Raw genomic sequence first — 63,893 nt, 5'->3', positions numbered from 1 at the left:
CCTGAATTAAGCTGCATTAACCTGCACTATTTTGCAATATTTCTACAGTACTGGAACCAATCAACTTTAATAAAAGTACTTAAAACAGCGAATATTGATATTAATATAGCCGCAATTTTGGTTGTATACTACTGTACTTGAGATAGGTGTCTATCTAAGTGTAACAAAGATACTAAATCATTGGTAGATTTTTTCGACATACTGTAGATAACTAGATATCGAGCTAGACTCGGCAGTATATCATTAAAGGAAATCATCTTAGACAAAGAGACGGAAGCTCAAGAAGAAGGAATAACAGAAGAATTAAAAGATCTGAGAAATATTAAAGTGAAAAATATAAAAGATTACTCGGCTACAAATCAGAAGGAGAATACCTACCTCTTTACTACGAGTTAAAGTGGGAAATAGAATAACCGCCAAAAAAAGTAAGGTGTGTTGGCTTTTTGCAGAAAATTCTGGACGCTTGTCAAGCGACAGGGTATCAAGGTTCAGAGGAGAACTCAGAGGAGAACAAACAAAAAAACGACAGTCTGAGAAAAAGGTAGTGAATATAGAACGGAATGATGAATCCTCGGATGAATCCAGTTCAGACAGTTCCGCCAATATGCCAAATTTTTCATCTGATAGCGGACGTATTCTGCGAAGTAGAGAAACCGGAAGAAAAAGAAGAGATCAAAATTGAACAATATTATGCTGTTTATTACGATAGTAGTTGGTACAATGGAAGGATACTATCAGTTGATACAAATATATCCAATAAAATTCCTTAAATCTGAACTGGATTCATTCATGTGGCCGAAAAATAAAGATGTTCAGTTAGTGGAAGAACGATTTATTTTTCATTGACCAGTAGAACTGCTACATAATGGTCCCTTTGCAATAAAAAGAAATGATAAATGCCTTTGTTCCTCAGTTAATCATCAAGCATAAACGAAGATGTTGATGGAAATAAAAAAATATACTTAACCTGCAGTTTTATTACCCACCACCACTCACCTCATTTTTAGCGCATTTCCACAAAAATAAAAATAAAATGCGCTATTGTGGCCACTTTGTCCGTCCGTCCGTCCGTCCGCTCGTTTTGCGACGCTACTAGTTCTTTATCTTAAGAGCTATTGTTCTACTTTTTTTCGCTATTTGGTTCGTTATGGTGTCGAGTCTTGTACCAAGGAAGGAATTTTTTCTGTACCGCTTACAAAAAAAGTTATTGTAAAAAAAAACAAAAAAACCGTTTTTTACATGTTCCATAATTTTACACTTTTGCCGTTTATTAACGATCCTAGAGATCGTTTATAACTTTGCATTGCTATCTGTTGTCTGCCTGTTGGTCTGTCCGTCTGTTCCTTTGTCTGTCTGTCCATCTATCTGTCCGTGTGAACGATAACTTTGTTTAGAAATGTTCGATCGCTTTTTCATCTCCGTTAGTTATGAACTGAATTGCATGAAATTCAATATGGGCATAGATTTAGCCATATAATACGCAATGCCAAAAGTTGAATCGAATCGATTCAAAAATCACAGTGCCCTTTTCGCATCTCGACCATTTATAAACCGAATTGCAAACTTTTTTACTTACAAAAGTATTTCAATGAAATTTGATACATAGGCACTTGGAATAAAGGAAAATCAAACCCCAATTTCAAAATTTGGTTTTGCGCATGCGCAGTGCCAACTTTTTTATTTATGGAAGAATTTAAACGAAATTTGATACATAGTCACTTGGGATAAAGGAAAATCAAACGCCAATTTCAAAATTTGGTTTTGCGCATGCGCAGTGCCAACTTTTTTATTTATGGAAGAATTTAAACGAAATTTGATACATAGGCACTTCGAATAAAGGAAAATCAAACGCCAATTTCAAAATTTAGTTTTGCGCATGCGCAGTGCCAACTTTTTTATTTATGGAAGAATTTAAACGAAATTTGATACATAGGCACTTCGAATAAAGGAAAATCAAACGCCAGTTTCAAAATTTGGCTCTGCGCATGCGCAGTGCCAACTTTTTTTATTTATGGAAGAATTTAAATGAAATGTGATACATAGGCACTTGAAATAAAGGAAAATCTAGCGCCAGTTTCAAAATTTTATTTTGCGCATGCGTAGTGCCAACTTTTTTATCTATGGAAGCATTTAAGTGAAATTTGATACTTAGGCGCTTGGAACAAAGGCAAATCTAACATTAGTTTCAAAATTTAGGTTTGCGCATGCGCAGTGTCAACTTTTTTATCTATGGAACCATTTAAGTGAAATTTGATACTTAGGCGCTTGGAACAAAGGAAAATCTAACATTAGTTTTAAAATTTAGGTTTGCGCATGCGCAGTTCCAACTTTCTTATTTAAAAAAGCATTGAAATGAAATTCTTCTCATAAACTGAAATTGAAGTAGCACGTCAACAATGGATTGCCCATGTGCAACGCTATCTTTCATATTTGTGGCCGGATTTTACGATTTTAACAGAAGTTGCATCTTACAAATGGGAAATGAATGCAAGTGGAAATGCGCTTTATGTAAATCGTTTACGATTACTTTTTAACTTGTTATTTAATTGGATGAATCTGTGTAACGCAATTTTAATCAATTTTGCACAAAATTATGGATTAATTTGGATCAATTTTTATCCATTTGACTCTGGTAGCAATATTTCGTGAAATATAAAGTGGTGCTTCACTATGAATGCATCGCCCTTATTCTTTAAAAAAAAACCTCGAAAAATACAATACCTATTTCTCGAGAATGACGTTAAATGATGAGGTTTGGCATTATTATTATGAATTTGTTAGGTTAGTTTGTGGATGCAAGTTGTTCTGTATTTTGTAGACGTGCCACCTTACTCTGCATTACGCAACTTAATATTGCATTAGTTCTCACATTAAATTGCATTACATTGCATTATCTCGGATTACGCTGCATTAGCCCGCATTAGGTCGCATTACGTTACGCTGCATTATATTGCATTAACCTGCATTACGTAGAATTATGCGTAATGCCGCATTACTGGTACAAATTTGTGGCTAGTGGATGGCCCCTTGATGTAGGCATAAACATACCAATTTCGGGAAAAACTTTTAGTCTTCAAGTGGAACAGGCTTTTTACATATAGGGGGGTTGACGAGGGGGTTGAACCTCCCTTCTGGAAGTAAAATTTTGACTTTCTTAGTGAACTTGATCTTTTTTAGTTTGATTTGTGGTTAATAGACAATAAGTATTCCAACGTGATATTAACACATATATCTTGATACATAAAAGAAATCATCGAACAAATCTCAATCCAGAATCCACGTTGCTTAAAATTTTCTCCTTATTCTCATTTGGATTAATTTTTTTACCTCTAACTTTTTGTCAAACTTTTTAGTTCGTGGTCACTTTTTCTCTTACCTACTTCCATTTGTTTATAATAATGAAGAATTCCAAACTACCCCTTATACACCATGCTTGTTATATAACATTGCAAAATGAAAAATGCATTTGCAGACTGCCGCGGTTGAAAGTCAAACAGCAATCAAAACGGGAAAACTCCAAGACATCAGCCCGCAAGAAGTGCTGGATTGTTCCCAAGTCGAGCCGTACGAAAACTACGGTTGTGATGGAGGCTCATTAGAACCAGCTTATGATTATATTAAAAGTAAAGGTGTGGTATCTGATCAATCCTACCCCTACACGGCGACAACTGGCGAGAAATGCAACGCGAGCCCCGACCAGGTCTCCGCCAATATCAAATGTAAGCGTTATTGTAAGTGTAAGTAATGGAAACGTGGAATTGTCTTTTCAGCATATGTTACCATCCAAGAAGGAGACGAAGAGGCTTTAAAAGAAGCTCTTTCTAATATAGGTCCTATCGCTGTTGGTATGGACGCCTCCTCTGAAAATTGGCAATTTTATGGCGGCGGCATATACTACGAGCCGGATTGTAAGTCGGCCATCGAGAACTTAAATCATGCTGTAACATTGGTCGGATATGGGGAGGAAAACGGGATGAAGTACTGGATTGTGAAAAATTCATATGGCACCAGTTGGGGAGAAAATGGTTACGCGAAAATCGCTAGAAACGAGACTAACCACTGCGGAATTGCGAGCTACGCAGTCTACCCCCTATTTTAAACATATAATGTAACAATTAGTTTGAGGGTGCAAATAAGATATTAGCGAGGATATTAGTCATTCATTTTTATATTTTTATTAACTACACTTTTAATCTGATTTATTTTAATAATGAATTGAATAAATAATGTCACAAAAAACGGTCCTCTTTTAATTACTATTGTGGCACTACTGTTGGTACAGGCGCTTCATCCCATGAGCTAGGACCACGTCTCCATGATGATGCCAATGCGCAAAATGTTACCCCCCCCCCCCTCTTCGCAAATGGATACTAAAGACACCAACATGCTGCTAACTAGCATCGCTCAATTGTTAGTTTTTTTGTCTAATTAGCAGCATTTAAAAGCTCTCGCACTGTTCTCTATAACTCATCTCACTTTCTCCATATCGTATGGCCATTTGCTGCACAGGGAGATTTAAAATGTGTTTTAGATTAATTATAGGTTAATATCCATGGTAATCATTCTGATTACTATCGTTGCAGTGGATAAACTATGATTAACTTTAAACCATGTGTCTGGCTAGTTACACTTGCAGGGGTTGAACACCCTGCGATCCAAAAATAAAATTTTCTACGGCACTGGTAAAAATTACTAATATCTACGGTCTGGACGCGCTTATCATTTTATACAAAAATACACAAATTTGTCAACTCGCGTAAATCGACCCCTTCAGGAATATAAAAATGAGTTCAAATGCACACTTCCTTACACGAAGTCCACAAGAACGATCGATTTCTATTTTTATACAACAAAAAAATTCAAAAGAACTTACTTCTATCGATGCGTTGAAATTTTCTCCAATTGTCAGTTGGATTTCTCCTTTGGAAGTCAGTAACACTTTGGAAAATTGGATGGATCTTAAGCATTACGATCGAACCTCCGGTATTACCAGTTAGATTGGTTAAAATTAATTCAAATTTTCATTTTAATAATAAAATACCGAACATTCTTCTAACTGGATTATCTACTATTGTATAAACTACGTCCGCTAGGCGTTAGTTTGGTTTCAGCACCTTCAATAAGGTTGGGCCACCCTGTATGTTAAATGTTAAATGCCTCAATTTTTTTAAGTTTAAATCTAGTGGGTTTTTTACGAATAAACATAATAATAATAATGATAATAATAATTTATTTTCATGCTAGTGTACATAAAGTACTTACATATCGTCATCAATAAATAAATATAGCAACGGTGGCCAAAGTGCGGCTCTTTTAAGTTTGTACTGCGGCTCACTCACAAAACAATTGGAACCCGCCATTGCTTTTCTATGAAATCCATTAGAAGTTGGTGTACCTAATTAACAAAAGTTTTCTCTTTCAAAAAAACATATTAAAAGAAACAGAGCTCGTGGATCTGGAGTTAATAATAAGTAGTCCATGTAATGTGTGGATCAGGTTATGATGTTGAAGCATTGTACTCGACTATAAATTGTGTTAAAACGGTCGCAATTACCAAATCAGCACCTGAAAGTGCTATTCCAACCTAACCACAAAGAAAGATAAATAAATAATTTGTTAAACCCTAGACCCCTCCCCGCCCTCTCGCCAATGATGGGAAGTGTGGCTCTCGCAAATTTCATACAAAAAGAAATGGCCGAGGAAATGGGTCTTGTAAAAAGTTTGGCCACCCCTGAAATATAGTATCATTGCCAGTCTAAAAAGCTTATAAATATACAGATAACAAGTGGTGTATACGTTACAAACATCACAAAAAAGTACTCCATTGCCAAACAAAACTAATCGTGGACACATCTTTGATTAAAGTCACATTTAAAAAAATCTACAGCACTGAAACAACATTGATGAATTAAAATGCGTTTCCTTTTATTTCTAAAAATGTGCGGTTCTAAGTCTCTAAGCCTTATCGGTATGCAGTTAAGAAACATTTGGGACATAAAGTGTGATCGTTTCGTTTGAATTTGTATTGCAGTATTTGTTTTTTAAAAACGTGTTACCCGTTATCAGAAAGAGTTGGTACGTGTGTGAGTTGACCAATCAACTTGTTGCATGGTGATATAAGGATGTCTTTTCATTAAAAATTAAGTGTACTATCGTCCGAAAAGCCACCAAATTTTGTCATTAAATTCAGTGTCATCAAGAACTGAAGTTCCTTATTTACTTACTGCTGTCGAACGTTTATGTGTGGGGTAATAAATTTGTGTTTTTATCATTTAAACTGTGTGTTTAATCGAACCCAAAGTGCGATCCAGATACAGTTTTCATGTCAGATTTTTCTATTCGTGCCTAAGAACTATGTAAAAGTGAACATGTGTGTAGTTAGTTCTTTGGATTTTTCAAAAGTTGATCGAGATCACTGTGTCTCCAAAATTTAACGAAATCAAACCATCCATCTGTTTTGGTTAGAAATTAATTTAGTACGATTAGTTTATCATGAAAAAATTAAAAACGAAAATGAAAAATTTCTTTTCAAATTAAGTAAAACGCATTATAATGCATTTAGACGTTTTCGCAACAAAACTGGTGCACTGACATTTCTTAGTTAGAATTAACGTCATAAATAAATATGTATCAACTGTAGTTTATTAAATGACTGTTATATTACTTAGCAAAGGGGAATTAATTTCATTAAAAATGTTTTAATCAATTTTTATGTAAAGTAATGCTCGAGGTAATGCTATTGAACTATGAAGCTCATGGTCGTCAGCAAGGTCTTAGATGATGGCGCTTCTCTATAAGAAATAGAAAACGTAATTCACCACTGATCGTTCTAATGGCAAAACGTCGTTATTGTTTATAAAAGTTTAAAAAAAAGCAGAACCCCATGATAAAAAAAAATAAAATAAAAATAAAATAAAAAAAAAAGCAGACCCCATTATCTAAATTTATACTCGACGATATCTTAACTTAGATTATACACAATTAATCTCGACGTTTATTTTACATAATAGTCTCCATTTGTAAACGGCAATTACTTGGAATTTCTGGCAAACTCATCAGTATTAATAACTTATTTTCGAGGCTTATATTTTATTGAGCCCTTGATGGTCATCACTAGAAATATTTGTAAGTTAATTAACAATGCTAATATATGATTAACATAATTGTATAGGTAGTACGATTTATTTAATGGGTCCTCAAAATATTTCAAATGGTAAAAATATGCCTACACCGGACCAAAATACAAAACAGGTTACAAGAAGCGAAACAAAAAACAAGTTGCCGTGAGTCAGTATCTTGGTTGTTGACATTTTCTATAATTAAGTAACTATTAACGATTAATTAATTTAGTGGGTTGTGACATTTGTACGTAAAAAATGTTTTATCAGTGGTATACGAGAAAACATTGAAAATAAGGAATAAATAACCGATAATGGGAGGGGGACTTCGATCTTAAAAGAATATCGAGTTAAACTACGAAACAGTCAAAATAAGTGAACCATGAAGGTAAGAAGTATAATTTTTTATAGCGCAACATTTATCACATTTTGTGATAAGTGTAGCGAAGGGCAGAACAGAAATCTCTTTTTTTAATACCACGATCTGTGGCTTACCTACTGTTCGTTTTTGCTTAAATGCATTTAAAAATCGTAACGAAATTCTGTATCTATCTACTAGCTCGCCATTGTATTGCTGCTAGCGGGAGTTTTCCTGGTACATCGGGCCGAATCACAATTATTGCCATTACCAAAACCGCTTGAAACTGTCGTGAAAATCGCAGCAAAACCGCTAACATTCACAGTAAAGTTGCTTACAGAGCAATTCAATAACTTCAAGGTATAATCAATCCCTAACTACACGCTTCCAGGATTTCATTTTTGAAATTACAGAGCAAATTTGGCAAAAAGTATGCCACTCCAGAAGAAGAAAAGAAGAGATTAGAGATTTTCTCCGTCAATTACGAAAAAATCAATCAACTCACGCAAATAGCAAACTTGCCATTTTTGGCGAAAGTGAATCAGTTTTGCGATTTAATATCAGCAGAATTCAATAAGCTTCTAAACGGTTTGAAAATTAAAGCGTATTTCCGAGTGAATCGTCCTGTAAAGAAGTACGTCCCTAAAAATGAACCTGTAGTAGATCAATTTGATTGGAGGGACAAGGGTGTTGTTACTTCGGTTAAAAACCAAGGCGAATGCGCTTCGTGTTATGCATTCGCATCGGTAAGTAGTTGAAAGTTTGAACCAAACTAGAATGATACAGGAAAATATTTCAGGCCGCTGCTGTCGAAAGTCACATTGCTATTAAAACAAAAAAACTTCAAGACATCAGTCCACAAGAAGTACTAGATTGTTCGCTGGTGGAACCCTATGAGAACTACGGTTGTGACGGTGGTTCATTGGAGCCAGCCTATGACTATATTAAGGACAAAGGACTTGTCACTGACGTGTCCTACCCCTACACTGCAGAAACTGGAGATAAATGTCAAGCAAAAACAGAAAATGTGGCGGCCAACATTCAATGTAAGAGTTGTACTAAGTATAAGAAACAATATTTTACAAATTGCTTTTTAGCGTACGTTACGATCGAAGAAGGAGACGAAAATGCGTTAAAAGAGGCATTGCATAATATCGGCCCGATTGCTGTCGGTATGGATGCTTCCTCTGAAAACTGGCAATTTTATGGTGGTGGAATATACTACGAAAAGGATTGCAAATCGTCCATCGAATATTTAAATCACGCCGTGTTGTTGGTCGGATATGGCGAGGAAAAGGGGCAGAAATATTGGATTGTGAAAAATTCTTACGGTGACGAATGGGGAGAAAAGGGTTACGCAAGAATTTCCAGAAACGAAACCAACCACTGTGGAATTGCTAGTTATGCAGTTTATCCAGAAATGTAATTTTTTACATCTTTTAAAAAATAATATACCTAACTTTACAATTCTTCTGTTTTACTTTATTTACTTAAGACTTTAATCTAACGCTTTCTATCTACTATTTACGTGTCTTAAAAAATTATATTGCATCAATTTGTGTTTTATTCATAGTTTGTTCATTCATTTGCGTGCAAAAAAAACCGCACCGATATGCCCAACTGTTCAACATCTCCGAATATTTTCAAAAATAACTAAAAACTTTCAACCAATCCATTACATAAAAGGCTACCATGATAACATAGATGAAATTCATTTATAGATTTCACCGCTATGCTATGAAATCACACTGAAACACAACGGCATGTTGGGTTGCCTGCCTACATGCAATTTAAGTGGTTTTCCCCGAATCTATTCATTGTCTATAATTAAATATTCAATGGTTAAGGACTAATTTAATTTCAGTTCAATACTTTTGGACATTGAATGCAAAAGCGTCTGCATTTGATTAAAAACTTACGAGTAAAAAATTTCGAGTTAAAATCCAAACAATAGCAATGGCAACACCGCATTATTACCTAACATGGCTAACATAACCAAACTGGGTTACGTTTAAAAAACAAAAGCTAACTTACCACAACGCCACCTTCGCTCAAGCTGTGTCGATGAGGATTAGTAGACAATCTTAAAAATTCTTCCCTTAGAGCCGTTCTTCTTTTCATACGATCCAGCAATTCCTTCTTTTCTGTTGGAGAAACATCATATTGCTCGGCCATGTTGCTACTGACTACGAGTTAAAAACAACTTTACGTACGTACCAGTTGCACTGTAGTTCCACAGCTCCGCCGCTAAATCTTTCTCTGCCATGACGTGAAGATGTTTATATGGACGGAATTTTATAAATACGATTTACAGCGCTGCCCGTTCCTACAAAAAGACGTACTTTTCATGGAAACTAAAAACTGTACAATAATAATTGTATGTAGACGAAACTACAAAAATACCACGTTTTCTAACTTCAAATCAAAATTGACAGCTATAAGATCAAACTTATTGGGTGACTTTTCTAATCGCATAGGATGATCTGATTTAAACGAATTTCCAAGAGTTAATTGATTCTATGCGACATTTAAATTCGAACACATCGTGGAAGTCTTTTCATTCCACAATGATCCGTTAGGACACCCGTCAAAGTCAAAAGATTATATCGTTCCTACCAAATTTTGAAGTTTTAGCAGCTTTAGCTCATTTAGATGGATGCAGTGATGGTACCTTTAATATACCGGTTGTAGTCCTGTACGTTATGCGGCACGCGATTTTGGTTATCGATGCCCTTCCAGTTACAGATACTTATACAGTTTAACTTTAATGACAGTCATAAATGCTCCATGTCGGTCATTCTAATTTTATTGAGCTGATTGATTTAACGGAATTAAGTAGATTTTGGTATGGTTACAATAATGCTGTCACAATTTTGTCCAGCAATAAAATTCTTTGCCTTAGTTTCCAAGATAATTTCTACCAATCCGATGTATTTGGTCGAAACGTGGCGGATCTCCAAACTATCAATAAAAAATAACACCACCGTATGACCACACTGTCTCTAGGTACATGTAGAGTCACTGTAGTCCTGATCATCGGTTCTTTGTAAAACTAAGGTAGGTATATATGTAAAACGGGCTTTAAGGAGCCATCCGCATAGTAGACGGTTCTGACCAATTTTGGAAACCTTTGCCTTACACCACTTAAGTAAGTATCTCTTGTTAGTAACGGGTTATTCAACAACTGGTTCTTTTTTCTATACGTATTTTTTTGGCAAATCAAGCACCACTACTATCAAACTCAACCGACGTGTCTACTCAGTATTGTTTGCCATTTAATCATGGAAAACCTTAGTTACATTTCAACAACAAATTGTTCAAATTTATTATGAAAATCAGCGTTCTGTAAAGAATGTTTTTCGTCAATAAACAAAATTGTAGTATTGCGCTGCAGAGCAGCCCGAAGAGTTTGAAGTGCTACCGTTATACTTAGCGAAAACAACGTGCTGATGTATGGTTTACGGGCTGGTGGAATCATCGGTCCGTATTTTTTCAAAAATGATGATGGCCGGAACGTAACTGTGAATGGTGCTCGCTATCGAGCCATGGTATCAGACTTTTTGCTATACCTGAAATTCAAGCCCGTGATCTCCACAACATTTGGTTTCAACAAGACGGTGCATCTTGCCATTACACAGCTCGTGAAACAATGAATATTTTGAGAGGTCATTTCGAAGAGCAGCTGATTTCACGTTTTGGACGGGTGAGTGGCCACCTTATAGATAGTGCGCGCGATATTAGGTACGCCAATGGACTTTTTCCTTTGGGGCTACGTCAAATCAAAAGTCTTTGCCATAAACCGACAACGATTGAAGCATTGGAAGCAAACACTGTGCGTATTATTCGTGAGATTCCGGTCGAAATGCTTGAAGGAGTGATAGAAAATTGAGCTCAAACTCTCAAAGAATGGGCCATCAACAACGTAGCTAATTTAAATTAATCGCAAAAAATGTTCTTTCAATTGATAATACAGATTTCATCATTGTATTCAAATTGAATGTGTTTTATGTACTTTTTAAAAAAGGACCAGTTGTTGAATAACTCTTTATAAGGTAAGTATTTTTTTTATAGTATATTATGTACCTATACAGGGTGGTGCCTAGCGCGACGCAGCATAGGAATTTCAATGGTAATTTCTTTATAGTCAATTACTTACTATAAACCCTATTATTTTACAGCAAAAGTCTAAATGCGTTTTTTTCGGAGAAAAAAATACTGCATCTGTTCATACTATTACTCATAATTTTCCGTTTTTCAAACCGTAGAAATCGACAATAGTATATTGAAAGACAAGTGTTACAATGCGGCCTATTGTAATACCACTATCTTGTGGCACGAGTGGCGTAGCGAAGCGGAGCCACGAGTGTCCACAAGATAGGAGTATTACAATAAAGCATTGTAACACGTGTTTTTCATACTATTTTTTCTATTTCGGGGCTTTAATTTAATTAAAAAGTAATTATGAAAAACTACAGGAAACTTTAGAATTAATATGTCTTAAGTTGGCAACACCATTTACGTTGACAAATTTTAAGTTGGCAGCGTAGATAAACACAACACTGACATTTGGAAACTTTAAATTCCGTGAATGTGTAATTTTTTATTCGTAGATAAATTTATTTATGGTGGATGTGTAAACTGCTGATTTGGAATGTATTAAGTTCTTCGTGTACCAAAAATCAAGGAAAACACATAAATTTTACGTAATTTGATTTCACATCTGATGATTTGACGTTGACGTCTTGGCGAACTGCCAACTTAGAGATGAAAAGTTACCAAAAACAATGTTACAATGGAACTCATTGAAACACTGTTTTTGCCGAAAACAGTTGCACAAAATTCTCATTGTGACACCGAAATAGAAAAAATAAAAAGGTTCATTTTACAATAAAAAATCAGATATGCCTTGGAATTACTTAAAAAAACAGCGATAACTTTTCATGATTTGCCTTTGTGACGTATATTAAATTTATACCTACTTGTTTATAAATTAGTTAATATAAATTGTTTATCATGTAGGTATTTAACTGAAAAGAAACAAGAAATGTTAAAGTTGTGCAATGAAGTTCAAAATGTCCGTCAAAACCATCAGGAAAACGACAATACATTCTACGTTTTGGCTGCAGTAGCGGAAAATCCGAATATTTAAGAACAATTCTTCCTCAAATCAATTTCTTTTTCTTCGATTATGTTCTCTGGTTCCGGAAGATGACAAACAAATAATTTCTGATGCAGATGCAGCATTACGTTCTCTTAAAAAAACACTACCCCATAGACGCTTTTTCTTGCATCGGTTAGTTAAAACAGAATTGAATATGAAAATCGTTCGACGTCAAAAAACGATAACTGAGATGCGATATGCGCTATTGTGGTTTGTTAAAAGATTCCAAAGCATCACTGATTTATAAAAATGTAATTTTTTATTTTGTGGATTTCTACCTTAGACCATATAGTACATGGACTGCTATTAGCCCTATGCTTTTAATACAAAATGAGTGGTCACAGATAGAGGGCACTAGTAGTCGTGGGTATGTGAATCTAAGGGTAAACTAAAGTCGTGTAAACACCACTCGTATCACGTAAAGAGTAGCTTTTATAGTAACCGCGTAGTACGGGAAGCTTTAAATACTCTTGATTATCTTCTATACGTCCACAAATAAGAATAGGTTTGCTTTTTTTGGCATATCTAGACGATTAATTAATTGACGTTTGTTAATTTATAGGTTAAGACAGTCTCAAATCGTGTCTAATCGGACAACTTCGGACAGACTCGTTTACCCTGAAACTCACATACCCAGGCGATGTCCTTGACCATATTTTAGTTACAATTAGCAGTCCATGTACTATATGGTCTGAGATTTCTACGGTTTTGAGAAACGGAAAATAAAGCTGGATTCACATGAATAAAGCTGGATTCACATGAATACGAAATCCGACGATACGGTCATCCGAAATGCTTATGATTGGTCAATAGATTGAAATGTCAAGCACATTTCAAATTATTGACCAATCATATAAGCATTTCGGATGACCGTATCGTCGGATTTCGTATTCATCTGAATCCAGCTTAAGTACGAAATCCGACGATACGGTCATCCGAAATGCTTATGATTGGTCAATAGTTTGAAATGTCAAGTACATTTCAAGTGCGCCAAAAGCGCAGTAGGTTTTGCTGCAAGTAGTGCAAGTTCATATCTCCTAGTACTCTTTGAGCTCATCATCGTCACGCGCAACACACAGCAATCGGTGAACAAGGTGGTTGGGGTTGAGTTCAACGCGACAGTGTCTTTGATCGTGGCCATTCTAGATGCTGTAACAAAGGTTGTTTCGTTTTAAGTGGACGTTACTCCCCGTGATTGATTTTATTGCTAGCAAACCAGGTGGAGAACTTCATCACAGTTAACTGTACCTATCATCACCTACTAGACAGCTAGACGAATAACAAAAATAAATCAAATTGGATGCTCGGTTCATTCGCTATGCCATTGAATTTATAGTTTTAAATTCAATGGCTATGCTTAAAATTAGAATATTCCAATAAGGGGCCAGTTTTTCCCAGATAGCGGATTTCCTCCAAAGATAGATTTTTTGGGGAATTTTGGAATTTAAATTAAGACATTGTCTGTAACATTTTTACCAATTTGTAGCTTGTTATTTCAAATGTCCGGGTTCAGCCAAATTTTTGTCTTATTTGCCTAATAATGCCCACCCTGTTTTAATTTTTTTAAAATGTACTTTGTCATTAATAGGGTATTTCTCGCTTTCACTAATAAGTGAATAATTGTGTACATTAAAAAAAATTTGTTGTCACCAGCACAGATACCACCCGTACATGCGCGATTCTCCCCAAAAGCTTTTCAGGTCTTCCTTTTATGTTTTAAGTATATGTGTACCAAATTTGGTTCCAATCGGTTCAGCCTTAAATGAGTTTGATACACTTGCGATTCTGCCCAAAAGCATTTCTATTTAGGTCTAAGAATATGTGCACCAAATTTGGTTCCCATCAGTTCAGCCAGAAATGAGAATACAAACACACCATCGAGATTTTGTTAGATTCGGATTCCTGGTACTTTGAAATGTGTATTTCCATCCAAAAAATTTGGGGGTCATTTTTTACCCAATGCAATGCAATACTTCCTTTACTAACTGTGGGTGGCAATGATAATTATTTATCAAGTAAATTACATACCGAGCTGGGAAGTGGTTCATTACCTACGCCAAGAGCTGAGGTATAAGCGCGAGGCATTGGATATGAACCACTGACCATCGAGGTTTGTATACTATTTTATCCACAATCTGTCTTAAATAGGTAGTATTCCACCAGTGTCACTGTAGCATTGAAATCTAGACAATAGACCACAACAAGAAGCAATGAATAACAACTTAAGGCAATTTAAATCCTTTCTACAACTAAAGATACGTATTTCTGTATGGAAGTCAAATTAGTAGCGATTTTTATTTATTTCTTTGTTTGTTAACCATTTTCACACAAATAATGAATATAACTTAATATAAATTCATGTAAAAAAGCTTTAATAAGAATAAAATTACTAAACTAATGAAAGCACATCAACAGTTTCGATATTTAGCCCAATCTCCATTTGGATTAGAATTTGGTAAAACCCAACCAACAGGAATATTAGACACACTCTCATCTTCTGCAGACAAGAATGTATCCCAACTTTTCCTGTAACAACATAAATTAATGTTAAACAAGAAACCGCATTCTGTTACCTAATTGCTATAAATGTATCCAAATCTTTTTCTGCCACAGCCAGATTAAAGTAAGAAGGTGCGAGAATAGTTTTTGGTCCAAAAAATGCGGACTCCCATTCGTGCATAATATTTCTCTCCTTAGCAATACGTGCGGAATTATTATCTTCGGTTGCAGTTTGCATCAGCATCACTTGTAAAGTTTTCTCCTCTTTACCGTACACTTCAAGAGCACTGTCCCATATTTTCGTTAGATGATTAGTTACTTTTTCAAAAGCATTGTGATCTTCCAAGGACACTTTCTCCCCACGTTGTTTAGCTGCGTGCTCTCTCACTTGCCGCAATTTAACTAAAGAGGCTATTAAAGATAGTGTTTTTCTGGCATCCGATTTTTTCTTCGTTACTTCCGCTAAAACACAATCTGCATCTTTTTTCATGAGTTCTTCCTAAAAGAATGTATTATTAGTCAGGATTTAAGGGTAAATATGTTTTAAGTACCATTTTCGCACGTTCCACTTCATCCTTCATGTTTTCCAGCCATCTGTCTACTTCTTTATGGGCTTTGTCGATTTCCTCTCGTTGTTTGGCAGAGTCAATAGATCGTTGTTGACGTCTTCTTCTCTGGCAATTACGCTTCTTCTTACGTTGTTCCACTGCCTTTAGTATTTTACTCATGGTTTCCTGGCTTTCAAATTGAAACATATGTTTTGAAAATTGTTCTTTTATCAGGCCAATTTCAGTCGTCTTTTTTGTCCACTCTGCAGACGACATCGTTGATGCATTTTTCTTTAAATACTCTTGCAAAGATTGAAGATTGTTTAATATTTGCACACAATTCCTTAGAGAGTTACGCACAGAGTGTATTTGAATGTTGTTAGTTTTGTATACGGTGGATCGTGTTGGTTTTATCTCGATTGTTGAATTTAAGTTGATTTGAATTTTACCAATTTTCGACAACCAAGTTTCTATCCATAATTCATCATCCGATTTTGTTTCTATCACGTTTGCTGGTAAAGATAAGTCGTACAACTGCAGGGAATTTGAGTCGTTGGAAGTTTGATGAATAGGTACGGTGTTATGGTAAGCGTAGCTTAATCGTGGATCCGATACTGAATATGAAGGGTAGTTATAGTTTTGTGTGTGCGTAAGCGAGTGGGAAGCTGAAAAAGTATTTGAATTGTTATAATAGTCCATTATAGTAACTAATTAGGGGTAATCAACAATCTTGATTTGGTAATTGTAACTTAGCGTCTTCAATAATTTTAACAGCAGTTTGATAATCTTCTAAGTCCTTCAAGTCAAGTTCGTTCTCAATGATGTTTTTTAATTCTTCGATTGCTTTGGCCAATTTACGTTGACAATCCGGTACCATCATCAGCGACTCTTGCAGTACCTCTTCTTGTTTTCTTATATCGTATTCGTCTTTTCCTTCTTGTTTAAACTTTTCGATTCTAGCGCGTTGTTGTTCAGCTTCTTCCTCGTAAACTACTTTTTCTTTAGCTAATCGTCTCACAACACCTGTCTTAATTTTTAACGTTTTTAAACGTGGGTCGGCCATTACAGATTAAAAAACATACGTACGATTTACGAAAACACAAACCCCACCAACTTGTCTAATTTAACTTTGAAAATCTATTAAGTATAATAATTTACAAGAAGAACAGCAACAAATTAATCAATAAACAAATTACTGAAAGAAGTAAAAAATTGGAATGAATCATAGATATGTAACAGCGTTGCCAAATCTTACACATTTCTGTCCATGCAAAAATCTTCGTTAATTATTTGACCAACTGAACGTCAGTTTGACATGTCGGGGTGAATACATTGTATATTCGAAAGCTGCCAATGATTGATCAAATCTTTAATTTGGTATTAAAAAATCGTCCAGATTTTGTACTTTTCAAAAAGTACTTTTCAACATTAACGGCCGGTTTCACACAGCATACGTTGTCTGGCCAGTTTGGAAAACAAAGGCATGTACTTAATTGGATGTTTTTTCAAAGAATTACATCATTCTTTGCAAAAACATCTAATCACTGTTAGCTGAAAACACAGGCCGTAATAGTGGTTTAGGAACAGATTTTAAATGCAATGGACTTCATGACGAGTACTATTTTCTAGCCAGGAGAGAATGGTTTAATATAGATTATAGAGCAAGATCTCAGGACCGTCAGACGTTACTTATTTTTTAATGGACAATCGAGTAGTGTTACTGTGTACAGTGAACGTATACATATTCCCTGGCCTGGGCCGATGACCAATCCTCAGGCACCAGGTGCTACAGCTACAGGTACGTAAAAATTGTACTCACTTTACATACAGTCTGAGGACTGATTCTTACGCATGATGTAGTAGGGAATATTGTAAACAATTAGAAATTAATACTGCCAAATACCTTCTGTCGGCAGTATCCATTGCCAGACACTTTAAATATCGAAAGCGCGCTATACGTGTACTACGTACATAATAAATAATAAATAATAAATAATAAATAATAAATAATAAATAATAAATAATAATATCACCGATATCTTTTTTAAGAGATCCGTGCATAATATGCATTCTCAATCGTTTTCTTGCTCTATAGGTATTGTAGCCGTTACGCCTTTGGCCACTGAACTCAGTTAGATCAGTGGAATGCACCCATTATAAGTTGCAACTCAGCCAGATATATGAACTCAGCCTACAAGCGTCAGGGTCGTCGTTTTCATGTGAAGCTAACCTTAAATTGTTGGTATTTATTTTCGTGTTCATAATAAAGATAATATTACTCTGACATCGTGTCGTTGTTTTAATTTAATGGCTGGAATCGATATAATAATAGAAGAGAAAAAGGAAGATTCTGTTGATCGACAGAAAGTAATAATTCCGTAATCTGTTTCAATTTTTTTTACTATGTGTTGTAGGTATGCCCTTTTCTGCTTCGTGTGTTCGTCTCTACCACGGGACATCACCATAAAATGTCCGAATATAACAAGGGGAACGTGCCGCAGAATGAGCTACAAATTTATACATGGAAAGATGCTACATTAAATGAATTGGCACTTTTAGTTAAGGAAGTCAATCCAGAAGCTAGACGTAAAGGAACAAAATTTTCCTTTGCACTCGTGTATCCTGATATTCGTACACCGATGTACCGTATGCGAGAAATTGGCAGCACAATGGCTGGGCAAAAAGGGCCTGATGATTTGAAAACATTGTTGCAAGCTAGACTATCTGTTGGGGATTATATGGATATTGCAATCACACCAGCTGATTCATGGAATGCAAATGCAAGAAAAAACTATTCCCAGTCGTACACTAATCATAGACAAAGACAATATTGAGTATTAGATATTCATTAAGTTGCATTCTCATAAACTGTAATTTCTGAAATTATAAAGCTAAGTTTAAGCAAAATTTCAAATTATTTATTTATTACATTTACTACAAAACCAAACTTTAAAAAGGCACCTGAACAGTAAATCAATGGGAAAATAGCTGACACACCTTCAGGTGGCGTCTCAAAAGTAGAGGGTAGTCTACAGTCATCTTCATTATGAAGTCTGGCAATCGCCAACGTTCTTATTTTGGAAATGCTGAACGCTTAACCAACTTGTATCTACACTGTGATTCAAGTGAAACCCTTACCTACACAAAATTTAAATTCAATGGTACAACCTATTAACAAATTCGTTTGCTTCCCTCAAAAACAAAAAGCAGAGGTGAAATAAATTATTTGCAAAAATTAACAGGTTTTCTTGTACTGCTGGTTGTCTCATCGGTCCAAAATTGTTGTAATTAGACAATAAGTAAACATGAACCATCAAGAGTTTCAACGCAAGTTGAATCTCGCCAAAGACATGCCTTATGGATCTGAATCTTGTTATCAGAATTTCGTCACAACACGCCAGATTCTGAAGGGCGCACATTGGATGTTTACGGAATTGAAAGGAGCCGTCCATCTGCGCCCGTATCAGCTAGGGAAAATGAAAACAAAATTCAAAAATTAATAGGTGTCTTCTCCAATCGGCAAGTAATAATACGCCTGTAAAAATTTACGCAATTTGTCCCAGTAGATTTTGAGTTATCGTGGTAACAAGCTTTTTTCTGAGATGAAAACAATACCCACCCATAGATGGGTGCGGAAAAGTAAAATGAAACCTGTATCAAAATATACCGTTAGAGGGTTTCATGATCGATTAGGTTAATTGCCATAAATTTCCCAAATTTTGAGAACTTCCTATAACGGTGACATCTTATTAGGCTAGGCGCGCACTTGCGATTTTCTGTCATACGATTGTAGTCGCAAAAATAAATCGGGGAACTTATAATACGATTGCACGCACATGCGACGGAAAAACAATACGCCATTCAATAAATGTCGATTTAGGCATTTGCCATTTTCGAATCATCTCCAAAAACTTTTCGGCTGTCGAGACCATTCAAGAGAACATCTGTTTCAAATTTCAATCAAATCCGTCGGGTAGTTTCGACTGCAACCTAGTTTGCAAGAATCATAGGGCATCGAGTACGGCATGCACATACATACCTACAGACATTTTTTAAAAACACTTTTTTAGATTCCTGGGACGTTGAAACGTCGACCTCTCACAATAGAAACTATGAAATTCAATCAGTCCATTCTTCTAGTTTTCAGGGCCACATTATTTAATTTCGCGCGTTTAAAACTTGGTGCTATTGTTCGTATTTACCATTTCTAATAGTTTCTAAGTCATAAGTTATACCTTAATTGTAACTGAGGGTCGTCAATAACTTTAATTCGCGCATTTAAACCTCTCTTGCACCCCCAACAACTGTGTCTGTGTCCATGATAAAGATTTTTATCATAGAAGATATGATGATGGTAAATTTAGAAAAAAAGATGCGCAGTTAAAGAGTTATTATCATGGTTTAAACAAAACCCGAAAATTCCAATTACTTCCGATGATATGCCCGAAAAACAGAAATTTCTCAATTTCGTGTTTATTTTTTCTGGCGTTATTAGAACAGATACAAAAAAAACACTTTCTCATTGCCATTTTTTGAGCTCTACAAGACATCGTTAAAACTACAATACGACGTTTCGTTTCGAAGAAATCATCAACTTTATTTTTTTATATGGCCCATAAAAATAGTACATACTGTATTGAGTAGCTTTTTTTTTATTATGAATAATAGAATGATGTAAGTCACTAAATAACTAACGTTGGAACTGTTCGTTACTACAACAGAATGGTGCACCCGCACACAAAGCCGTATAACTATCGGCATTGTTTCAAGTTGTAATGATGTGAAATTTAATAACATTACTTCTTAATTGGACTCATGTAGGTATCCGGACTTAATCTAAATTTCTAGCAGGAGAGGGCGGTAGTTTCGGAGACGTCATGTTTGTTGACATTCCCACTACACTCTCACACCCAAGGACTATATACTAATATAAACAAAGCCGAAAAACAATAGCGACCTTTCTTACATCGTGAAGAGTATATCTATCAATGTTGAAAGCGATCGGACGTTTAACACAAAGTTATCGTGCACACGGACAAACCGGCGGACAGACAGACAGACGGGCGGACAGACAGCAATACAAAATTATAAACGATCTCGAGGATTAGCTATCGAGATACAACTCCCTGTGTTCCGGGACGTAGGCAACCAAACATACACAGATTGTCTTGGCCAAAGAGTACACTATGGGTACTCTTTGGTCTTGGCGAACAGGAGGTGGTTTGAAGGGAGGTTTTAGAGGTCCGTGGGTTACGAAGAGGCGAAGGGTAGCCTGTAACCGCTAGGTCCTACAAAGTATTTAAATAATGCTATCGGACAAATTTCCTGGAAAATGGAAAAAAGGGGATAGTTAGGGAAACGGCCGAACGAATTATCTTTATGCCCAAGAAGCGAATTTGGTGCATGTTGTGTTTAACTTAGGGACATTGTTAGCGTAATTTTCCCAAATGATGGGAAAAGGAAATTATTGTTGGCAATTTGTCCGTATGTCCACTCGCTCGTTTTTCAACATTTTGATGGAGAGTGGTACTGTGATGCGAGTAGTATTTTGGGTGGACTTACAATACTGTTAGGGAGCGAACGAGCGAAAATTTCCGCCCACTTGGGAAAAAGACTCCCTTACCTACAACATTGCTTTATATACTCATATTTCTAGGCTTAAGTTTAGTTCCGTAAGCGCAGTTGTATGCATGGCCTAATAAGAGTATATTAGGCCAGGGTTGTATGTAAGTCCGCACTAGTCATTGACAATTTTTTAATCAATGAGTTAGTGTAAGAAATACCTAGTGTAAGGTTCTAATAAAGGGAAAAGCGTGAAAAGCATTTCGTTCCTATTTCCAACCAACTCCCAACTAGGGCTTGCTGGTTTCAACAAATACCTAGACAAATACCTTCGATTAGGTAGCGCTAATTATATGAAGCGCCCTTAAAAGTGAGAAAACCAGTGTCGCAATATTAATCGTTGTCATAGATAATAATAGACTTTAAGCGCTAAACTCAGCTTAAACTTGTTTGTGCAATAATTATATTTCGAACATACCTACTAATAAGTTAAATAAATATAGCAAACGAGCTCCTGGGTATGGCTAAAGCTGTGCTCATTTTGAATGTCATGCAATTCGGTTCATAACGAACGGAGATGGCAAAAGGACGTTCCTTATTTTATGGCCTACATTGCCAATTCACGAACTCCGATCTACAAATTTGATAACGCCACCTACAACATTTCATCGTATTCGATCCATTCATTTTTGAGATATCGTGCTAACGGACGGACAGACGGACAGACGCCGCAAAATTATAAACTCGCTAGGAGCTCGTTAATAAAGGACTTTGAGAAAATGCGACTGTTACAACTTTTTAAAAGATTACGGGGGGGGGGGGTAAGTTAAAAAATAAAACGTTTCCGCTCTTGATGTCTGTCTGTCTGTCTCTTTTTTTAAATAATTTAAGGGGATGGTGGAATGTCTTAGGCCATGGTCTTACGAACCCTCCGCCTGAAGAGGAAAAATCTATGGCGGAGGTATAGTGTGGGACTTGCACCCACTAAACTACTTCCCCCTTCGCGGGTATCGCCAGGAGCATTCTTCCGCGAATGTACATTCATGTTTCTTCTTGATGGCCTTATGCGGTCCCCTCTGGCTTCCCTTTCTCTTGTCCCTATTATTTTGATAATCATCGTCGCTATGGTCTGCCAATTATACCTCGATTTTAACATTATATATTATTAATTAAAAAAAAGTTGGCCAATTTCGCTGAAATTTTGCAGGTGGATTTTTTTATCAAATTTGTAGATTCGAGTTCGTGAATTGACAATGCAGGCCAACAAATACGGAATGCTCTTTTGACATCTTTGTCAGTTGTAAACCGAATTGAATGAAATTCAAATTGAGCTTAGCTTTATCCATAAGACGCAATTCCGAAATTTGGGTCCAATCGATTCAAAATTCACAGTGCCCTATTGCCATCTCGGTCATTTATGAACCGAATTGAATGAAATTCAAAATGGGCATAGGTGGTCATATAATACGCAATTCCCAAATTGTCAATTGGTGTCATTCGATCAGAAACTAAAAATTATTTCATGTTTGTATTCTCGTTAAGGCATGAAATGTCCATAAGGGCTATTAAAATCGAAAAAACAAATTTGAATATTGCTCACAAGCGGCTTAAAGAATTTTATAAAGGATGGCGGTTATGCTCAAGATTGATTCTGATAATGCTCTGTAAAGTGATTTTTGCTCACGTGCAAGCTTCACAAATTTAAATCTTCAGCGTTTGACTGTATTGGATTAAGTAGTAGTACAGACAACGTTGTCTGTGGTAGTAGATAGTTATTATGGTTTTCAAATATGGATTAAGTATTAAATGCTGTTTACATGTCTGAATGCGATCATTGTGGACGGTAAAACGCTATAGTTAAAAGCCATAATTATGCGTTTGCACAATTAGACCGGGAGGCAGCGTACATAGTAACTAAACCATAAGCGACAAAAAATTCGACAATACACGCTGAAAGTACGTTGAAAACTAGTAATAAAATCACCAGTCTGCCAGTCGTAAGTGGCAGCATTAACTTGAGGGCGGCGCTGAAAAGTGATTCTTTTGGAGAACAACTAAATTACTAAACTATATAAGGGCCACGGAAAAGATTTATGTCCAGAAATGCCATTTTTCCCATGGTTTTCAAATACGCTATGGCAGACGATATCAAGTGCAGCGTTGAGGGCGATAGACGCCCTCCAATGTAGAGAAAAACACCCCTGAACTAAACCATGAGGGCCGTATAAAAATTATACATTAAAAAATTCCTCTTTTTGTCACTACTTAAAAATATATCCTGGCAGACGATATTAAGTGTAGCTTTAATAGTGGCAGACGTCTTAGAAGTTAAAAAATTGAGGTATAGTAAATCCCTGCGAGTGCGAGCGTGTGAGAGATAAGCGCGCGAGAGCATAACGAACAGAGATAGGGATAGATTTACGCACCGCTTGGAGTTACCAAACGAATTAAATGAGGGAAAATAATAAATTGTTTATTTCGCGTTAAGATTGTCGGTATTTCTTGAATTCTTTTCACACTGAGAAACAGAAAACCTGAAGAGAAAAGAAGATAGACCTTCAGCTCGTTCTAAACTTTCTTCTGACTCCAGTGCCGTTGTCTCTATGCAACATTGATGGATCGATGATTAAAATAGTCAAGTTTGTTTTGCTGAGACTTTTTCAGAAGTAGGTATGATTCTCCAAGTGCTCCTAGTCCATCGCCAGTTGTAGATGTTGTTTTAATCGATGGATTATTTTTTTTTGCATCTTTTTAAAGATCTCTGGTAAACCTTTGAGCGATTTTCTGAACACATCCTCGGCAAGATTTGTGCTGTGTCAGCGAGAGTTCATCTTCCTTTTGACAGATAGTTACCCCTTCCATGAAGGATGCAGAACATGATCGTTGGGATCAAAATCAGGAAAGATTACAATCCTACTCAATTTCTGTTTCCACTCACAAGCAGCCTGCAAATTTCATAAAACCACTTCGCAATGATAGCTCAAAGCCTCTTTTATAGATCACTTATACCGTTCATAGTCAAAAAAGACCTGTTGTGCTTTACTTGGAAGGAAAGTTGTATTTGCCACATATGAAGATAAGTGCTATAAATTTGTGACAAGGGAAGATGATGTGGTAAAAACTGAATTGTGCTGCAGCCACTAAGAGGCAGATTCTCGAATAATTTACCATCTTGGTAAACTACCAACAAGCAACGAAGTCATTATTAACGCTTCCGATATGGATATTGCTGTTATTGCTTTGGGAAATGTAAGTAAGATATTGACGCTAATACCATCAAGGTATAGATGGAAGTAGGTCTCTTTTCCAATAACACACAGAAACTCATAAATCTTCGAGAGATGTTCGTGAATTTGGATGTTGATGTGTGTAACGCGCAGGGTAACGCGTTATCGGGTTCTCACGCATTTACCGGATGTATGACTTGTGTATGGTCCTCATGGTTTAGTTCATCGCGATTTGAGCAAATGCCACCGAAAAATGTCTGAGTTTCTACAATCCGTCTGATTGAAGTGGATGGAACTATGTGAATGAGAAGTTTAGAATCAAATGGTTTGAAAGATCTCAGTAGTCAGTATCCTATCGCTATCTCTGTTCGTTGTGCTCTCGCGCGCTTATCTCTCACACGCTCGCACTCGCTGGGATTTACTATACCTAAATTTTTTAACTTCTAAGACGTCTGCCACTATTAAAGCTACACTTAATATCGTCTGCCAGGATATATTTTAAAGTAGTGACAAAAAGAGGAATTTTTTAATGTATAATTTTTATACGGCCCTCATGGTTTAGTTCAGGGGTGTTTTTCTCTACATTGGGGGCCGTCTGTCGCCCCCAACGCTGCACTTGATATCGTCTGCCATAGCGTATTTGAAAACTATGGGAAAAATGGCATTTCTGGACATAAATCTTTTCCGTGGCCCTTATATAGTTTAGTAACTTAGTTGATCTCCAAAAGAATCACATTTCAGCGCCGCCCTCAAGTTAATGCTGCCACTTACGACTGGCAGACTGGTGATTTTATTACTAGTTTTCAACGTACTTTCAGCGTGTATTGTCGAATTTTTTGTCGCTTATGGTTTAGTTACTATGTACGCTGCCTCCCGGTCTAAATGTAGGTATAGGTAAAGTGCCTAGGTACCTTAGTTCAATACAGTAAATGACGCTTCTCCATGCAGTAGGTAAACGAAATATATGAATGTATACCCCTCCAGGAAATTAATTAATACAATTTCACTATAATTGGTATTTATGTCAAGTACAGTAAATAATATCGATCTACGTACAAGAGACAGAAAATAAAGAAACACCATTGAGTGTGAAAGTGGATGTTGCTGGTTGGCATGGGTTGGGTGGAATGCAGTGGGGTGTGCCATATATAAACCGCATTAAAGAACAAATTTTAGTTGATTATGACATCAAATTATGTGCTATTAAAAATATGAGTTCGCAAAATATTTGTTGTTGTGCGTTATTGGTGAGTGTCGATTTATTTTTGAAAATACGAATAATAGTGCATTGTTCTGATAAAAAAATTAACAAAATTTGGAAAAGTGTATCAATTTCTCTTTATATTTTAAAATAGTAAAGCTACCAATAAAAACGTGATCGCGGTTTAATCAAATAGAAACTTAACTATAAAACGATAGTAAAAGTGTAATGGTAATTGCGATTTTAACTCTTTGGAATACGCAACCTTGACTTTCACCGTTTATAACGGTCCTCAAATTTAATTAAATGGGAAATTTTTTGTTAGGTACAAATTTCAATGTTAAATTAATGCGGTTACCTAGATTTTTGTATAAATGTTTGAAATTTGAATTTAATTTACAAAATGTGGTGTCCTCTTATGTAAGAAATGTTAAAACCTGCCGGAAACTTTCTCGAATTTAAATATGTGTATTTATTCCTATTATCAAATTAAAATATTGACGATACCTTGAAGATTCTTTTCTTAACATTTCAATTTTTGCCATTGTATAGTTTAATATTTGAAATAAAAAGATTATTTGAATGTAAAAAAGAGGGGACAATTCATGAAATTTAGACCATAAAGATTCAGGTACCTACGTATTGTCAATTAATATTTATGGTCTGTTTCACAAAACATTATTCAGGTTAACCATTTATTGCAAATATTGGAATGTTACTGCATTTTTTAATCATTGATTAACCACGATCATCGCTTGTGAAAATGTGCATTAATTATAGTTTTATAAATTTAGTTTTCAGGTTACCTACATTGCTATCTAATCATAATTGTCAATACTTCTCCCAGGAAAGTTGTAGAAACGTTCTACCCTAGTGAAAAACAAGGGGTTGTGTTTTTTCTTGTTTCAACCAAGCCCAATTCAGATATATAGGTAATTCATTAATGTGCCGGTTTCGCCATGTTGATATAACCTTTGTGTTTGGAAATCAATCGTTACATTACGTACATTACGTGATTAAACTTTCTTGGAAAGCTTAGGGAGCACCGCATAACCGTTAGACCATACTTAGTAAGCTGCACATTAGCCTGCATCACATAGTTGCTCACAATCATAGTGCTTTTACACTAAGCTAAAGCAAACGATGAACTTGCGAGAAAATAAATGATTGCGACTAAATTTAATAAATTTAGATTTACACTGTTTTAGTTATTAACATTTAGGTGGTTTTTCATACCTCAGAGGTATCAGATGGATACACATACTTAACTGTCAAATAGAGTTAATGAACGATACAATGAAAACCCGGACTTAAAAGTGTTAAGTGCCTTAATTTTGTCATTTATTTTATGTAAGTAACTCTTTGTGACGTGTATAATAAAGATTGCAGAAGCTAAAATTTAGTGCATCTAATTTATGACACTTGAGCAGGAAGTGTCTTACTTATCTTCAGTCATACCATTTCGTTGAAGGTTGTATAGTGCACACACCTAGTAATTGAAAATAAAATTGGAAATATGAGTAATAGAGAAATGGATTAACCGTTAACATTTGGAATGCATAAATAAGTACCTCTGTAAGCATTCTTTTTCAAAGGTCGGTCAATTGTAAAACAGGTCTATAATTAGTTACCTATATACTATTAACATTTTTTGCTTGCATTGATCGGCATTGCAATTCATAGTGAGAACGTCCTTTTTTCTATAGCTACTGGATCCATAATTAGGAAAATAAGGGATTATAATAAAGTCGGAGTAATTTTTGATTTTTGACGAACATCGCTTTTTTTTAAAAAAACTGATCCTTGTGATTTTTTGCCAATTTTACAGTTTCATACCGTCCAGGTGTCTTAACGAAAATGGTAAAACTACGACAGAGTTATTGTACTTGTGGAAGTTAGTGGAGATCATTTCTATAGCAACACATTGGTTAGTTTAAGCCTTTTGGGGACTTTTATTAATTTTTAAACCCGATTTCTCGGTAACTAATCGATTCATTAAAAAAGAATAAAAACAGTTGTGTAAGTACCCTTTATTTGACCCCTCGTCGTATTTAAAAATTTGTGGAGAGTTGCAACACTTAGCATAGGTTAAAGTTAGTTAAGCTTAAAGTTGCAAACATTATTTTTGTATAAAAATTGACTACCCTGGATATATACATTCACCGGTTTTTGGATTTTTGCCAGAGCATTTATTTTGCCAATTCTTAGGGGAGTAAAACTTTTCGTGGTACATCTTGTGTTTCTGTTCTATTTTAATTGATCACCAATGCTTGCAACTTTTTTAGAGCCGCTAAAATGGCCAGACATTTAATGAAGAGCGAAAGATTTAACTGGAGCTTTTTTATGAATCTCAGTCAGAATTTCTGTCAATCTATCCATCTGTCAGCCTTTCGTCAGTTCTGGCGTATGATGAGTTCAGATCTCCGTGTCTCATACGTTCTAAGTAGTTGCTATTAATTTTTACCAGGGGTAAATACTCAAGAGCTTCATTTTTTATCGGATAATTTTACTTTTACACGAAAGTTTTGTTGTAACGGAAAAAGTTCGAAATCAAACGCGTGATTGCGACAGCTTTAGCATTTTTTTTTTATGTTAATACAGGTTGGTATGGCAGTGAGCTTGCCAGAACCAAAATTACTGTAACGTAAATTTCATTGATTTATTAGATTTATTAATGAATTTATAACAGTCTTGCACATAAATTTATAACAGCTAAATTTATCACATATTAATGCGGACTTCACTAATAATCATTTCGGCATCGATGTAGGAACTTCCATTAATTACGCTTCATTTTGCTTGTTCTAGAAGAGTATAGAAGGCTTTAATTCCTTATCCCCAATGGTTCTTCTTTTATGGACTTGATGGCACCCCAATGTCTGGGATACATTACCTTACCCTTTGGTATCCAATGTTAAATGTACCAATGTGCCAAGTAGGTACTACAAAATCAGTCGATTATTACATATTTCATTTTGCCGAATAATTTTTTAGAACAGGTTAAAATAAATAATAAATTAATAATTAGCTGGAATTTTCAACTGCTTGCTTGTTATTTTAAATAACACAATACTATTTCTTTTTGCTCTCCGGTGTTGATTGGGACTGAGATAAAAATGGGAATTGAAAAGAAGTTTGAATGAAAATATTTGTGCGTAAGTAAACACGATTAAAATGCACCTTTTGATTTGTGACGTCGGTGTCATGCTGCCAGACTTTTTCATCACAAAAAAGTATGCAAATTCGAGTTTGAAGCGCAATAAAAAAATAACCATTCGACAGGCATAAAAAAATTTTAAATGGTTTTGCAAACCAATTTTTGAGTACAAATAAGCGTAAAATCTTATTTTGCAAAAATGTCAACTTTCTTATTTATAGAAATACTTTTTTGAAATTTTAACCAAAGATTCTTCTAGTAAAAGCAAACATATCGCATAAGATCCTTATTTATAAGAATCTTTATCTTAACTTATTTTTATGGGCACGTCATTCGGATATGCTTATAGTTGAGAGTAGTATATCACAATTTCGTTTCGGTTGATCTTCTTTGGTAATTAGGGTGCAGATGTGTTGGTTATGTGTGCAATGTCCGATGCAAAGGCGGTTAATGATAATTTTTATTGCTTCCTTGATAGCATAAAGCTCGGTGGTGTTTTGTATATGCTATATTTTTTAAGCTTAAATGCTATGGAGTTTGTGTCATGTATAGGACTGCCGCTAACTCCATTTTCGTAACCATACGTGAAGATTGACTGAAATGCTTGATATTGTGCTACTGTTGTCAAATATTGTGGTTTTAGTCCAGTCAGTAGAGGAAGGGGACAAATAAGACTTTCAACCTTTGCCCTGCAAGGGGTGGTGTAGTAGTAATTTTTTAATATGTTGTTGAGGTCTGGGCCTTAAAACAAAAACATTGTTTTCGACCTTAAGGGTTAATTCGCGCAGTCATCTTGAATGAAAGGTATACAAACAATCGATTTTTTCAAAATATCTCCACAGTGGTTAATATTACGAAAAAAGGGTTCAAAAGTTAAAGAATACATTTCTCACATTTTTTTTGTAAATGAACTTTTTTTGTACTTCTAATATGTTCCGAGCGGCGGAAAAATGAACATTATTAATTTTGTGTTCTTTACCTTTTATTTGAACCCGTTTTTCGTAAGATCAACCACTGCGGAAGCGGAGTTATTTTGAAAAAAACTATTTTTTGTATTTTTCATCCAAGATGACGGTGCGAGCGGTCGTTCTCCACAGTCGAAAGTATGGTTTTTATTTCAAGGCCCAAACCTCAAAAACATACAACACCACCTTTTGTAGCGCAAAAATCCCTACTGATTGAGTCCATTGCGAACTGCAAAATACGAGTATAGGTACCTATCTTTGAGGCAATGAAAGTATGGCAGCATTAATTTCCAGAAATGTGTAAATGTGTTGTAGTATGAAACAGACTTCGTTTACGCCGCATGAACGTAGTGGATAGGTTCTATCCGATTGCAGGGTTGAAATTCGATCAGATGCAATACTCAATGGGACACGGTCAACTCGCCAAGGGCGACTCGCCCCCGAACCACTCGCCACCGACCGACTAGCCAATGGGACAACTCGCCAACGTGACAACTCGCCAAAGGGACAACTCGCCAACGCGACAACTCGCCAACGGGACAACTCGCCACTGCGACAACTCTCCAACGAAATATTTTCCCTGTTTGTATCATACAAATGCATCCCACAAATGCAATAGTCAATTTCCCTAATTTTGTAAAAAAATTAAAAAAGTTTATCAAAAAATTGTAGACACGACACATTAAACAGGGAAAAATATTTCGTTGGCGAGTTGTCGCAGTTGGGAGTCGTCCGTTGGCGAGTTGTCGCGTTGGCGAGTCGTCCCGTTGGCGAGTCAGTCGGTGGCGAGTGGTCCGGTGGCGAGTTGACGCGTACCGTGGCAAATGTACCTAGGTTTTAATTTTAACGTAGCGGATTCCCTACATCGCATCCGATCGAAAGTTACGGCGTAAACGTATAGTCCTCAGAGACTAGAAAAGGTCGAGTTGGGACTGTGTGAGGAACTACACTATTTCATCGGTAAACAGTGGTCGAATGGCCCACATCATTCATTCGAATTCATTCATTTAGGCTCACTAATGTCTTTCCAAGATATTTAAGAATTTACGGATTTCGTTTTTGGCAAGTAGGTAGGTACCTGAAAACAGTTGACTACTCATTGTTTCTACATTATAAATACAGTGTGTTCCAGATCGGGTGGGATTGCATGGGTAACTTTGTTATTATTAAGGATAGAGAATTGGTTAAATGGGCAATGTTTTGCAGTTTTAGATGCTTATTTAAAATTTCCTGTTGGAAATTCAAAATGTCGCATAGGTTCGACGTAAATTCAAAAAAACTAAAATTGGTCATTTCCTTGAATGTCTTATATCATCGAAAGTATAAAGCCGGGCTCAGACGACTCGTGTACTTGGCGAATACACAATTATTTGCGTACTTAGGAAGTATACGAGCTTGGCGAGTTGCGATGGCAAGCAGGGCACTCACACGACGTGTACATTGTACAAGTACGCGAGGGCGAATATTTGGGGCGAACATATGTAACACTTGTATCCTTTTCCAGGCATCATTAACTGCATTTCGATTGTCATGGTCTTTGTGTTTAGCCATCCAAATGACCGGCTCATTTTCATAAAAAACAAGAAATTCCAACACAATCTCATTTGTCCACTCCATTTCAATAAAAAAAGAAAAAAAAAACGTCTGTACGCTTCCGTCTTTAACTAAAAACTAAATTAATAATCGCACTAAAGGCAAATTATTTGTGCATTCCGTTTGAGCGCCTCTACAAGTATAGATAAGTATGTACTTGGCAAGTGTGCGAATAATCGTGATCCCTTTGACTCGGACCAATTTTACCGACAAGAAATGGAAAACTAACGAGTGACAATTAATTGTACAAGTAACCCACTCACACGACATGCCAAGTATACGAAAGTAACGATTATTCGCCAAGTACACGAGTCGTCTGAGCCCGGCTTAAGAGATATAAAAAAAAGTTTTATATAAAAGTTACTGTCTTTGATACGTTTAATTTAGAATTGATGTCAAAAAAATTCAAGATGGCTACTTTTGAGGAACATTTACCAACTTCCTAAAGTTAAATAGGCGCCATATGGGATTTTTAGATTACTTGATAGATTTTTTAATTCTCTTTTCAACGAGCCATCATAACATAAGATTGAAAATAAGATACCAGTTATATCAACGGTTTTTATATTTTAATTAAGTAGGCTGTGATGAATTAAAAAAAAACAAAACAAAATCTATTCGAGGCAACAAAACAATGAAAATAATTACATCAGATGTTTAAAAAATCAGGGACGCACTCATGAGAGGGGGGGTTTGGGCATTACAACTCCCTCCAAAATTTTATATAAGCATTAGGTCTAGAAAAATTTGATTTTTATAACATCACTTATTGACTTATTATCCATACTTACATACCTACAAATGGTGGTATAACTACAAACTATCCCCTCGAAGAAAGTCATGCCATTATCCAGTTAAAGACATTTCAAGACACTTCGCGTTATTTTACACAATGTATTACCATTGATGCATTGTCCCAGGTCACATTTTGTAGGTGGTTTATCCGCAAGAATATCGAAACTAACAGTTTTACCAGTCCGAGTATATGGACAGATGAATCTTATTTTTCTAACTGCGAAGTGTTCAAATCGACATTATGAACACTACTCGTCACAGGAAAACCTACATGTTGTAGTTTCACGCCGAAATCAAGTAATATTTTTTTTTAATTAATGTATTTTATGGCATAATGGGAAGTCATGTAATTGGACCGGTAATCTTCGATGGATCTTTAACTGCTCACCATTATTTACAAATTCTCCAATAAACTTCCTTAAAGGATTTTTCTCGACAACGTATGTTTCGAAGGAAGGGTTAGTTTATGCTAGCTACCAACAAACTGGCTGCTCAGGTCACAATTCACGAATTATGTACAGTACATTAAATTATAAAAGTAAGTACTTAATTAAAAAATAAAAGTAAAGTGGAGTAGCTACCACTACAATAATAATCATCAATGGCAACACGTTGCCTAAACTAAACTGTCTTGAAGTGTGTTTCACTAATAATGGCCAGTATTTTAAACATCTGGTGTAATTATTTTCATTGTTTTGTTGCCTCGAATAGATTTTGTTTTGTTTTTTTTTATTCGTCACAGACTACTTGATTAAAATACAAAAACCGTTAATATAACTGGTATCTTATTTTCAATCTTATGTTATAATAGCTCGTTGAAAAGAGAATTTAAAAATCTATCAAGTAATCTAAAAATCCAATATGGCGCCCATTTAACTTTAGGAAGTTGGTAAATGTTCCTCAAAAGTGGCCATCTTGAATTTTTTTTTGACATCAATTCTAAATTAAGCGTATCAAAGACAGTCACTTTTATATAAAACTTTTTTTTATATCTCTTATACTTTCGATGATATAAGACATTCAAGGAAATGACCAATTTTAGTTTTTTTGAATTTACGTCGAACCTATGCGACATTTTGAATGGAAATTTTAAATAAGCATCCAAAACCTCAAAACATTGCCCATTTAACCAATTCTCTATCTTTAATAATAACAAAGTTACCCATGCAATCCCACCCGATTTGGGACACACTGTATACTGTCAGACAAATATGTGTTTTGGTGTTAACAAACAATCCCAACAAACAAATACCACAGATAAAATACCGCATCTGCATTATGGTTGTACCTATTTAGTAAAACTGCATTTGGTTGGCAATCTGTTGGGTATTTTATATGTGCAAATACCAACATTGCCTTTGACACCTATGAACAAACAAAAACCATGACAAAAACTTCCGCTAATCTCTGGAAGACATGAAAATGGTGGTTGTTTGTTCACATTAAAAGACATGTTTTAATAATCTACATACAAATTTAAACCATAACAGATTAACGGCTTTCGTATTGTTCACTAAAAACGAAATGAAGTTAAATTTAAATGATATGTGAATCAGCGCAGCATTGTACAAAACTTTGCTATTTTAACCTTTTTCTATACCTCTTCTAATAACTGAGATATCAATGATCATTGAATATTGATATACCTACGGACACATTGTAAGGGGCGATCAAAAATGAGTGACGGTCGAGTCGCCTTTCAAGTTCAAGTTTCCTATGTAAAAAAAATTCCAAAGGTGACTCGACAGCAACTCATTTTTGATCGTATTATAGTATCTCGTGCTGTCATACTATACCTATTACCACAGATTTAAAAGTATATTTAAATCTGTGCTATTACCATTGAATAAGTTCACTGCTATTACCTATACCTGAGAGAGGATGATGCATTATTCACCTATTGATCTAATTGAATTGCATAGTTGTGAGTCAAATCCATTACCTACACCGTTTTGTTGGATGCATGATAATTAACTCAATCTGCATTCTCTTTCTTTATGTTGACAACTTTCTTTGTTCATTAATAATTAATAGATAGTTTTAACGGTAGATAGTAAAAGTAGATCGAAGAGTTGTGAGATCGAATCTAATTTATTTTACAATTCACCGATTATTATACTTGTTTCTTTTTGATGATTTATTAAAATTGGCACCCATACGGTACCTACGGGCTACGGCTTTAGAAAGTTATACTAATGCCATTAAAACAATATAATCCAATTTTCTAATTTACACCTGAATTGTTTTGATCTTGTTCTTTGATTCGAATGCTTTACGAATGGTAACTAATTATTTACGCATAGATCGGACCTCAAGGTGAAAGTTTATATCATCACTCATATAAAACTATATGACGTCTTATTAACGAAATTAGCCGGTAGATAATTAAATCAGATTTTACAAATGAAATGTTGTAAATTAACTATCTCAGAATTCGAAATATGAAAACATCACGAAACACAGTTATTAGAAACTCTCTTATAGTAGGAGAGCTGGTAGACATTTTTGGGTAGGTCTTTGAGGCAGGCTGAAAACTCCTCCAATAATACCCAAACACAGAAATGCAGACCTGGCTGAGGAGTAACGGGGCTAACACTTTGCCACGCGCCTTCAAAGTTTGAAAAAAATAAACCGATACAACGAAATATCGAAGGATCCTCAGTAGTCAGTATTAGAATCACTTTCAACGACAGTTTATTTTAATCTAACATAATACATTTTATAGTTAAAAAAATGCATCAAATTCATGTCTTGGTCATTGAGAATAATAATGTAATAATGTATATTTTGCCCAACGAATGAGTATCCAATTAACGGACAAAATCCATATAACAAATACACAAGCAAGTACAGTAACAAAAAGAGAAATTTAAATATATGAGTAGAATAACAATAAATTTAAAAATACACTATACAACAAAGACAAAAAATATTTAACATTTCTTATAATATTAATTATTAACAATGAAAATCTAAAAATTGAAGAGTAAGCTTTTTCCCAACGATATGTTTTGATCAAAATCCATGTGGTTGGCAAAAATAGATCAAAATCCATGTATTGGTCATTGAGATAATGCTTTTGGTCTTTTTCCCAACGATCTTGGTGCAGAAATAACGATTTTGACGTGTTTTGATCAAAATCCATATGGTCGCCATAAATAGATCAAATTCATGTTTTGGTCATTGAGATCATGCTCTTGGTCTTTTTCCCAACGATCTTGGTGCATAAATAACGATTTTGACGTGTTTTGATAAAAATCCATGTGGACGCCATAAATAAATCAAATTCATGTTTTGGTCATTGAGATCATGCTCTTGGTCTTTTTCCTAACGATCTTGGTGCATAAATAACGATTTTGACACGTTTTGATCAAAATCCACTTGGTCGCCAAAAATGCATCAAATTCATGTCTTGGGCATTGAGATAATCGTACTGACGGTCACATCATGAATAAGGACAGTTGTTTCATTTGTGAAAGACCTGTGGTTGTAGAGAAATGTACTACAGTAAGGGAACGAGGTATCGCGTAATTGATTGAACAGAGCAAAATACTTATGAAAAGAAGCCAAAAAGTCCTTAGATCCGTATACTAAGTGTTTCAGAAATAGAGTTGATTTTGTGTCTTAATTTAAATATTTCGGTTTTTACATTTGCTTCAAGGAGCTGAATTGTCTGTGTGTAAGTGAAAGGAGGGCACGTAGAGCACAGTTGAATCAAATGTAGCAGAACATAAATATTTAAATTAAGAAAAAATTTCACTCTATCTCTAAAACACTTAGTTTACTGGTCTATGTTTACTAAGAGTTTCGGACTTCTTTTCATGAGCACTATATGTGGATAAAATATCGGACCTTTTTTTGAAACACCCTGTATATTGTGTATAACTTGCGCAGATAATGCGCATTGTTTTAAATCGAATTTGTAGCCAGCAAAATTAAAAAACCATTAAAGCAGACGAGAAAACGTACACTATTCTATGACTGGAATTTAAGGATTCCCTCACAGCGATAGCCACGAGAAGAGGAAATGATGAGGCTCTCCGAAGAATCAACCTTGTTTCTGATCTCTGTGCAGAAGAAGGTCGATACCATCGGACCTGCGCCAAGCTGTTTTTGAAACCTACTCTAAGTTGTAAGACAGGTTTGACTATTTTTTGCCAATACACTTTGTTATGTCTTTTTTTTGTAAATGCCCCATATCCTTTACAAGTAGTTCAAACTACTTAGGATTTTGGCAATATTTCTTAGTTTCATTATGTGCTGATTTTTTTTTGTATTCTGCTATATAACAGAAACATAAATATACTATTATTATATTTTTATTATTATTATATCCACGGTTGCTAAAACATTCCACTATCTCAAAGAGCACCTTCTTTTCCTCCAAGCCATTAGGACATGCGACACCACATCTGCATTTTTTCGCAAGCTTTTCGCTAGGATGCGTTGTTTAAGAGTTGTTAGCGAAAAACTGAAGAAAATCCGAAAATTTCGACGTTTTTGGGGCATCAAAAGTTATGCTTAACCCCTGGAAGGGTAGAAACTCGGATTTAGTCTCATTTATGAAAATTAGTGCATTCTATTTAAAATAAACAATTAAAGTGTGAGTGAATTTCCGGTATAAATGAAAATTTGAAACAGGAGAGTTAAATAACTATCTCTTTTTAGAAATGTATTGTCGTTAGTTTGTTTTCGCTCGTCATTGGACACTTTCTATTTTGATAGTGTGGAATGTAGATTTTTCATCTGTGGCAGAGATGGGAATTTCCTTAGATCAATTTCGAGCATTCTGCCGATTACTCCGACTTAGGTTTTCCTGTAGTTTTCCTAATTCGTAAGGTAAATACCGGAGTAGGTAGTAGCACAGACATAGTATATGTTGTCTGTGGTAGTAGAGAAAAACTTGACCGTTTCTCCATCCCGTTATTCTATCTGCAAACTATATTTCGCGTGTTCTTTTCGTCACGTATCTCTTCTGTTGATGTGCTTGGTTGAATAAAATGTGTAAGGCGCCAGGTTTTCAAGCTACTACTACTTTTCTTATCGCTGACCCGTGTCGGTCATTTAGTAACCTGTACGCAAATGTCTAGGACGAAAATTGAACACTTAGGCGGAATTCTTCTTTCCTGGAAAATTAGTTCTCGGGATGCTATTTACCTAATACGACCAGGTTCAACGGATCTCACTTCCCGAATATTTTATTCAAGAAAGCTTGGTAGAAATCGATTCGACTCTCGATGGAAGTTGCTTTCAGAGGGAATGTTATTTCTCTGGAGAGAGTGCGCTGACACTATTTTCTTTAAATTAGTATTGATTTCAATTCACTGAGTTATGGTCGTAAATATGAAGGGATCTCAGAATTAGTGATGTAGATTGTAAAATAACGATTTGTAAGTTACATAAAAAACGGTTATATTACGCGTAACTTACAAGAGGTCGGTTTTTTATGTAATTTATGTCTTTTATGAAATTTACGTAACTTACGTTTTTTATGTAAAAAACCGTAATTTTTGTAAGTTACATAAATGTAATACCTATTTGATACATTTTGATCGGTACTACCACAGACCATCAATGGTACTACCAACGTAAACGATTCACCGTTGAATCTAGTTTGGTTTAATGAAGATGATACAGCATCTAATTCGCGATCTGGAATTTCTTCCACGAAATACCTACTGCTTGGGTATTTTATTTAATACACCAAAATATATAATTTAACGAGTGTTTTTGTTTTCAAACACTCACAAAATTCAAAAAGGTTTATGAAATATTCAAAAAAACATAAAAAACATAAATGACAGGTAATTTTAGAAAAATATTTGTAAATTACGTAAAAAACATAAATTACTGGTGATTTTACTGTAAAATTACGTTTTTTTTTAAAAAAATGGTAAGTTACATAAATTACATACAATACATAAAAAACATAAACAATTGGTAATTTTACACGTAATATTACGCACTTAAAAAAACGTGTAATTTAACATCACTACTCAGAATTGAGTACATAGGTACCATCTACCTATTCCAGTTTTAGGGTCGAGTTTTTATACGCGAATTATTCTCCAAGTAAAGTTTTCATAAGGACGAATACACGGGGCGCATCTTCAACATTAAGAAGTTGAGCGAATAGGTAGGCATGTGGGGCGAATCTTTAGGTGGGAATATTCCAAAGGCGAATTTTCGTGGACGAATGTACCAGACCGAGGTAAACTTTTTGATGACGAATATTGCGAGGGCGAATACTCTACCACTGAATTGATAACTATCTATAAATTCAATTATTCTACGTATCAAATTAATTTCTACTGAGTGCGAATGGATGTTTCTTGCGCGAACGTACCGAGAGTCAGTCTTCAAGGAAAGAATACTTCGGATCAATTCTAGAGGATACTGGCACGTGGTGGTGGTAGACCCAGTCTTTATACTGGTAAGATATTCATCTGAAATCTATTGAACAAAGATTTCTTACATATCAGATTTTCCAACAATATTGCAGCAAGGGCAGGTGCATCTTGTCAGTGATTTACAATACTCTTATTGCAATATTGCTTTCCCTTGGAGCGTGGTTGTTGGGGTAGTTAGAAGAGTCACTTAGAACACACGATCCAAGTTTTGGCGTATTGTCAAAACGTGTAGCAACTCACACAACTCTTTTTTTTAATATACAATAGTATATGGAAAGTTTAGAGTTTTTTTATAATTCAATTTAATTAATTGAACCTCATCAACAGTTGACCACAGATTTCTAGTTTTGTTCTCATCTCGCAGTTTGGTCTTCATCAACGCTCGGACCATTCTATTAAAATCGTTTGTCGATCAGTAATGAATGTATCGGTAATTAACATGATATTTTAAATATTTTAATTAGCGATAAATGCAGTAGATTGCAGTATATGTATGCTTTCGTTTATCATATTTTCAAATATCAAGGTGTTACAGTTTTGCGACCACTTAAGATTGTCCTCATTTGACTTAACCTTTGAATATAAATATTTTATATTCAAAGACTTAACGCAATCGGATGCATTGTAGCACCTACATTAGGTTTCAACGGTTTTTCCTTGGTTTAATATGAATCATGAAACACTCCTTCTATCAATGACCAATTTTTTTCTTCAGCTCTATAACTTTTAATAACCTATTGGATAAGGACGCCAATTTGTAAATCATATGGGTAGGTCTAGTTCAGATTAGTAACCGGATTTAGAGATTTATTATTATGCATTGAATTATTAGCTTTATGTAGGTCAGTCTCTAAAATGCAAACAGACCCAACGAAAACTTTTGACCTGTTCGTTGCAGATTAAATATTTTTAAAATATACCGGTATCCATCGTATTATAAAATTACATGTTTAAAAAAATTCAATGCTCAAATCTAGTAATTACATCTACTTATGAAATTTTTAGACCAACCAAAAACGAAAATAAAGTATCCAAATCTCTAGAAAATTAATTCGAAAGTTTGCTGAATGCGATCTGGCAGAAGTGAATAAACTTAAAATAAATAAAATTCCATTTTCATCTACAATATTTCGTACCATCGTTAATAGTAACTGTTTACCTTGTCACAAAGTCCTAAAAAGTCTTAAAAAGATTTTGCATGTTTAACAATTTCAAATGTATTCAACTTTCTTGTAGGCTGAAGGTGAAGGTGCAAATATATCCCATCGAAAACCTCCTCTAAAATGATTTATTACACTTAATGCTTCTGTAGTGACAATTAGAGGCCTCAAGAATAAATAAAAATGAAAAAAGGGGGCAAGTAACTTTAGCGCATTTTCCATTACTTAATCAGTGCTTCCCGAAAGGTCACGTAACGATCTATTTATGTGTACAAAGGCAAATAAGTTATGGCATAAATATTCTTATGAATAACCTGATGTTGGAAATATGCGATATGTTTGTCTTTACTAGAAGAATCTTTGGTTAAAATTACAAATAAGAAAGACGACATTGCGCAGTTTGGCCATGCCCACGTTATTCGTCAACATTTTTATTGCTTGAAGTGCCACAGTTATAAGCTGCCGAATGCAAAAAGAACAAACTAATTATCTTGAAAACTGTAGGAGTAGTTAAGGTCTCAGACGGACGGAGAAAGTGGCCATAATAACGCCTTCCAACATGAGTTGGAAAACGCGCTAAAAATATTGCACTATTAGACGTACTTTGAAGTTAGGAAAAAAATATGTTTTTAAAGTAAAATCCTTCCATTTTGCAGGCAGTGCTTACAGTTTCATGGGTCGAAGCACAACTTCCGCCTAGAATAACAGTACCAGGTGCTATTTTAGTTCAACCCAATAGGCCGCAGTTAAGGCCACACAGATTAAATCAAGACAATATACCACTTGCTGTACGTATACGGAAGCCAATCGCCAATGCACTTCCAATATCTATACCCATTCGTGAAGATAATGAAGATGATCAAAGTTTAGACGGAGACGATGATCTCGGCAGGCCCAACATACCTCCGCAACTAGCTACCCTTAAGCAATACTCCGAAGATGAACCGCCGCTCAAACCTATTCAATTTCGACCGGAGCGTCCCATTCCGCTTCCGGCACCTCGACCAAATTTAAGACACTTAGATGATGAGGCGCCAGTACTACGTCAACCAGCGAGACAACTACCGGTACCACCACCACAGGTATGGTTAACGAATATTAACTCAATTTTAACAGTGTTTTTCAGATTCAAGCCTCTCAACAACAAATCAGGCAAAAAGTGCGAGTTGTGGCAAATCCAAGGCCCGTTCAACAACACCATCACGAGGAAGATGACGGACGTCGCAATAAAAATCGTAAACCGCCCGTACAAATCTTACGTAAATATCGTAACGACAACGAGGACGGTAGTATAACTTGGGGATTTGAAAACGAAGATGGCACGTTTAAGGAAGAGACAATTGGGGCGGACTGTATTATACGCGGAAAATACGGATATATCGATCCAGAAGGAACGAGGCGAGAATATTCGTATGAAACGGGAAATAAATGCGATCCTTTAGATGAAGATCTGTCGCTTGAAGATGTACCTCAAAAGGGACCTTTGCTTAAACCCTCAAAGAACGCGTATAGTGGTCAAATTAAAATTTAAGCGAATTATGTACAAATGTTAATATGTTAGGAACTGTCGAGAACTATTATTATTGTTTTAGTTAGCGCCATATTGAAATTATACCATTTCGATAAAGTATTTTTTTCCCGTGGGTTGGGCTAGTGTCTTACTCCGAGAGAGACAGTTTGTTAAAAAAAATCTAAGAATCCTTTCCAGCTGCAACTCCCTGATCTGCTGAGGTGCTATTTGCAAGCTCGTCCAGGTTTTGTGATCTCTGCCTGGATCCTCACGCCAGCAGATAGTTTACTCCTACTGAGTGCTAGCAACTAGCTGGTTTTAGTCTCCGGCAAACTGGCTGGCTTCTTGGATTCTCTTAGTGCAGGGGTGACTCCCATACAGGTTTTCCCTCTTTTCTGAGCTGGCTTCTATCACTCCTCCAGATAGAGTTGCTGGCGCCCCACAGTAGGGTTCCGGCAAAGAATACTCTTTGGTTCCGGTCGGATTTGGGGATGTTTAGTGCCGGCCTTAATGAGGCGATTCACATTATCGGCTATCCCCTCATGGCTTGGCACCCACACGATTACGCCTAGCAATTTCTACTAATGTTGTGTGCCATTCCACGAGCAGCTTACAGGTCCGGGGAAAAGCTGCTAGAGCTTTGAGACTGTCCGAACAGCCTTTTGGCTACAATGGCCTATGGCAATGGCAAACCCGGCAATATCTATAACCTCTACTTGACATAGGTACTATAGGAGTGGATTCTAAAGCCATTGAGAGATCGTAATTCGGCTCTCTTATGCCTATTTTCCTTCGACTTGGAGCCATCTGTTATCTGTGTACTAGCATAAGGCTCCTTCCTCAAATTGTAGACTTCTTTATCCCGAATCAGCACTTTAAATGGTCTGTCGTGGCGATATTCGGGGTTAAGGTAGTCTGAAATCCTGTACTCAGAAATGTTAATTTTTGTACACTTCAAAGGTCCCCTCCCTGCTTCCTTAATCACCACTAGGTGAAGAGGGAGGAGGCCCAACATAACGTCCATGGCCGCTATAGTTGTAGTGGTCGTTGCTCCAGTAAATATTCACACGAAAGGCTATTCGTTGCAGCCTGTTTAGGTGACCCTGGGCTGCTTTTGCTTCTGCTTTGAACCACCAGGTAGGTCAAGATAGGTCGAATTACAATGCTGTAGAGCCAGAAGGAGAGGCGGGAATTTGGTCTCTATTTCCTCCCGATAAGTCGTCGATAGCTGATTAAGGCCGTGGTAGCCTTGTTGAACGCCATGTAGATGTGAGGCTGCCACAGTTAACCTCTTGTCCAGCACGACTCCTAAGTATCTGTATTCTCAAGTGTACTCCAACTCCCGCATGCCCAATCGTAGCTTTCGAAGACTAAGTCTTGTTCTCTTCGTAAAGGCGACTGTTTGTATCTTGCTCCGGGTGCACGTGCAGCCCCCGTGTGAGGCACCATTCCTGCACTGTAGCAAGGGCATACTCCATTAGGTCATACAAAGTGGCTTCCTGTTTGCCTTTCACAAAAATTGCTAGGTCGTCTAAATAGGCTACGCAGACAAAGTCTAGACCGGCTAGGAGGTTTATCAGTCCGTCCGTGACTAACCACCAGAGGAGAGGCGACACCTCCTTCCGGACAACCTCTGCTCTCGGCCCCAAGGACTGTTTCCGATCCCAATCTATAGTTTTAATCGCCCTGCTTTCTAACATGGCTTTAAGAAAAACTTTGTGTAAAAGCTCGATATCTTTGATTCTTGCTGCTTCATCAATGGAGTCATAATGTAGGGTAGTTGAATGCCCCCTCAATGTCCATGAGACAGACTAAGGCCAATTCTGTATCCAGCGTGCTTTTTTCAATCTTAGAGATGAGGTAAGGATAAAGGACGATAGACTGATACGTGCTTAAGCTCTTGGGTTGGTTCCTGGGCCGTTTGCCTGCTTTATGAAAACCACGTCTACACTTTCCTCCAGCCCTTGGGGATATGGCTATTAGGTAGTAGTAGTAGATTCGCCTCTGGATTCAAACATAATTCCTGAACGAATGATCCATAATTCAAAAGAATGAATCACTACAGTCAATTATTAACTCATTCAATCGCAATATTCGTGTCACATTTTAGCTTATTTTGCACATTCTGGCCGTATGCGATGTTTGAGGGTCTCATATGAACCACCACGCACTACGTCCTCAAATCAGGTCCTACATTCTCTAACAGGAATGGAAAGAAGAATGAAGCCCTTTCTGCGACACTCAATTTTCAAGATATTCACACTTAGGTTTCGACAGATGTGTCTCGTTCAGGCGTTCCACTGGCCCTTTATGAGTACCTACTCTCTTCCGACACTTCGTTTCGAGATATTTGTATCGAACCAATAGATATGACCCGTCCAGGTGATTCATTTTGCCTTTGTGAGTAGGTACTCTTGTCCAACACACTGTTTTCGATATATAATTACTCAGTTTTGACATCACCAGTGGATATATTTCTTCCACACGTCCTAATTGCCCTTTGTGAGTATCTTTCTTCGACATTTTGCTCTTGAGGTATGAGGAATTATAACCGATCACTATTAGCCGTCGAGCAGGAGGACTGTGGGTGGCACCCCCTTCCCCACTAATCGCTAAGGAATCGCAGAGGGAAATTAGAGTTTGTAAAAACCAATTCTTGAGAGACCTTTCATTTGAATACCATGAAGAGCAAAACATGCTTTAACCCCCTTCTCCCAGTTTCAAAAGTTTTATTGGGTACCACTATAGAAGCAGGCGTATGCAAAATCTGATATGTACGTTTCACTTTCAGAAACAGCATCTCCCCTCTCCCGACAACCAGAACTAGATCCCCAACGAGTATTCAGCTTATAGATTATTTCCGACATTTTTCCTTCACAAGTTTCCTCTTTTTTTCACAATCAAAATTAGGCTAGCCCAGTTTTTACCGAAACAAAAAATGATTCGCAAACATGATACTAAGATTAGTATCACAGTTCGCCAATATCATCCACCACCATCCCGCATTTGCAATAAGAATTGAAATGGAATTAGCTACCTTAACGTAAACAAGATACGAAGAATCGCATACGATTTTGAGTAGGGGATTTTTTGGCTACTTAGCTCGCACTAGGAAACCAGACTTTTAATCCGGGTCATATTAGCACTAATCCTTGTACTCGTAGAAATCGATTGGCGAAAGTTTAGCATCGCTATCTCTTTTCGTTCACCAGTTAGACGAGGAATAGACGGACAGAGAAACAGACGAACAATAGCATCATACAAGGGGATTCTTTTTCTTTCAAAAAATTACCCTAAAACTTAAAGATATGGATCGGACATAAACACTCCCCCAATGTAATGAAAAGACGACCAATATACCGACTCGCTACGAGAGAATAACACTTTCAAGGAGAAGTTAACTGACGTAAGTATTTAATTCATTGGGCAATAAACAATTAAAGTTTAAGAAGACTTCCGAATGGGACTACAAATAAACATAGGATGTCTGCTAGTTTCGACCAGGGTACGATACGTATATAAACAAGATACGAAGAATCGCAAACGATTTTCAGTATGGGATCATTTTTGACACTCAGTTCGCATTCGGAAACACAACTTTTAACCCGGCTCATATATACAATAGCGCTGATCCTTGAATTCGTAGAAATCGATTGGAGAAGGTTTGGCACCACTGTCTCTTTTCGTTCTCGAGTTAGACGACTGAACAGACAGACGGACGGACAAAACCATCACATAACAAGGAGTAGAAGAGGGTTAGGAATAAATGCTGTTGCTTATTTCATTTCGTAATTATGTTCGTAATGCATCCCAAGGCATCGTTTTGATACAGATTTTATTTTCGGATTTATCACTGACAATGGAATCATAATTGGAGCTTATTCTAAAGGTATGAAATTACATATAAAAATATACACACAAGCAACTACTCTACAGACAAATACAAAAACTAAGATAAATTGACTAGTTAAAGAATACAATTATGTACAAGAAGAAAAACCGGCATATACTATCTCGACATGGGTATCTCATTTTATTTAAGAACGTAAGTACCTACCTTAAAATCAATTAAGCACAATCGGAAGTATACAATATTTTACTAGACCATGGTAATTAGTTTCTGTAATTTATTATTGTCATTTTTCATTTTTATCAAAATGACAAAAATCCTACGGCGCCCTGCCAGAGCGTACAATTTGCCATATTGTAAAATATAAGGCACTTTTTAACTTAATCGACGTCTATGTTTATGTTTAACCTTTGAATATGTTTAACATAACTTTCTTGAAAGTGAACTGCAGTAACTTTTTGGTCCTTCCACAGTGCTGCCACAGCATCCCTACATTTCCTTAGCCAATAAGTTAGTATGTGGTAGGTAGATACACGCACTATTTATGGCCTTTGCACCGACAAATTTAAGCGGCCAGACCACGTGTAGTGGGACAATATGGTTGTAATATACGTATTTATTCTCCACATCGACGATATCAGTAAACAATTTTCTGACACCCTGTGTAATTTACTTATGCCAAATCCGTGTTGGCTTACTGAAAATTGACAATGACAATCCATAAAAATTTGGAAATGCTAGCAAGTGAAATAATCTGAAATGTGCTTTCTATTCCTATTTTTACGCGTAGGTGGTATAGAAAATCAACATAAACAATTAGGTCGTGTTTCTGAGTAAACCGGAACAGGATAACAGTCAATTTTTTGATAAGAGTTATTTATGCGTACAAACTGAAATTTGGCGTATATAAATGCATAATTATGTTGTATGGCATTGATATCATATGTTGGTCATTAGATTGAGTTTATTTAATTATACGTTCGCTTCAAACATTCAATGGGAGGTTACCCGATTTTTTTATTTAATTGATTATTTCATTGAATGAAATTTGTCACCTACTTTAGATAAAAGTGTGACAAGGATGTTTACTGCAGGATTAACGTGGGTCAATGAAAGGCTCAAAGTTGATTCATAATGTACTTACCCCAAACATTCCACCTGATAATAGTTTGGTAAGGCAAGGTGCCAATCGCAAGCGAATTTTGCTTTTCTGCAATTCTAAACAAAAAGTGTGCCATACTGGACAAAAATTGAAAAAATTTACTGAAAAACGGAATACGTTTTTACTAAAGATGGCACGTTTAATAACAATAAATCCCATGAGGGATGATGCCACTGTGGAATTTTATAACTAATATAAAATACTGCATTAGTTCCGGTTGTGCGAAACTGTTGTCAATAAATCTATAATTTTCTAAGTTGTACTTCAGTTGTGTGATTCACAGCACAGGTAAACCTAATCGCGTTTAATTAATCTACTATGCGGATACTCTTTTGGGTACTTTTCGTGTACAAGACATTCTTCTTCCGCTACGCTGTTGTTTAATTGTAGCGTCTAATGGAAGATTACTTGTTTCCGGTAAAAACAGAACTGTCAGTCCGCCAATTACGCCACAGGCACCTAATAGTGCCATGGGAACAGTCGGATGTAAATATTTCTGAAAGACAATTAGTGCATCATTCATATTTATGAGAAAACGATTGTTTACCAAATCCCATAAAAACGGAACTAATATCAGAGCAATACCGGCACTGACATTATTGGCCCCAACTCCGATATTTCTGATGGTCGTTGGATAAAGCTCAGCAGTGAATATTGGTACAATAACGTTAGTTGAACTAATCGAAAATTTTCCAACCATAGCTAATGTCGTAACTATCCATTGTTTGTTAAAAATGTATGGTACCGGTAGCGTTAACAAACAGGAGACACCCGTTATCAACATCGTTATAGATAACGGCCAACGTCTTCCCATTCGCAACAAAATCGGAACGCTGATCGCAATTGCAGGCGCTTCAACTATTCCAGATATTACCTGAAAAGTGCAAATGAATTAACTTCCCTTACTCCTACTGTATCTGCTTTCATACCGTATTAACATATAAGTCACCACCAATGTTGCCTAAGTTAAGAACAATGCCATAATATAATAAATACAAAGAAAACCATATAATGCATAGCAAAAAGGTGGTTCTTCTCATTCTACCAGTTCTAAATAGATCAAAAACGCTTGCCTTTTCTGTTTGTAAATCTGGTTCGGTAAGTAACTGCTTGTCTAAATTATCAGGTAGTTCTTTTTTGTTGTACTTAGCTGCGCTACGTAAAACTTCCAGCACCGCATGAGTTCGCCCCATTGCTAAAAGCCACAGAGGCGATTCTGGCAGAATCCACCTAAACATACGTCACATTGATCGCAAGTCAATAGCGAGTTTGCGGATGTACATTTTACGTTACAAAACTTGTCGTTATATCTTATAACGTAAAAAAGCTTAAGAATTATACCGTATAACACTATTATACCTTATGTTTATAAATAACGTAAACCAATCAAATTTCAGCAACAATAAATTTATCCGCAAGCGCGTTTCACTAAATTTCCCTTACGTTATATCATAAGAAAAAATGGCCGTCTAACGTAACGGAAAATACGTGTCCGCAAACTCGCTAATAACATACTTACCACAAAGCAACGAATAAAAATCCGGGGAGTGATATGGCAAACTGCAGATGCCTCCAATGGGGAAGCAACCAAGCGATTCCCGAAATCATAATGTACGATAGTGCTACAGGAAACATGTACGCAACTCCAGACACTATTCTCCATTTTCCTCCAACGATCTCAACAGTAAGTACGAAACCGCTGAACACAACTGAAACCGATATAAATCCCAATATAGTTCTTAATATAACGTAAAGTTCAAACCATGGTGTGACAGCTATTAGCGTGCCTGAAAATCTAAATGATAAAAACATCATGCCAAATAAACTGATCAATAATTACCTAAAAGTGCTTGCAAAAAAACTGCGCACATTAGCATTCGTTTCCTCCCGTACCTGTCCGAGAATATTCCACCAACGAGCCCACCAACAGCCACTCCAGCCAAAAATGTCATATCGGCGACGTTAGTGAGATGTTCTCGGTCACATAGCAAGCTGAATTCTTTAATAAGTGTATCACCTGGAAAATACCTGAAGTTAAAACGGTTGTATGCGATGTTGGTCGAGGTAGTGGTTACTCCCCCAATGTTTTCCTTTGACGTTGTGTACAAACAATAAATAATCCGATAGAGAGTAAGTAATGGTAGAGATAAAAGTCTATAATCATCATTTCGTTGTATATTTAAAACGCATTCAATTCCGTTGCTACACTGGTTATTATGAAAAAATGAAGCAGATAGAAGAATTCTCCGAAATGTCTCAGGAGGTTATTGCGTAGCGGTAATAAAGTTGAACGAAGTATGTATAATAAATTCGTAATGTACCTACATACGAAGAAGTGCTGTAGGGACCAATGTTCACGCCACACTTGTGGAATATCATTCGAATTCGATATTTTGCGCATGGTAGTGTAAGACCTCCAGAGCTGAGTACAAAAATAATCAGTGATATAATCAGTGCTCCTCATTGTTCACAGAGAGCGGAGTGTACCTCGCAAAGGTTAGGTAGTTGCGAACAAAGAAATGAAGCAGATCTATATATCCACACGGACGCATTTTGTTTAGAGTAAGACCATTACACAAACCATTCTCAAAATAATAGATCGATTTGCTTTTATTAACAGGTGCCACTGTTAAAATTTTAGTAAAATCGATTCATAAATAAGAAAATTAGTTCTGCGCATGCGCAGACTGATATAGCCTACTGGTTTAAGAATAAATAGGTGTCGTCTGCAAGCAGCAAGTAGTACGCCTGTACAAACTGTTGAAAAGAAAAACATTAAATTCGTTAGATCAAGGTTTCAGTGTGTCAAATAAATAGATTTGATTGTTGACTGTTATAAAAAAACTGTACGTTTATTTTTTATTAAAATCATCTTGAATATCTCATCGTCTCTCGTCGTCTCGATTTTTTCAACATGGTAGCAGAGCGTGGTTCCCTATAAAAGAAGTTGGACATTGAATTTCTTTTTGGAATGGAACTTCAAGTACATGGGATCAAGAAACTCAGAGGAACGGAAAACTGGATTCTTTGGAAGTTTGCAGTGAAAAGTTTACTTCGAGGAATAGATGGAGCATATGAGGTATGCATCGGCGAAATTGGGAAGCCAGCTCCTTTGAGAGAGGAAGCAGGAGACGCCGATCGAGCTGAATATAAGGCCAGCTTAAAGCTTGGGATAAGGCGGATCGCGCAGCGAGTCAGCTGATTGTAAAAAACAATCGATTCTAAGGTATTAGCGTTGCTGGTTGCGTGTGAAACAGCACAAGAAATGTGGTTGAAACTACATTCAGTTTACCAACAGCAGACCAAGCAAGCTGCACATATTGTACAGTCAGAGTTTTTTGTATTTCAAAAAAAACCAGTTGATGACATGGTACATCATATTGCCAAATTTGAACAATTAATTTTGCAGATGCAGCAATTAAATGTAAAACCAGACGAGTCATCAATTGTTGTTAAATTACTAGATTCACTTCCTGATGAATTTGAAAGTTTACGACAAGCTTGGTGGGCAAGGTCAGAAAACCAGCAAACTTTCAACAATCTAGTGGAACTTTTGACAACGGAAGACAAGCGACAAATACAGCGAATTGAAAAACAAGATGAGTTAGTTGCACTTATGGCTAGTAAGAAAAACCATAGTAAAAGTTATAACTACAGTACATCTGGTGAGTCTTCACGTAGAAATGTTAAGAAATTTGATATTTCTAAGGTACGATGCCACCGATGCAATGTTTTAGGCCATCTTCGAAATAATTGTCCAAAGAAAACCGAAAATAAGAAAACTCCAGCGGAAAATTTTTCAAAAACTGAAGCATTTGTTGGAGAAGTTCTTAGTGCTGAAGAAAATGATGTCTGGATTGTTGATTCTGGAGCAACGGATCATATCACACATCGCAAGGAATGTTTTTTCTTCATTTGAATTATTTGAAGAACCTGTTAAGATTTACATTGGGGACAAATCTACGATGAATGCCCTAGGCAAAGGAACTATACAGTTTGATGCTCTAGTCAATGGAATATGGAACGCATGTCACATGGAAAACGTGTTGTATGTACCAACAGCACGAAGAAATCTTTTTTCTGTGACGTCTGCTTTGGACAAGGGAATGTCATTTAGCTCAACTAACAAAGAGTGTTCATTTTTAAAAGGAGGAGTTACAAAAGCTTGTGGTGTAAGAATGTCCAGTTGTTCAAAATGATCATCTGCATAAAGCCACCAAAAATTCCAATGGTAAGTGAAGCAAATATTTCATCTAAAGAGACGTTGCAGATATGGCATGAAAAATTGGGCCATCAAAACAAGTGTCACGTGAAAGAGTTGCTAAAGAAGCACAAAATTGGATTCATTGAGGGTGACGATTTTTGCGGAGCTTGTGTTGAAGGCAAGCAGCATCGTAGTAATTTTTTGAAACGTCAGCAACGTGCAACCGAACCAGGAGAAGTAATAGCAGCTGATATTTGCGGTCCCATGGAATGCCTTTCATTAGGAGGATCAAAATATTTTTTGTGTTTTACTTGCGACTATTCGAAAATGCGTATTGTTTATTTTCTCAAAGAAAAATCCGAGACTGTAAGAAAAATTGCTGAGATGTTGAAAGTTGTGAAGAATCAACTTGGGAGAGCAGTAAAAATTTTTCAATGCGGCGGTGGTTTGGAGTTCGATAACGCTGAAGTGCGGAAACTTATGATGGAGAATGGTATAATATTGTCGGTTACGAATCCATATAGTCCAGAACAAAATGGTTGTGCAGAGAGGACAAACAGGACTGTCGTTGAACTTGCCCGGACAATGCTTCTTGCCAAGAATTTACCGAAACAGTTGTGGGCTGAGGCTGTAAATGCATCTATTTATATTCTAAATCGTACTGGACAGAGTAGTATTCCTGGACAAACACCTTATGAATTGTTTGTTGGTAAGAATATCCACTTAAATAATTTTCACATTTTTGGTACAGAATGCTATGTACATGTACCAAATGTAAAGCGAAAGATATGGGATAAAAAAGGAAAACGTGGAATTTTTGTTGGGTATTCTGATAACGTGGACGGATTTCGGATTTGGTTCAAATCAAAAAAACAAAATTGAACGCAGCAAAAATGTAGTTTTTGGGCCGGAATTGACTGGAAGATTGTTAACTTTATTTCCAAATGAAAATCATAGTCATGGTAACAGTCACGAAAGAAATGAAGTAGTACCACTTCCGGTAGATGTACCCGTTAATCAGGTTGACGATATAATACCTCTAACAGAATTTGCGGAAGATATAGATGATGTTGACGAACAAAGACAATTGCGTGATCGTACAACATTAAAAGCGCCAGAGCGATTGCTAGACATTATGATGGCTGAAATAGAAGAACCAAAATGTTATTCTGAAGCAATACAAACTGCAGAACAGAGACACTGGAATAAAGCAATGAAAGAGGAATTGGACTCGCTTGAAGAAAATCAAACTTGGGAATTGGTTGACTTACCGAAAGGTAAAAAAACCATCTCAAATCGTTGGGTTTACAAGATCAAGCGAAATTGTACTGGAGAAATTGCTCGGTATAAAGCACGATTGGTTGTTCGTGGTTTCAATCAGAGAGAGGGCATTGATTATGAAGAAACATTCAGTCCAGTGGTACGTTTTGATACTATTCGAATTTTTTTGAGTATTGCAGCAAAGGAACGGTTAAAATTAGCTCAATTTGACGTAAAAACTGCTTTCTTATATGGATTCATTGATAAAGAAATTTATATGCAGCAACCTGAAGGTTATGAGGATGGTAGTCAACAAGTTTGCAAATTAAGAAAAGGTCTCTACGGTTTAAAACAGTCACCAAGATGTTGGAACAAACGTTTCAAGGATGTTCTAATTTCTTTTGGATTACAAGAGAGCAAAGCCGATTCATGTTTATATTTTCGTCTAAATGAAAATGATAAGTTGTTGGTTATTCTTTATGTTGACGATGGTCTTGTTGCTGCCACGAAACAAGAAATCATTGAAGATTTCTTGGAAAAATTGAAGGAAGAATTTAAAATAACTATTGATAAAGTTGTTGGAAGTTTCCTGAATATACAAATTGATCGTTTCGATGATGGGTCAATTTTTATAAGCCAAAGAAATTACACTAAAGGACTTCTTCGGAAATATAACATGACTTATGCAAATCCTGTATCGATTCCTATTGAACGATGTCAACTGACAGGGGAAGTACTAAATACTGAACGAACTAATGCCCCTTACCGAGAAGCGGTAGATAGTTTATTGTATTTGACAGTAGCTACACGACCTGACATTGCCTTTGCTGTGAATTATATTTCGCAATTTGTAGAAAACCCTCAAGAGCAGCATTGGACAATGGTAAAGAGAATTTTAAGGTATTTGAAAGGTACTATTAATTTTGGTATTTGCTATACTGTTACTGGAAATTTTCAAGAATTAGAGTCCTACTGTGATGCCGATTATGCAAGTGACCCTAATACGCGTCGCTCAGTAAGTGGAGTACTTTTCAAGTTCTGCGGTGGTGCTATTGTATGGACAAGTAGAAGACAACAAAGTGTTTCATTATCGACGACAGAAGCGGAATATGTAGCTGCCAGTGAGGCTGCTAAAGACGCTGTTTGGTTGAGTCGCTTATTTAATGAAATTTCTCCGCACTATTTGATGTACCAACTCTTCTGATAGATAATGCAAGCGCTATAAAACTTGCTAAAAATCCAAGTTTTCATAAGCGCTCTAAGCATATTGATGTTAGGGCACATTTTATTCGAGAAAGAGTGCAAAATTGTCAAATGAAGATTGAACATGTATCTAGTAAAAAACAATTGGCAGATATTTTAACAAAACCAATTGCAAGACCCCGTTTTCAAGAACTTCGAACCAAAATTGGAATGATTGAAGTTGAAATTGGTTAGAAGTTATGTTAGGTATATCTGTTATTTGTTACAAGAATTTTGTGTTTTAGGGGAAGTGTTGGAAAGAAAAACATTAAATTCGTTAGATCAAGGTTTCAGTGTGTCAAATAAATAGATTTGATTGTTGACTGTTATAAAAAACTGTACGTTTATTCTTTATTAAAATCATCATGAATATCTCATCGTCTCTCGTCGTCTCGATTTTTTCAACAATACTGGAGTGAGCAGGTAGACAGCGATTCGCTTGACGGCCGTTTATGGCCTCGCGCTGCGGCATTTGCCGAAAGAGTTTGGACGGATCCTGTCACAAACCAAATTAACGGATTCGCCTTAGATGAAATAGTATATTATATACCGCGGGACTGAAGTAGTACTTTTAATCCTGAAGGTAAAGTTTATGGCCCGACCGAAGGGAGGGCCATAATTTACCTGAGGGATTAAGACCACTACTTCAGTCGCAAGGTATATACGATATTTTTCGTACTTCCGAAACTGAAACACTTAATATGTATGGAGTTAGAGAACGCGTTCTTTCAAAAAATCGCTGCTGAACAAGTTACCATAGGAACGCTGCGTTGGTACGACAGTCCCTATGCTATGGTAACAAAAATAATTTGGAAACTGTCATTGCTAGTGTCATAATTTTGGTGGTGGGTCAGTGGGTGACAAACGTGTATTTGATATTGATAAAAAGCAACCAAAGTAGGTAAATAATTGATACCACCGAAATCCAAAAACTATATGAACAGCAGTACGATGCGTTTAAGAAGTAGTGCCGCATACAAAATGTGGAAAAACCTACTGAAATTGCTTTGTTAGTAATTTCATCCTTCCGGGATTTTCGTAAAATTTAATCCCGGCGGGACAAAAAGTGACACTTCAGTACTTGTCATAATGGAGTGAAGTTGTCACTTTAGTCTCGGAAGTACGAAAATGTACATACGCGTTTAAGTACGCGTCGTCTCGATTTTTTCAACATGGAAGCAGAGGTGCCACTGTTAAAATTTTAGTAAAATCGATTCATAAATAAGAAAATTAGTTCTGCGCATGCGCAGACTGATATAGCCTACTGGTTTAAGAATAAATAGGTGTCGTCTGCAAGCAGCAAGTAGTACGCCTGTACAAATTTAGGCAATTTGTCCCATTAGATTTTTTGAAGTATCGTGCTAACAAGTCGGATTTCTTTCTGCCATGAAAACAGTACTTTATCTACCCATATATGAGTGGAGGATGGTAATAAGTAGACTTTAAGCCTCTTCTCGACTATTTTAGTAAAAATCAGTTTTCGTTTGTTTCTCACCACAAGTCCTTTAGCAACTTCAAGCATAAATAACACAGGGGTGCCTTCCTATCAATCAAAAATCAAAATAAAAAAATCACCAATATCCGGTAGTGTGATGAATAGTTTTCCTACAATTCTTATTGCATTGATAATTCATATAATTATGCGTAGGTGTAGATAGGTATTACATGTATCATGTATGATTCTAATTCATGATCGTATATAAGCGAACACGAACATGTTTGTGGAACCTACGGATCAAAGGCTAAATGGCACGTATAAGCCAGATCAGATCTATTTAAATAGCGAGACTTTGATACAATTATGCATCTATTTAAACATTAAACATTCGCCTATTGAACCCTAGCCATTAAAGTCGCACTCAAACTTGAGTAGTAAATGATATGATAGTGGTTATCTATTACTATTATGCGTGACGATAAAAGGATATTTTAAGCGCAGTGATAAAACCATTCAACATTATTGAGAATGTTAGTTTTTACGATCACTTAATGAAAATTGACTATAGTTCTTTATCACGAGGTAAACAAACCAGACAATTTTATGTTTATCAACGAAATCAACCATTATTTATTTGTATTAAACCAGTTATTTATGTATAAAGGGAATTATCAGGATGTTAATTACAGATGGGAACGCGATCGTAATCGACAGGGTCGTTTAGGCCCGAGGCCTCCTAAAAAAATTATGCATAACAGTCAGAATTTTAGAAAATCTAAAATAAAACCGTAAGCGTAACCACGTATAGGGAATGTAATAATGGATTAGTTTTGCAACACCCTGCAGAAGGGCGGTCAAAATTTAAATCATTCGCATTTAGCTTCACCTCAGTATTGTTGATTTTGGAAGACTTTTTTGCTATCCACATCTGGTAGAATCGGAAGTGAATCAATCATGATAATATTTTATTTCGATAGATGTTATACTATGTCAGTATGCAAATTTTCAGATTTCAATTAATGGAAGTAAAATAACATTGGTTCAATTAAATGATACCTTTTATCTGCGATCTAATGTATACTTTGTAACTTCTAAGGTGGCCTACATGATGGTTGCGTCGTAATGTCCGCGCCCCAATATCCGCGTCCCAACGTCTACGTCCTAATTTCCGCAGCTTAATGTATGGGTTCCAATATCGGCGTATAATCGATAGATGTTATCTACTATGTCAGTATGCAAATTTTCAGATTTCAATTAATGGAAGTAAAATAACATTGGTTCAATTAAATGATACCTTTTATCTGCGATCTAATGTATACTTTGTAACTTCTAAGGTGGCCTACATGATGGTTGCGTCGTAATGTCCGCGCCCCAATATCCGCGTCCCAACGTCTACGTCCTAATTTCCGCAGCTTAATGTATGGGTTCCAATATCGGCGTATAATGTTTGCGGTCTATTCCCTTTAAGGGACTACTCAGTCTACTGTATTGTGGCCCAATGTCCGTGTCCTAATGTCTGCGTCCGAATGCCTTGCGGTCCAATGACATAGTGCCGTTCAATGCAAAAATCGAGAATTAAGGGGAAAACGTCGTATCCGTCATTTTGACGTTTTAAACAGAAGTTCAACTAATCTTTTTCTGAAAACAAACCAGCATAACGTCTTCATATACTTATATTTTTTACATTTCTGGCAGTCCTCCATAAAATGAAAATGTCATAAGCCTTCTCATATTTTCCTAGCGATTTAGGCTTTAGAGGAAAACAAAGTAGAAAAAGATTCAACTAATATTGCAGATATGTTAGGAGGATTTTTTCAGTGCTTTCTCTTATTTAAACAAAACTCATGGTTGGTTTATCCACTTTTTACTCACAAGCTATAGTGACGGCATGGGCAACATTTATTTTTAGGGTCGCACCATCAAATAATATCTTAATTATAGGTAATGGCCAATTCCATTTCCCTCGAGTGTCCGAAAAAATATAATATACTGTTCTTAATCGGCTAACGCCTTTATTAGGAAACTGTGACTCGTAAACAAAAATGCCACTTTTATTTTACTTGTACATACTGCAATAGTATATTCCATAACAAGTATCGAAAGTGACTGTGACTGCTATCAACAGTTCAACGATTATTACACAATAGTATATTGAAAGACCTATTGTAATACGACTATCTTGTGGCACGAGTGGCGACGCGAAGCGTAGCCACGAGTGTCCGCAAGATAGGAGTATTACAATAAAGCATTGTAACACGCGTTTTTCATACCATTTTTTCTATTTCGGTGCTTTAATTTAATTAAAAAAATCATTATCAGAAACTATAGGGAACATTAGAACTAACATGTTTTATGTTGGGAACACTTTTTACGCCGTTAAGTTTTAGGTTGGCAGCGTAGTAAGACTGACATTTTGAAGTTCAAACATGGAAGTACCCAACGAAGTACCTACTTGTACTAAATAGTAACTGCCAACTTAAGAGATGAGTTACCAAAAAAAACGACTATAATCACTGTCTTTGTACAACTGTTTTCAACTGTTTTCGGTCGAAAACAGTTGTACAAAATCATCATTGTGACACCGAAATAGAAAAAGTTAATTTTTTGCGAATTTATTTAGTGGTGCATAAGCGATAAAGAAGAGGATGTTTTACGATGTTTTACAACTCACCACCATAAGAACTGAAGCTGCGCACTGTAGTGGTGCCAATCATCCCGTATTTCCCGAGACCTCCCGTATATTTGCTATACATTTAAGTGTACCGCCGGGACAACCCATGTCCAGTATTTTAAGCTTGTTCGATATTATGAGTGCTTGATGCTCTTAACTTCATTTTTGGATACAAACTGCACCCTCGGGATTAAAACATACACTTTACTCCCTTGGCATATCATATAGGTACTACCGTCCTTCATTTGTCTCTGGTAAAAAAATGAAATCCCGTTTTTTTCTCCCAAATGAGTAGTTGTCTTTTATAGCTCCACAAAAATGTGGCAACGTTAGGCCAGAGAAAATATAGAATAGAAATTTATGGAATGGCGCTAAAAATCTGTAGCGGGTGGTCGCTTTAGCCGTTTGTTAAGTGATTTTTTGAAATATATTTTAGTAGGCAGTGGAAGATTTACCGTATACCGCTTTATAGTGAACAGAAACAACGTATGTCTGGAAATTAAAAAAAAGCGGTCACAACGCGTGTAGTTTCAATTAAGGTGGCTGGGTTTTATCTATCGAGATAAGCGAGGAGAGGGACCGTGTATATGAGATTTTTAGACGGCAAAAGATAGGTTTAGCCTCGGGTTTAGCTTTTCAAAGAGTAGCGCGAGCACCGAGCAGTTACTTAGGTACTACAAACTAGTTAATGCAATAGCACATTTGATTTATAGTCGTTACTACGGACGACGTAGTATACATCCTAGCTGTTCACATACAAACTGTTTCTATCGCACACTCTGCTTATAACACTGTCAACAAATTCGTGAAGACCAAAATCGACATTTCGCAAATGCTACATTCTCAGTTTTAAATAAACGCGCAGCTAAAAAAAGATATTTAGGGAATTCAAGACACAATTCAACACCTGTACGTCTTGAATTATTCGAATCAAACCCGCACGTATCGATTTGTAGTCTTTGAATTATCGACAACAATGGCCTCACTATGTCTTATTGCTTCCATTAGTTCCTCTAAGAATTTTCTAAGAATCATATAAAAGTCTCATAATTGAAATACACACTTTGATCAGCACTCATTTTCAAAACCCTCGCACGACCACACATCTCTTTCCGCAGTCCAAGATGCAGAATTTTGCTTCCTGTATTAATTAACGGTATCATCGTATTGTAAAACAGACGGCTCTCTTTCTGCTGCAGTTGATCGGCGATTTATTTGGCTATGGCGTTTTGTGACGGTAGTAAATATTGAAGAAAAATCTCTTGCTCTTCGTGACCATGCTTAGAGATCAAAATATATGTAATACACTGCCATTTTACCAACTTTTGGAGGGCGCGGTATCTGATAACTTCGTGATACATTTGACGGATAATAAATTCCATTAGATTGCGCTTTCCTTTGTTGTTACTTTATCCACTTGCAATATAACTAAAAAAAACAGAGGCGACAACCGAACCGAACAATATTGGCCAGTTGACGCAGATGCAGTTATCAAGAAGGTCGAAAAATTCCTCATAACCAACTATTAAATTTGATTTATGATGTAGTATATAACCCAACTATACGCCTATGATCCGTACTAGAACGATTTTCACGAATCTCCAATTAAGTTACAGAAGCAAATAAAAAGAGCCCCTCATTGCGGAAACGCAAAAATCTCATTACTAGTTGGATAGAACGATTTTAGTATTTTTGCGGTTTTGTTACGGAAGCGATAGAACGTATTTAGAAGAGGAAGAACTATAGTTGCTGTAATATTTTGTAAGTTTTTGATAATAAATAAATTCACTTTTCCCAAATCCTTTATAACTTAAGCTCGAAAATGAAAGAGCTAACCTTCTCAGACCTTCGTCAAACCAGTCAAGGTTCGGTATTATTGAATATGAGCTGGATGAAAAGTCCAAGTTGCAAACAATGATTCTGATTTCATCACATACAAGAAATATACCGTAACTTTGCGTAACGCCGTCGTTTGAACGCAAGGACATATGAACGCCAGGGTTTGCTGAAGGACGTGATCAAAGGAGCCGTAGAGGGTACAAGAAAAAGAGGAAGAAGACGAGTGAAGATGGTGGACGATATGAAAGAGGGGAGAGGGTAAGTAGATATGGAAAGAAAAACAAGGGATAGAGAACTGTGGAAACGGCAAAATAGAAGCTGCGTATAGCCGAAAACTAAAAAAACCGTAACCATACTATGTTTTTCTACTGTACTTCAGAGGGAGTAATCACCATTTAGGCATGTGGGAGCGGTAGTTTTAGGGCTTAGGAAAACCGAACGTTATTATTACTTGAGAATCTTAAACATTATTCCCTCGTTATGTACAAATCCTAATAGCTACTCATTACTTTCACTGTCCAACTTAGACAAACAAACTCATTAATAGCTCGCGGAATAACACTCAGTACTGTTAAGGTTTTAAAACAAGCTCAAGTTGAAGCTGCATAATCTTTCACTACTCTTCTATCCATCTATTGGAAAAATTGAGTTGTTTTCATATGGCGACCAGAGCTTTATTTCCACAGACGGACAGGCCCAACCTTAAAAATTTGCAATTTAAACATTTACAGAAGTAAGGTTGGCCACAAAGGACTTGATTTGATGTCATAGAATCATGGTTATATTGATCAGCGGCAGGTAAAATATTTGGTTTTTACCGTAAAATAGAGTGTGGTCTTCAGCTGTACAGAAGTAGAATGGTCTTTCTTAAAAATTAACTTCAAAAATTTGACAATGTTTTATGCTCGAAACTCGAAATGAGAAGTTCATCGTTAAACTTAGATTCTTTATTATACAGGGTGAGTTTTTTTTTCATTTTAAGCATTGGGATCTCGAAAACCATCATACGGATTCGGTTATATGAGATAAGAGTTGTCGTTTTAAGACCTTATTTAAGATATGTTTTGTTTTTTGAAAAAATCCACGGTTCACTAGATATGAACGAAAAACAGATTTAGTGATTTTTCATTTAACTGTTGTAGAATCGTTATTACCTATTAGAAATATAACAAAATGACACGAATAAAAGTTTTAGACATTTTAATGTTTAACATGATGAACATACTAATTTATTTTTAGATCTTACCATTTTTGAGTTATAATACAAACTTTAATTTTTTTAATGGTAGTCATAGTTGGCTTTGACATTTTTAAAAAGGACAAATTTTTCTCTTTATAATGATATAAGGCTTGCTAAATGTACTTTAATAAATAAACGCCCTGCAGTAATTTTCGTATTATTGAGAGGTAAGTAAACAGAGATGGCCATGGAAAACAATGTCTAGTGAGATAGGTACCTTTCATTTACGACGAAAATTAGACAGGCCAATGTTATCTTCATTTTCTATCAAATGAATTTCAAGATATGTAGGATGGGTTAGATTTGGAAACACAACGTAATTTAAGCTGGTTTCAACACAACGGTGCCCCGCCGCACAACTAACTGCAAGTTAAATATTATAATAGACTGAACAATTAAGAGAACAAAAATGTTTCCCATGGCAAAATCTGTTTTTACTACTCTTAATAATACAAAAAGTTCTGTATCATGTTTATTTGTGAAAGTAAGTACAATGAACCTTATATCATTGTAAACAGAAAAAAATGCACTTTTTAAAAATGTCACAGCCAACTATGATTACAATTTAAAAAATGTAAGTTTGTGTTATAACTCGAAAATTATAAAAGAAGAATAAATATTAATAAATGTATCTTATTAAACGGAAAGAAATCTACAATTTTTGTTCTTTGCATATTTCTGTATTTCTAATACTAACGATTCTACAACAGCTAAATGAAAAATCACTAAATCTGTTTTTCGCTCATATCTAGTAATCTGTGGATTTTTTTAAAAAAACAAAAGCATATCTTGAATAAGCTCTTAAAACTACAATCTTTCCTCATTTAACCGAATCTCTGTCTTACGGTTTCCGAGATCGTAATGCTTAAAAAACTCACCCTGTATATGTACGGATATATGATATCTAGCTAACAAGACCAGTTTTCACTCGAGTTTTTAGTTGGGAGCTACCATAGAGTAAATAATTTTATTTGTTACTCAGTTGCAAACGTTGATTATCAAGACAAAACGCAAACGGGTAAACGTCATCTTTAAACGCTACTGACTTGTAAAACTGACAGCTGACGTGTAAAAATTTTACAAGTTAGTAATCTAGTAATTTCATTGGCCAGATTTAATGCGAAGTCTCTGTTACATGGATAATATGATATTTTAGACATTTCTTCGAGATCAATTTAAGAACTAATTGTTTACGTTTACAAATGAGTAACAAATAAAATATTGTACATTATACGCCAGGTAATAGTTTTTACTGGCTCTAGGAGATGACAGGCTCGCCTGACGGCTCGCCAGTGAACTTCTCCTATCGCCAGTACAAACTCACTTACCTGGCTAATACTGTAAAATACTATAGAACTACTTACGTAGAACAATCCCGCAAAAATGGTAGTGATCTAAGATCCTTTGGGCATGAAAAAACCGTCTAACAAGCCGAGCTGATATAAATTTCGCAACGCTGTTAGTTGAACGGTTGCTTTAATATCGAATATTTTTTCCCGAAATCGTCATGAAACCTTCATTTTCATGCCTACTTTATGTGAAGAAATTTACCATGACAATGGCAATAACATTTTACCTGTCGCCTGTCACTTTACCAGACTGAAAATTGAAATTTTATATTAAAAAAGACGATTTCGGGGAAAATCTAATACAAAACTCGTCTGTAAATTAACACTACTTGACTTATTGGTAGTGAACCCTTTTTTCTATACAATTCACACAAACATTTACCAATAAATAAGCCATGGACGAGATTATATCCCCCGGCAATTAGGACGGCCGTTCCAGAATAGACCAATGGCATTTTAAACCAACACGAAATTGGCTTCCAATAAATTAATGAATTAAAAGCAAGTTTGAGGCTCTAAAAAATTGATATGGACCCCACTTTAGGCGCCAAATTAAAATGTTTTGTGCCCCACGTTGGACACCAAACAAAAATGCTATGTGTAATGGCAAGCGGTCATTAAAACCACCAACAAGCACCTCTCCCAATTGTCGGTTGACGAAAAAATACGTTTGTATAATTATACGTTTGACAGCCCCCCAAATTTCGTGCTTAAACAAATTTTGGTGCGTTAGTTGTCAAGCTCATTTTAAAAGAGAAGAAGTTTTAACAATGTATCCAGCTGGAGGAAAATTTCTAGTAATTGGTGGCTATTAATCCACGAAAATCTCTCAGCCGAATACAACGCTGTATATCTTGTTAACCGTCAAGTGATTAAAGACGATTTTGCTTAGGTATATGTAACGGTGACTCTAAATTTGCATTTAAATTTGTTCGAAAATTTGTTGCGAAATTAAAGATTTTGGGATTTCTAACTCTAAGGGTGTTTTAGAGGGCCGATACATAAGTATGTATAAGCACTGCTGGTATATCTTATGAGGATTATGACTTCTTGAAGTGTTAGTCCATTTTTATAGCATTGATTCAAATTCATCTCGAAATGTATACTGTTTATCTACGAGTATAATGTAAGACTGTAAGAGTAATACGTAATCGGCGCTTTATTCTGCATTATCACGGAAATTACAAAACAAACGATTAAAACCAAAACTGCATTCTCTAAATAGAATAAATTAGAAGATAACTCTTTGTACAGCATGTATGGCGCACGTTAGAAGTGAAATTGACTATACTAAATTTTGTGGTAAATTAACTACATTTGCACGAAGCGTGTCAAATGTCAAGGCAGTTCATTCAGAAATCGCATAATCGTAAATGCATGTTATTTATAAACTACCTAGGTACTACCATTGTATTTCGCTTATAAATACAATGGTAGGTATTACCTACCATACTATATTGTTTATTTCTAATTTGAAAACTTTACCTTTCCCTTCAAATTTCCATTCATCACACTTGATAAGACTTGCACTAACATCACTATATCCACTAGAATTAACATGGGTAACATTTTTTATGAAACAGTGATCAGTTGCTTGAGTAAAGTTGTTCCACAAAATCGGGGTAGTATTTTCCAAACTATTCGATCGCGCACACGTCACGTGCCTTTCGGCAGCTTGAAAAGTAAAGGAAACAATGTGCCACGTGCAGGGAATATTCACAAGGGCCAATAGGAATGTCATTTGCAGTTGCCACTTTCCATAGTCACCAATTGTCTTAGACATCACATCGTCCTCATCCACTTCCACATTTTGCGTTTCGACCATTCTGAAAAAAAACCAAAATTAGTCACAATTTATACTTACAGTTTTATAATAACCGATTAGAAGTATAAGATTTATTAAAAAATATCCAGCTTTTTGTGTTCCTGCTCATTGTTTGCAATTCCGGAATTGACAACTAAGATAATGTTTTGTGAAGAAGTAGGTGCACTGACACATAATGTTTATTTGCAATTCGTAGAGTAAATGATGATAATCCCCACTTAAATCATAAAATAGTCGTGAATCTACGTACTGTTTGTAACTATTTTACGTAAAAGTCTCCTTTCTCGACTGGGTACTTCATTACTTTTTTTGTTTAACGTTTTTTATTATCCATAAGGGGTATCTAAATCAATTTTGCATTCCGTTCTAATTAGAAGAAGGTGGTGTGGTTCTGTTTTTCCTCCTCCAGGTGTTTCAAAATAGATGTTATTTGTTTCTTATCCCGTCGGCAGTATTTTTTAGCGCACTTTCCAACGAAGTTGTGTGCGCATTTGCAGCCACTTTCTCTGTCCGTCCGTCTATCCGTCCGTCCGTCCGAGGCCTTAACTA

At 36.0% G+C, this 63,893-nt stretch overlaps 7 protein-coding genes across 7 annotated transcripts; 4 read left to right on the top strand and 3 right to left on the bottom strand.

The window, feature by feature from the left end:
* The first annotated feature begins 3,443 nt into the window (after nucleotides 1-3,443).
* LOC116163713 (cathepsin L1-like) lies at nucleotides 3,444-4,233 on the top strand. Its single transcript, XM_031477805.1, has 2 exons — nucleotides 3,444-3,719; nucleotides 3,771-4,233. The coding sequence occupies exons 1-2, from the start codon at nucleotides 3,461-3,463 to the stop codon at nucleotides 4,097-4,099; spliced, it is 588 nt and encodes a 195-aa protein (XP_031333665.1). The 5' UTR covers nucleotides 3,444-3,460; the 3' UTR covers nucleotides 4,100-4,233.
* A 3,114-nt stretch (nucleotides 4,234-7,347) lies between these two features.
* On the top strand, nucleotides 7,348-9,031 carry LOC116164690 (cathepsin L1-like). Its single transcript, XM_031478891.1, has 5 exons — nucleotides 7,348-7,506; nucleotides 7,678-7,836; nucleotides 7,890-8,222; nucleotides 8,276-8,522; nucleotides 8,574-9,031. The coding sequence occupies exons 1-5, from the start codon at nucleotides 7,501-7,503 to the stop codon at nucleotides 8,900-8,902; spliced, it is 1,074 nt and encodes a 357-aa protein (XP_031334751.1). The 5' UTR covers nucleotides 7,348-7,500; the 3' UTR covers nucleotides 8,903-9,031.
* Nucleotides 9,032-9,510: 479 nt separating this feature from the next.
* On the bottom strand, nucleotides 9,511-9,867 carry LOC116164691 (NADH dehydrogenase [ubiquinone] 1 beta subcomplex subunit 4; the record flags this gene model as incomplete). Its single annotated transcript, XM_031478892.1, is given in 1 exon segment — nucleotides 9,511-9,867. A coding segment is annotated over 1 exon segment (141 nt), but the record flags the coding sequence as incomplete, so codon positions are not given.
* A 5,125-nt stretch (nucleotides 9,868-14,992) lies between these two features.
* Nucleotides 14,993-16,393, bottom strand: LOC116164267. Its single transcript, XM_031478412.1, has 3 exons — nucleotides 15,688-16,393; nucleotides 15,211-15,635; nucleotides 14,993-15,163 (listed from the first exon to the last, which is right to left on the bottom strand). Exons 1-3 carry the CDS (start codon nucleotides 16,381-16,383, stop codon nucleotides 15,046-15,048), a joined length of 1,239 nt encoding a protein of 412 aa, XP_031334272.1. The 5' UTR covers nucleotides 16,384-16,393; the 3' UTR covers nucleotides 14,993-15,045.
* Nucleotides 16,394-17,895: 1,502 nt separating this feature from the next.
* Nucleotides 17,896-18,585, top strand: LOC116164154 (histone deacetylase complex subunit SAP18-like). The gene is made up of 2 exons (XM_031478291.1): nucleotides 17,896-18,051; nucleotides 18,099-18,585. Exons 1-2 carry the CDS (start codon nucleotides 17,992-17,994, stop codon nucleotides 18,516-18,518), a joined length of 480 nt encoding a protein of 159 aa, XP_031334151.1. The 5' UTR covers nucleotides 17,896-17,991; the 3' UTR covers nucleotides 18,519-18,585.
* A 7,035-nt stretch (nucleotides 18,586-25,620) lies between these two features.
* On the top strand, nucleotides 25,621-41,363 carry LOC116164405. The gene is made up of 3 exons (XM_031478582.1): nucleotides 25,621-25,720; nucleotides 40,411-40,836; nucleotides 40,881-41,363. Exons 1-3 carry the CDS (start codon nucleotides 25,685-25,687, stop codon nucleotides 41,283-41,285), a joined length of 867 nt encoding a protein of 288 aa, XP_031334442.1. The 5' UTR covers nucleotides 25,621-25,684; the 3' UTR covers nucleotides 41,286-41,363.
* A 3,719-nt stretch (nucleotides 41,364-45,082) lies between these two features.
* On the bottom strand, nucleotides 45,083-63,547 carry LOC116163549 (organic cation transporter protein-like). The gene is made up of 7 exons (XM_031477536.1): nucleotides 63,398-63,547; nucleotides 63,005-63,345; nucleotides 48,117-48,293; nucleotides 47,796-48,063; nucleotides 47,206-47,506; nucleotides 46,824-47,150; nucleotides 45,083-46,772 (listed from the first exon to the last, which is right to left on the bottom strand). The coding sequence occupies exons 1-7, from the start codon at nucleotides 63,451-63,453 to the stop codon at nucleotides 46,593-46,595; spliced, it is 1,650 nt and encodes a 549-aa protein (XP_031333396.1). The 5' UTR covers nucleotides 63,454-63,547; the 3' UTR covers nucleotides 45,083-46,592.
* Between the last annotated feature and the right edge of the window lie 346 nt (nucleotides 63,548-63,893).

This window comes from Photinus pyralis, unplaced genomic scaffold (genome assembly GCF_008802855.1).
Source record: "Photinus pyralis isolate 1611_PpyrPB1 unplaced genomic scaffold, Ppyr1.3 Ppyr1.4_LG2, whole genome shotgun sequence".
NCBI classification, from domain to species: domain Eukaryota; kingdom Metazoa; phylum Arthropoda; class Insecta; order Coleoptera; family Lampyridae; genus Photinus; species Photinus pyralis.
The sequence above is the reverse complement of the archived record's forward strand: the minus strand, read 5'-3'. Positions and strand labels throughout refer to the sequence as shown.

What these genes read in the sequence shown, in the direction of transcription:
- LOC116164405 (XM_031478582.1), top strand. Translation starts at nt 25,685, where the DNA reads ATGAGTTCGCAAAATATTTGTTGTTGTGCGTTATTG. An exon ending in TTTGTTGTTGTGCGTTATTG is followed by an intron (nt 25,721 to 40,410) that starts GTGAGTGTCGAT and finishes TCCATTTTGCAG; the next exon opens with GCAGTGCTTACAGTTTCATG. An exon ending in TACCGGTACCACCACCACAG is followed by an intron (nt 40,837 to 40,880) that starts GTATGGTTAACG and finishes AGTGTTTTTCAG; the next exon opens with ATTCAAGCCTCTCAACAACA.
- LOC116163549 (XM_031477536.1), bottom strand. Translation starts at nt 63,453, where the DNA reads ATGAGCAGGAACACAAAAAGCTGGATATTTTTTAATAAATCTTATACT. An exon ending in AAATCTTATACTTCTAATCG is followed by an intron (nt 63,346 to 63,397) that starts GTTATTATAAAA and finishes GTTTTTTTTCAG; the next exon opens with AATGGTCGAAACGCAAAATG. An exon ending in ATGGAAATTTGAAGGGAAAG is followed by an intron (nt 48,294 to 63,004) that starts GTAAAGTTTTCA and finishes GGTATTTTCCAG; the next exon opens with GTGATACACTTATTAAAGAA.
- LOC116164267 (XM_031478412.1), bottom strand. Translation starts at nt 16,383, where the DNA reads ATGGACTATTATAACAATTCAAATACTTTTTCAGCTTCCCACTCGCTT. An exon ending in AAGTGGAACGTGCGAAAATG is followed by an intron (nt 15,636 to 15,687) that starts GTACTTAAAACA and finishes ACATTCTTTTAG; the next exon opens with GAAGAACTCATGAAAAAAGA. An exon ending in GATACATTTATAGCAATTAG is followed by an intron (nt 15,164 to 15,210) that starts GTAACAGAATGC and finishes ATGTTGTTACAG; the next exon opens with GAAAAGTTGGGATACATTCT.
- LOC116164690 (XM_031478891.1), top strand. An exon ending in CGTGTTATGCATTCGCATCG is followed by an intron (nt 8,223 to 8,275) that starts GTAAGTAGTTGA and finishes AAAATATTTCAG; the next exon opens with GCCGCTGCTGTCGAAAGTCA. An exon ending in TGTGGCGGCCAACATTCAAT is followed by an intron (nt 8,523 to 8,573) that starts GTAAGAGTTGTA and finishes ATTGCTTTTTAG; the next exon opens with CGTACGTTACGATCGAAGAA.
- LOC116164154 (XM_031478291.1), top strand. Translation starts at nt 17,992, where the DNA reads ATGGCTGGAATCGATATAATAATAGAAGAGAAAAAGGAAGATTCTGTT. An exon ending in ATTCTGTTGATCGACAGAAA is followed by an intron (nt 18,052 to 18,098) that starts GTAATAATTCCG and finishes TATGTGTTGTAG; the next exon opens with GTATGCCCTTTTCTGCTTCG.
- LOC116163713 (XM_031477805.1), top strand. Translation starts at nt 3,461, where the DNA reads ATGCATTTGCAGACTGCCGCGGTTGAAAGTCAAACAGCAATCAAAACG. An exon ending in GGTCTCCGCCAATATCAAAT is followed by an intron (nt 3,720 to 3,770) that starts GTAAGCGTTATT and finishes TTGTCTTTTCAG; the next exon opens with CATATGTTACCATCCAAGAA.